This window comes from Semicossyphus pulcher, unplaced genomic scaffold, assembly GCF_022749685.1.
Source record: "Semicossyphus pulcher isolate SPU_LCO1_2020_fin unplaced genomic scaffold, fSemPul1.0.p SCAF_12, whole genome shotgun sequence".
In the NCBI taxonomy this organism is placed as follows: Eukaryota; Metazoa; Chordata; class Actinopteri; order Labriformes; family Labridae; genus Semicossyphus; species Semicossyphus pulcher.
In genome coordinates this window covers 31,731,697-31,803,785 of record NW_027211626.1, presented here as the reverse complement: position 1 = coordinate 31,803,785, position 72,089 = coordinate 31,731,697, and the positions used below count along the sequence as shown (strand labels likewise).

General features: G+C 43.6%; 1 protein-coding gene across 2 annotated transcripts; it reads left to right on the top strand.

Annotated features, from left to right (window-relative positions):
- The first annotated feature begins 46,001 nt into the window (after positions 1-46,001).
- On the top strand, positions 46,002-52,498 carry chchd1 (coiled-coil-helix-coiled-coil-helix domain containing 1). 2 transcript variants are annotated; one of them, XM_069658747.1, is made up of 4 exons: positions 46,002-46,278; positions 48,517-48,635; positions 51,912-52,064; positions 52,353-52,498. In XM_069658747.1, the coding sequence occupies exons 1-3, from the start codon at positions 46,137-46,139 to the stop codon at positions 52,020-52,022; spliced, it is 372 nt and encodes a 123-aa protein (XP_069514848.1). In that variant the 5' UTR covers positions 46,002-46,136; the 3' UTR covers positions 52,023-52,064; positions 52,353-52,498. The 2 variants fall into 2 exon arrangements, with proteins under 2 accessions (XP_069514848.1, XP_069514849.1); XM_069658748.1 differs by having other exon boundaries at positions 51,912-52,070.
- The last annotated feature ends 19,591 nt before the right edge of the window (positions 52,499-72,089 follow it).

The following is a 72,089-nucleotide window of genomic DNA, read 5'->3' as shown; positions in this document are numbered from 1 at the left end:
CTGAAGCAGTAAGTAGATCATTTGAAACTCGCACAAGTGCTGTCTCAAATAAACTGTTGTTATGAAGAAAGTCACATAATTGATTAGCGACTACTTTGTCAAGGATCTTTGAGATAAAAGGAAGGTTAGATATAGGTCTATAGTTAGCTAAGGTGCCTGAATCTAGGGTAGGCTTTTTAAGAAGTGGCTTAATTACAGCTAGTTTAAAAGACTGGGGTACATAGCCAGTCGATAAAGACATATTGATCATATCTAGTAAAGAAGTGCTAATTGAGGGAAAGACTTCCTTAAGCAGCTTGGGTGGAATCGGGTCTAAAAGACAGGTTGATGGTTTAGACCAGGGGTGTCAAAGATACGGCCCGCGGGCCAGATGCGGCCCGCCAGGAGGTCTCATCAGGCCTGCGAGACATTTTGGGGAAGGGGAAGAAAAAAAAAAAATATATATATATATATATATATATATATATATAGGCCTATTTATGTTTTTATAGAGAGATTTTTATAGATGTATATATAGAGAATTTGATGATAGTTTACCTGATCACGATATTAGGCATGAGCTGCCCTCACACTGAGGTCCGCTGGTTGAGCCGAGGAGGGGTCCTCAGATGCTTCTTTCAATTACGCACAGAGATCGCTCAATTCATGGCACAGAGAGGAAATCAAGTGGCAGAGTAAGATAATCCAGACAGGGTTACAGGTCTTGCTTTTTCAGTGGACATTACAGAACATTTGAATGTGATGAATGTTAACATGCAGGGCCGCAACAAACTCGTCACAGAGTACTCCGACAGCGCTCGTGCTTTCCAAATGAAATGTGCTCTGCGGCAGGTGCAGCTGTCCCAGCACAACCCAGCCCACTTCTCCTGTCTAAAATCTGTACCTGTGGATTACGAAAGTATGGACACGTACAGGAACACACTGTTCGGGCTCATAGCCGAGTTTAAAAGTCGATTAACTGTCTTCACTCAGCTGGAGAGGGATTACGCACGTGAGAGAGGAACTCCGAATGGAGCTGATCAAACTGCAGTGTAGCACACCGTTAGTACGAATCTACATCTGATCGTTTGACATTACTTTATAAAGGACAGCATTTGCATCAAAGGTAGTCTGTATGTTTGGGACAACATATTTATGTGAGCAGGTATTAATGTGAGGGATGAAGTCCAAACTGCGCAGTCGGCTGACGCACGGACATCTGAGGGACATAATGAAAATCGCCACCACTCAGAAACTAGTTCCTGATGTCGACAGGCTGGTGGAAGTGAAAAAGTGTCAGGTGCCGACCAGCAAGTGAAAATGTGAGTGTTTCTTTTCCTCAGTTTCAGTTTCACATATACTGCCGGCCACAAACTTGATTGGCAAAATCTCTCCCTCTCTCTCTCTCTCTCTCTCTCTCTCGTCACTACACACTGGATTCCACATGCCCTGGTCCCAGGGCAGCTGGTTTAACACCGATATCAGGTCGGACTTTCTGGACAACAGGTGGCTGTTTTATAGCCTTAACCAGCAATATTTGAAATTAATAATTAATGAATCGCAATGAGATTTAAACACTAAATGTATTGTTGTTTAGAGTAGTGTAAATAGGAAAAAGTTTACTATGCCACTTATTGTTACACTTCCCTGTTGTACTGTATTATTATGTGCTATTATTATTAACCTATTCTTTCAAATGTATCATTGGTGAATGATAAAGACATTCACATTTGAAAATGAATCTTTGTTAATATGTTGCAAGGATCGCATGTTGCTTTATTAAATGTTTTGTTGTTTATGCAACAACATGAAATGCTCACTGATTGTTAAAAGTATTGGCTCTTATTGAATGATTTCAAATAATAAAACTGTAGTAGCCGATATATCTATGTGTTAAGACATCATGATGTTGGTAAAAAATAGTCTGGCCCCTTTGAGGTCTCATCAGAACAAATTCGGCCCACTACCTAATATGAGTTTGACACCCCTGGTTTAGACGAAGATATCAGAGAATTTAGCTCAGGGAGGTCAATTGGAGAAAAACAGTCAAGGTAAACATCAGGTTATTGAGCAGTTTCCAAAGATACATCTGCACCAGTTAACGGCAGGAGGTTACAAATTTTGTCTCTAATCTTTAGGATTTTGTCATTAAAGAAGCTCATGAAATCGTCACTGCTGAGGCCTATAGGAATACTTGGCTCAATGGAGCTGTGTCAGCCTGGCTACAGTGCTGAAAAGGTACCTGGGATTGTTTTTATTTTCTTCTATGAGGGAGGAGTAGTAGACACCTCGAGCATGCCGTAGGGCCTTCCTGTATTTATTAAGACTATTTTGCCTAGAGTACTTCTCAGCAAACCTGCAGTACTATCAACAAACTGATCAAGCTGAGAGGGACTAACATTAGCATAAGAGCCTTCTGTAGTAATCAGATGTGGTAAAGAATTAAAAGCAGCTGGAATTGTTTCCTTAAATTTAGCTACAGCCCTATCAGACAAACATCTTGTGTCATGTTTAACTTAACAAAGAGTCGGTCTAGACCTGCTCTTTCTGTAAAGTGTCTCGAGATAACCCTGGTTATGATTGATTGATTGATTGATTGATTGTGAGCACATTTTTGTTAACTGGAGAGTAGTCGGTTAGTAGGACATCGAATGTTACTAAATAGTGATCTGATAAAAGAGGATTTTGTGGGAGGACAATTAAGTTTTCGGTTTCAAGGCCATAAGCTAGAACAAGGTCGAGGGTGTGGTTAAAGCGGTGAGTAGGCTGGTTTACACTTTGAGTGAAACCAATAGAGTCCAAAAGGGACATAAATGCCATGCTAAGATTATCATTATCAACATCTACATGTATATTGAAGTCCCCTACAATAATTATTTTATCTGAACTCAGGACTAAATCTGATAAAAACTCTGAGAATTCAGTTAGAAAATCAGAGTATGAGCCAGGAGGGCAGTATACTATCACAAATAAAACAGGTAAATCAATATGATAATCTGATATCAGATTGTTCACTAATAGAGCTTTAGATGACAGGGATCTGATATTTAACAGACCACATTTAATTCTCATATTTTTTGGCATAACTTCGGTTGTTGTTTTAATTTTTATTAATTTTTTTTAATTTACCCCTTTTTTATCTGAGTTTGAATTAACTGTAATAAAAGGCCTGGGTTGGGGGGCAGACACAGTCTCTATAACATTAACATTGTGGCTGGGAAACTGCTCACAGGGAAGCTCAGAGAAGTGTGTAGGACTACAGCTCTGCCTCCTGGTCTCAACTCTGGTTTGTCAGGTTTTACGACTAACAAACTTAGCCATATTACGAGACAAAAGAGCTGCACCATCCAAAGTGGGATGAATGCCGATCAGACCAGGCTTTCCCAAGAATGTCTGCCAGTTATCTATGAAGCCCACATCGTTTGCTGGGCACCACCTCGACAGCCAGCGGTTGAATGATGACATGCGGCTATACATGTCGACATGAATTACAATCTTATCAAATTTACGATTATCCTTTGTCAGCAGTTTTAAATTGGACTTGATGTCGCCCGCTCTGGCTCCAGGAATACATTTCACTATGGCCGCTGGCTTCGCTAACTTCACGTTTCTGACTATGGAGCTGCCAATAACCAGACTTGGTTTCTCAGCAGGTGTGTCGCTGAGTGGGGAAAACTTGAAACGTGAAGTGGTTGGTGGTGGACCGTGTACTTCGTCTTGCGGCTATGCTTCCCTCTGATAGTAACCCAGCCACTGCATCCCGGCTGCTCGGGAGTTGCCGGGGGAGAAGCTATGCTAGGTCGGCCCGCATCGGCTACTGGCCCTAGGGGCTTGCTGCTGACTACAGAAGCTAGCGATGCTTGGTTTTCCAAGGTGCGGAGCCACGTCAGCCAGGGGCGGCTGTGGCTCAGTGGTAGAGTCGGTCATCTTTCAATCGGAAGGTCAGTGGTTCGATCCCCAGCTCCGTCAGGCTACATGTCGAAGTGTCCTTGGGCAAGACACTGAACCCCAAATTGCTCCCGGTGGCATAGCCAACGGGTATGAATGTGTTATCTGATTGACAGTTGGGCACTTTACACAGCAGCCTCTGCCATCAGTGTGTGAATGGGTGAATGTGATATGTAGTGTAAAAGCACCTTTGAGTGGTCGCAAAGACTAGAAAAGCGCTATATAAGTACAGTCCATTTACCATTTACGTCTCTAATTCCGTGATCCTCGCCTCCATAGCTCCAAAATTACTACATTTAATACAGGTACCCTTACCCGTAAAGGAGGTTGAGAGTTAAATATCTGACACACCAAACAGGGCAGATCAGGAGAGCAGGAGGGAGAAGGAGAAGCCATACAGTGTAGTGTAAGGAAATGTGACTATAGATAATTTTAAAGATATTTGGTGGGGGGGGGGCGCAGCTGAGCAGCGACATGTGAAGACGTGTTTTTGTGAGCTCTGCTTAGTTTGAAAATGTACTTAATATTCCTCCTCTCCTTCTCGTCCTTCCCGGTGCGAACGTCTCTCTAAAGAGCCAAGTCCCTCGAATTAGTCGTGTTTTTTTAATTCAAAGCTGCTCAAAATGCCTAAATCTCAAAAGCCGAAGCCAGGGCCGGATGCCTCAGACTTACTTGATGTGGATGCGGCCGCTGGAGCGGGGTCAGGGTCAGGGCTCGACGCAATCATGGCTGCCATAAAGCAAACAGAGCAGAGTGTGCTAACCAAGATTGACTCGTCTGTGATGGCGGCTGCAGATAAACTGCACAAGAAAATAGACAACTTGGCGTGTGACTTAAGGACAGAAATCCTGAATGTGCACGCAGAGTTTACGAAGGTAATTGAAGTGAAGAAAGAAAACGCCACATTCTCAACCCGCATTGATGATCTCGAGGAGGAAGCTAATGGCCACGCTAACCGGGCTATAGCACTTGAAGCTAAAGTTAATACGCTGTCTACACAAGTCACCCGGTTGGCAGAAAAGACCGAAGATCTGGAGTCCCGGCAGCGGCGTGATAACTGCAGACTAATTGGAGTGGAAGAGGGATTTAGAAATATACGACCAGAGAGAGCCGTGGCTGAATTGTTGAAGGAAACGCTAGCCCTCGACTATACGCCGACGCTCGATCAAGCGCACAGGAGCCTGCAGCCGAGGCCACAGGATAGGGATGCTCCGAGGCCAATAATCGTCAAGTTCCACTACTTTCAGGAGAAAGTGGTTGTTCTTCGAAAGGCCATGGGTGCAGGTCCCATCACCCACAAGGACAAGTGCTTCTAAATCTTCCCAGATTACTCGGCCGCTGTCAGAAAAAAGAGAGCAGCCTTCACCGAGGTGAGAGGATTACTTCGCCGGTGTGCGGGCGTGAAATACGGTCTCCTGTATCCAGCCACACTGAAGATCACGGCCCTAGCTGGCGAGCAGGTATCGTGCGAAGACCCGATCAAGGCGAAGCACTACATCGAGACCAATCTGCGCCCACGGGAGACAGAGGAATGTTAATATTCTTCTTTGTTTTCCTTTTTCCCTGCCACGTTAGTGTAAGTGTTTAATGTCAAGTCTCAATTTGACACTATATCCCTTATAGTACTTTTTCTTTAGTTTCTAATGTTATTTGTTTAATTAATCCCCCTATCACCACTATTATCATGAATCTTATTTGATTTTACTCTTATCTTGTAGGGATATCTTCCAACTGTTAGTGTTAAGAACCTTATCAGCCTGTGACCAAATAAGTTTCTGTCAGTTCTCGTTTGGGTTCATTTGTGGTTTATGGTTTGACTCAAACATGCACTGAAGTACTCAGATATAGCCAACATCTAGGACCGGTTCATTCCGAATTGTTGCACTATGATTCTGGATAAGGTAAATAATCAACAAGGAGCAATTTCGTTCATTAGCTTGAACGTCAAAGGGCTGAATAATTTGGTTAAACGGAGCAAAATATTTAGTCATCTGAAATCATTCAAACCTATATGTAATATTGCTACAGGAGACACATTTAAATATCAATTCCCAAAAGAAAAGTTGTAAGTGGATTGGACAAATATATAATTCACATTTTAACTATAAAGCCAGGGGAACAGCAATTCTAATTAGGAAGGGGATTCCATTTGAACACTCTGAAGTAATATCAGATGCTAACGGCAGATATATTGTTGTAGTGGGCAAGCTTTTTAATACACCATTAATATTGGCTAACATTTATGGACCAAATTGGGACAATGCACAATTCTTTCTTAACTTTTTTTCAACTCTCCCGAACCTTAATTCTTACAAACAAATTCTAGGTGGAGTGGTGGACTTTAATTGCGTCCTTCATGCCCAGCTAGACAGGTCAAGTGTAAGGTCCAACAACACTCTCTCGTCAGCTGCAGTGGCTATTAATTCCCTCCTTCGCTCTTATGGCTTATCAGACCCCTGGCGGACAAAAAATCCATCTTCTCCCCCGTTCATCACAATTATTCCAGGATTGATTATTTTGTTGTCGATAATCAGCTACTCCCCTTAATTTCCAGCAGCAAATATCACAGTATAGTGCTATCTGATCACAGTCCAGTGCAGATGGCTCTAATTTTTCCAGCCAATGAAGCGCCCCACCTGGCGGCTAGACCCCCAATTACTTTCATGTAAACATTTTAGAACATTTCTCAACAATCAGATTGACTTCTTTTTGGAAATTAATGACACTCACCAGATCTCTTTAAGGAGAAATTACTGTTGCAAACTGAATTTAATACACTTATGACAGTGATTCTCAAACGGTGGGGCGCGCCCCGCCTGGGGGGCGCAGTGGAATGACAGGGGGGGCGCGCCAACATTTGGAAAATGTAGCAAGCGGAACTATGTCTTGACATCGGACAACCCGGACTCATTTTTGGGTGGCACAGTACACAAACACGTTGCCCTCGCATATGTCAATGATTTCTGTGAGAAGCACATCACATGTAGACTTCCACACTCTAATTGTACTCTTTTCTTCACTGTATTAAGTTTTAATTCACAATCTACTTTAACTGATCACATTGCTTTCCTTCAGTCCCCCAACACACCTGTACCTCTGCTCTCTGCACAGCTGCTTGCCCCGCCCCCCTCTATCTGTCTGTCTCTCTGTCTGCTTTGTTGACTACCCTCATCAGCCGTCTGTTTAATTAAGTTACAAAAGTTAAATATTTTCTCTCGCAATTCAAAACAGCACGTGAGCCGCATGTGCACGAGGGACGTTATTAATGACGTAGCGATCAAAACGATCAATCAATTGTTACCAAATGACATCTGCACCTTTTTATAAGCTTTATAAACAGCGACAATCAATGCATTTACAGTAGGGACGTACGGAGATACACAATATGATTGTTTAGATTAGATTGCGTAACAGAACTGTATATGATTGTGTGCGGACAGAGAGCGTCCGATGTTGAACCCTCTTTTACCCGTTAGAACACTGTGAGGAGTAAACTGGTCCCGCTGTTGTTTATTTGGTTGCCACGACTTCACGTGTGACTGATGTCCTGTGACTCCTGTCACTGTTTCAGGGCCGCCACAGCAAAATGTATGTAGCGGAAACACTGTTTTTTTATAAGCACTGAATAAACTTTATTGTTATTGTTCTGAAAAAGTTATTGCACATTTTATTATATTTCTATTCGAAAAAGTCTAATGAAGCAATTGAAATAGTTGGGTTTTTTTGCACAGCAAATTACTCAGAGAAAAGTGAAAAGAACGGTCACGATCTTGACTTTCTTTCAATAAAAGTTTAACTTTACTCCAAGGGGGGGCTTGACAGAAAAAGTTTGAGAATCACTGACTTGTGACATGGAAAGCCGAAAAAAAATGTTTTAAATTGAGACAGGTATATTATGAACATGGAGATAAAGCGGGGAGGCTCCTTTCACTTCAACTTAAACAGCAGTCAGCTGAACAAATGATCCCAGGAATTGATACAGGCGCTGATTCGATATCTCGCAGCCCCCGAGTCATTAATGACCAGTTTAAACAATATTATTCTACTCTATACCAATCGGAGGTAGATAGTAGCTCATCTGAGATTTACTCGTTTCTTGACTCGCTCGATATCCCAAGACTTTCTCCAGATGAGCAGTCATCTCTAGAGCAGCCATTGTCGCTTTAGGAAATAGCGGGTGCCATCAGGTCATCTCAAAATCAAATCAAAATCAAATCAAATCAAATTTTATTTGTATAGCGCCAAATCATAACCAGGGTTATCTCGAGACACTTTACAGAAAGAGCAGGTCTAGACCGACTCTTTGTTAAGTTATTTAAAGAGAGGCCCAACATGAATCACCATGAGTAGCACTTAGCAATTCGGCACATTGGCAAGGAAAAACTTCCTTTTAACAGGCAGAAACCTCGAGCAGAACCAGATTCATGTTGAACAGCCATCTGCCTCGACTGGATGGGCCGAAAATGGGATAGAAGGAGATGCAGGATAGAGACAGGCAAAGAGAGCAACAACAACATATGTTCTTGTTACCACAACAACATATGTCCTTGTTACATGAACAACAACAGACACATACTTATGGTTGCAATGCCAATAATAGTGGTAGACTAGGGTGAAGATTGGCTAAATAAATAAATAAATAAATAAATTAGCGAGAGAAGCAGAGTAATGATAAAGGCTGAGGTAATCGTAATTGTAACAGTTGAAGTCAACAGGTCTACTATTAGCATTAGCAGCAACAGTAATGATACTATGGGGAAGGCTGATGTTAGTAGTTGTTGCAGTCGAGCAGGTCCACAGCAGCGCGTGGTCTGCAGCAACGATCCTCAGGAACCTTCAAGACAAGGGAGCACAAGAACTCCCGGGAAGATATGTGGTTAGTAATGTTAATGGGACCAGAAGATACAGAGTTAATGAGCTGCATTAATATGACAGAGAGAGAGAGAGAGTCAGAGAGAGAGAGAGTCAGAGAGTCAGAGAGAGAGAGAGAGAGAGAAGCTTGGTGTGTCAGATCCCCCCGGCAGTCTAAACCTATAGCAGCATAACTATGGGCTAGTCCAAGCCTGAGCCAGCCCTAACTATAAGCTTTATCAAAGAGGAAAGTTTTAAGTCTACTCTTAAAAGAAGAGAGGGTGTCTGCCTCCCGGACCTTGACTGGTAGATTGTTCCAGAGGAGGGGGGCCTGGTAATTGAAGGCTCTACCTCCAACACTACTCTTAGAGACTTTAGGTACCACAAGCAGGCCTGCATCCTGGGAGCGCAATGTTCTAGAGGGGTAATATGGCACTATGAGCTCTTTAAGATATGATGGTGCCTGACCATTAAGAGCTTTGTAAGTAAGAAGAAGGATTTTAAATTCTATTCTAGATTTTACAGGAAGCCAGTGCAGAGAGGCTAATACAGGAGAGATGTGCTCTCTCTTCCTAGTTCTTGTCAGCACACGTGCTGCAGCATTTTGTACCAGCTGCAGAGTTTTTAGTGACTTATTAGGGCAGCCTGATAGTAACGAGTTACAATAATCCAACCTGGAAGTAACGAATGCATGGACTAGTTTTTCTGCATCGTTTTGAGACAAGATGTGTCTGATTTTTGCTATGTTGCGAAGATGAAAGAAGGCTGTCCTTGATATTTGTTTTATGTGGGAGATGAAGGACATATCCTGATCAAATAGAACTCCCAGATTCCTAACAGTAATGCTGGATGCCAGACTGATGCCATCTAGGGCAGCTATATCATTAGAGAAAGAGTCTCTAAGGTGTTTTGGGCCGAGCACAATAACTTCAGTTTTGTCTGAATTAAGTAGCAGAAAGTTTCTAGTCATCCAGATCTTTATGTCCTTAAGGCATGCTTCTAGTTTAGATAGCTGATTGGTTTCATCTGGCTTCATAGATAAGTATAATTGAGTATCATCTGCATAACAATGAAAATTGTAATTGAGTGTTTCCTCATGATATTACCCAGAGGAAGCATATATAAGGTAAAAAGAATCGGTCCGAGCACAGAACCTTGTGGAACTCCATGACTAACTTTGGTTTGCATAGAGGACACATCATGAACATTAACAAACTGAGATCGATCTGATAGATAAGATTTAAACCAACTTAGTGCAGATCCTGTAATGCCAATTAAATGTTCTAATCTCTGTAACAGGATGTGATGGTCTATCGTGTCGAAAGCGGCACTAAGATCTAACAGGACGAGTACAGAGAGAAGTCCTCTGTCTGAAGCAGTAAGTAGATCATTTGAAACTCGCACAAGTGCTGTCTCAGTGCTATGGTGGACTCTAAATCCTGACTGAAAGTCCTCAAATAAACTGTTGTTATGAAGAAAGTCACATAATTGATTAGCGACTGCTTTGTCAAGGATCTTTGAGATAAAAGGAAGGTTAGATATAGGTCTATAGTTAGCTAAGGTGCCTGAATCTAGGGTAGGCTTTTTAAGAAGTGGCTTAATTACAGCTAGTTTAAAAGACTGGGGTACATAGCCCGTCGATAAAGACATATTGATCATATCTAGTAAAGAAGTGCTAATTGAGGGAAAGACTTCCTTAAGCAGCTTGGTTGGAATCGGGTCTAAAAGACAGGTTGATGGTTTAGACGAAGATATCAGAGAATTTAGCTCAGGAAGGTCAATTGGAGAAAAACAGTCAAGGTAAACATCAGGTTTTTGAGCAGTTTCCAGAGATACATCTGCACCAATTAACGGCAGGAGGTTACAAATTTTGTCTCTAATCTTTAGGATTTTGTCATTAAAGAAGCTCATGAAATCATCACTGCTGAGGCCTATAGGAATACTTGGCTCAGTGGAGCTGTGACTCTCTGTCAGCCTGGCTACAGTGCTGAAAAGGTACCTGGGATTGTTTTTATGTTCTTCTATGAGGGAGGAGTAGTAGACACCTCGAGCATGCCGTAGGGCCTTCCTGTATTTATTAAGACTATTTTACCAGAATAAACGAGACTCTTCTGTTTTGGCGGATCGCCACATTCTTTCAAATTTACGCGACATGTGCTTCAAGTTACGAGTTTCTGAGTCATACCATGGAGCTAGCCTCTGTCGTTTAATAATCTTCTTTTTTAAGGGGGCAATCGAGTCTAGAGTACTTCTCAGCAAACCTGCAGTACTATCAACAAACTGATCAAGCTGAGAGGGACTAACATTAGCATAAGAGCTTTCTGTAGTAAACAGATGTGGTAAAGAATTAAAAGCAGCTGGAATTGTTTCCTTAAATTTAGCTACAGTCCTATCAGACAAACATCTTGTGAGTACATTTTTGTTAACTGGAGAGTAGTCGGTTAATAGGACATCGAATGTTACTAAATAGTGATCTGATAAAAGAGGATTTTGTGGGAAGACAATTAAGTTTTCGGTTTCAAGGCCATAAGCTAGAACAAGGTCGAGGGTGTGGTTAAAGCGGTGAGTAGGCTGGTTTACATTTTGAGTGAAACCAATAGAGTCCAAAAGGGACATAAATGCCATGCTAAGACTATCATTATCAACATCTACATGAATACTGAAGTCCCCTACAATAATTATTTTATCTGAACTCAGGACTAAATCTGATAAAAACTCTGAGAATTCAGTTTGAAAATCAGAGTATGCGCCAGGAGGGCGGTATACTATCACAAATAAAACAGGCTGTAAAGTTTTCCAAGCTGGGTGTGAAAAACTCAGAACAAGGCTTTCAAAAGAGCTGAAACTAAGTTTTGGTCTAGGGTTGATTAGAAGAATAGAACTGAAAATAGCTGCCACTCCACCACCTCGACCAGTGTCTCGAGGAGTATGAGTATTAAGATGACTGGGAGGAGTGGATTCATTTAAGCTGACATATTCTTCCTGACACAGCCAAGTCTCAGTTAAAGAGAGTAAATCAATATGATAATCTGATATCAGATCATTCACTAATAGAGCTTTAGATGACAGGGATCTGATATTTAACAGACCACATTTAATTCTCATATTTTTTGGCATAACTTCGGTTGTTGTTTTAATTTTTATTAAATTTTTTTGATTTACTCCTTTTTTATTTGAGTTTGAATTAACTGTAATAAAAGGCCTGGGTTGGGGGGCAGACACAGTCTCTATAACATTAACATTGTGGCTGGGAAACTGCTCACAGGGAAGCTCAGAGGAGTGTGTAGGACTACAGCTCTGCCTCCTGGTCTCAACTCTGGTTTGTCAGGTTTTACGACTAACAAACTTAGCCATATTACGAGACAAAAGAGCTGCACCATCCAAAGTGGGATGAATGCCGTCTCTTCCGATAAGACCAGGCTTTCCCCAGAATGTCTGCCAGTTATCTATGAAGCCCACATCGTTTGCTGGGCACCACCTCGACAGCCAGCGGTTGAATGATGACATGCGGCTATACATGTCATCACTCGTCAGATTGGGCAGGGGTCCAGAGAAAACTACGGAGTCCGACATTGTCTTTGCAAATGCACACACCGACTCAACATTAATTTTAGTGACTTCCGATTGACGTAACCGGGAGTCATTAACGCCGACATGAATTACAATCTGCCGACATGAATTACAATCTCAAACAGGAAGGGCGCCAGGTCCGGACGGATTCCCCATGGAGTTTTACAAGGAATTCTCTTCAAATCTCGCACCCATCCTTAAATCAGTCTATGATGAATCTTTGGCCAATGAAAAATCACCGAAAACGCTTACCCAGGCCACAATTTCAGTCTTACTCAAAAAGATAAGGATCCTGTTCAGTGTAGCTCATACAGGCCAATAAGTCTTCTGTGCTGCGACTATAAAATTTTAACTAAAACCCTTGCACAACGATTAGACCCTATAATTCCCACCATTATTAATGAAGACCAAACTGGCTTCATTCCCGGACGGCAATCATTTTTTAATGTGAGAAGATTATTTAATGTGTTTTTCCCCCCATTCAACAGTACAACCTGAAGTTATTCTAAGCCTTGATGCTGAAAGGGCGTTTGTCCAAACACAATGGAGGCACGAGTCCTAAGAAGCGTTCAAAACTCTTATGCAAAACTCTTTTAATGGATAATTGTCGACAAATGTCAGCGTTTGGTGGATGACAACGATTGGCAAGCATGGACCCACTTACCTCTCCTCCATCGTGTGACAGCTGTGTCCATCTGGGCAAGAAGGTCGCTGAGTTGGAGGGAAGAATATCTGTCCTCTATCAGATTAAAGAAGATGAGCAACTCTTCGACTCACTCGTGGCTATGGGTCCCGCCGCTCACATCTCGGCATTCAGAGAGCTGGACTCCACAGTGCCGTGGGTCGAACCTCCTCCTCCACCTGAAGCTCCGAGGTCTGTACGGCTGAGCGGGCTTTCTCCAGTCGGGACTCCCGCGTCTGCTAGCCCGGGCGTTGAGCCTCCTGCCGCTGCTGCTGCTACCGGCACCGGGGGCCTGGAGACGGCCCCACCGGTGCCTGCTGCGGCCCGGCCCGGGGATCCACGAATCGGATCTGAGGCTGGACCCAGGGCCCGGCTCTACAGCTCCACACCCAACCGGTCTGCACAGCCGCCGTCATGGACGGATGTGGTTCGTGGCGCTCGGGCACGGCAGGTCTACAGCCCAGCCTGGACCTCTCAAACCACTACGCGACCCTGTCCCCTGAGGCGCCGGTCCACCCGACGGATGCTCCCGTGGTCCCGACACCATCTGCCCTGACCTGCTCGCTGGCCCCATCAGGCGGTGCTGCAGCCTCCTCTCCACCTGTCACCTGCACAGCGGCTGTCCAGCCCTCAGCGGGACAGGACACTCAGCGGGGGAAATCCTCTGCCTACCGCCGCAAGCTGCTGAGGAAGTCTGTGAACAGGCGCTCCAGTGGCCTCCCTCGCCCGCAGCTGGACGAGGAGCAGCCCTCGGTGTCACTCCACGCCTCCTCGACTCAGCACTCGTCCGTCTGCTCCGCCACCTCTGAGCCGGTGAGTCCTCTTTTCCCCACAACCTCCTTATTTATAGGAGACTCCATCACAAGGAATGTACGTTTTTTCAACGCCACCACGCACTGCTTTCCCAGAGCTACAGTATTATCAATCATGGACAAAATCCCTGACATATTGCACTCATCCCCTCCGTCCACACAGTGCATCATCCTGCACGCTGGAACCAACGACCTGGTCAGAGGCCGCTCGGAGCTGGTTAAAGAGGATTTCAACCTTCTCTTCCCCCTCCTAAAAGACTCTGGTAAGGAAATTTTTATCAGCGGTCCTCTCCCTACACCCGGCCACAGCGCGTTGCGGTTCAGCAGGCTGCGATATATAAACTTCTGGCTCCAGGCCGCCTGCAGAACCCACGGCTTTGTTTTTATTGACAATTTTAATCTTTTTTGGAACCGACCCTCATTTTTCAGGCCCGACGGACTTCACCCCAACAAACTAGGCAGCCACATGCTGGCAACAAACATTCAGCTTACTGTCCGCTACACATCCCCACACCTGCTGTGACTACTTACGGACCACGCCCACTCAGCACCTGTTCCCCCCACACCACCACCGGTTTACCTAATACAAACTGTCATCTCATGTAGACCCACCAATCCAGGAATGTTTTTAAATCTGACACTTTTTTAATTAATATTCCGCTAAATCATTATGATGAGCGCAGGCCCAGCACGAACATTAATTTGGCCGCGCTGAACGTGCGCTCCCTTTTAAACAAAACTTTGATTATTAATGACCTGATTTTAGACAAGAAGATCGACAGTATTCTCCTAACAGAGACATGGCTTGGCACTGATGCACCAGTCGTTCTCACCGAGGCCTCTCCACTAGATTTAAATTTTTTATTTTCTACCAGGGGGGGTATAAAAGGAGGGGGGACAGCTTCCATCACAAAGAACAATCTAAACTCAAATGAAGTCCCTTTTAACAGCTACACTTCTTTTGAATATCATGCCTTTGTTTTTAGCAGCCCTCCTATTCTTTCTATCGTAGTTTACAGACCACCCCATCACTCCGCTACTTTTATCAGTGAATTTTCAGAATTATTATCTATCAAACACACCACTTATAATAGGATTTTAATAACTGGTGATTTTAATGTACACAATGATAACACTTCTGATCCATTGTCAATAGAATTTTTAAACCTCTTAAATTGCATGGACTTTAAACAGCACATCACACAGCCTACTCACAACAGAGGACACACCCTGGACCTGGTCATCACCTATGGCCTGTCCATTGGCCGAAATTTTACCTGCACCCTGTCTTTTATCCAAGCAGACTGTAGTTTTAAACACCCCATTAGTCTTACCTGAGGAAACACTAGAGAGTTTTGCCCTGGTTGATGCAAGGACACTTGGCTGAGTTTTCTCCCAGGTAAATCCAACAACCTGCCTTTTAGATCCAATTCCCACATCACTTTTAAAGACATTTTATGGGTTCTTTGAGGAACAGCTTTTAAACATTGTAAATTGCTCTCTTCAGACGGGTGTCTTTCCCGCTGCCTTTAAAATGGCAGTGGTGAGGCCCCTTCTGAAGAAGAGTAATTTAGATCCCAACATTTTTAATAATTACCGACCTGTATCCAACTTACCATTTTTAAGTAAAATTTTAGAAAAACTGGTTTTTAAGCAACTAAATGACTTTTTAAATAGAAACAATATTTTAGAGAAGCATCAATCTGGTTTTAGGATGAAGCACAGTACCGAGACAGCCCTTTTAAAGATTTTAAATGACATCAGGTGTGACGCTGACTCACAGAAACTAACAGTCTTGGTTCTACTGGATCTCAGCGCTGCCTTTGACACAGTAGACCATCACATTTTATTAAAAAGACTCAGGAACCTGGTCGGCCTCTCCGGTACTGTTTTTAAATGGTTCAGTTCTTATCTCACAGATCGATCGTTCTCTGTAAGTATGGATACATGTTCCTCAGGAATACATGAAATTAGGTGTGGGGTGCCCCAAGGGTCAATTTTAGGTCCAATTCTTTTTAATCTTTATATGCCTCCCTTGGGGACGTCATCAGGAGGCACGGCATCAATTTTCACAGCTACGCTGATGACACGCAGCTGTACATTGCTGTGTCTCCTGATGACACAGGGCCTATTGATACCCTTTTAAACTGTATTTTAGATATTAAGTCATGGATGGCAGAGAATTTCCTACAGCTCAACCAGGACAAAACAGAAGTTTTAATCATTGGTCCTGAAGGCAAGAGAGAGAAACTTTTACCAAAACTGCAGGATTTTAAACCATCACAATACGTAAAGAATCTGGGTGTCATTTTTGACTCTCAATCAAATTTATTTATCAATCAAATTTTATTTGTATAGCGCCAAATCATAACCAGGGTTATCTCGAGACACTTTACAGAAAGAGCAGGTCTAGACCGACTCTTTGTTATGTTATTTAAAGAGAGGCCCAACATGAATCCACCATGAGTAGCACTTAGCAATTCGGCACATTGGCAAGGAAAAACTTCCTTTTAACAGGCAGAAACCTCGAGCAGAACCAGACTCATGTTGACTCTGAGCTCACTTTTATCCCACACATTAAAAACGTAACAAAAACAGGTTTTTATCATCTTAAGAATATTGCCAGAGTCCGCCCGTTTCTCTCTCAGGCTAACACGGAGGTGCTGATACATGCTTTTATCTCTTGTCGTTTAGACTATTGTAATGCCCTGCTCTCTGGTCTTCCCAAAAAGACTATTTCTAACTTACAATTGCTACAAAACTCCGCCGCACGTGTGCTGACGAAGACCAGAGGGCGGAAGAACATTACACCAGTTTTAAAGTCGCTGCATTGGCTCCCCGTGTGTTTCAGGATCGATTTTAAGGTTATTTTATTAGTTTTTAAATGTCTTAATGGTCTTACGCCATCTTATCTATTTGAACTGCTTTTACCATATCAACCCTCGCGGACCCTGAGGTCCTCCGGCACCGGCCTTTTAGTCATTCCTAAAGTTAGAACAAAAACCCACGGTAAGGCACACACATGTTCCTCAGTGTCCTGCCATGTCTCTTTACCATGTTTTATCCTGAGTGCGTGCGTGTGTGTGGGTGGGTGTATGTGTGTGAGTGTGTATGTGCATACGTGTACATGTGTGTCTGTCTGTATCTGTGTGTGATAAAGTGTATGTGTGCCTCTGTGGGTGGGTCGGGAGGGGTAGGTTTCCAGTATTTGTATTATTGTGATATGTTTTTAATTCTATGTTTTTAATTTTTCTGTGAAGCACTTTGTGTTGCATTCTTTTTGCATGAAAGGTGCTATATAAATAAAGTTTGATTTGATTTGATTTGATAGAATCGAATGCACCTATCTTTTCTCAGCTTTAGAAAAATTCGGAATGGGGCCCACTTTCTGTAGGTGGATCAAAGTCCTATATTCAACACCTATGGCTGCAGTCAGGACAAATAGCTTGATCTCGGAATATTTTTCGCTCCACAGAGGTACAAGGCAGGGTTGCTGTCTGTCACCCTTCTTGTTTGACATTGCGATTGAACCACTGGCAGTTGCTATTCGATCAGATGGCAGGATTAAGAGTATATCCAGGGGTGAAACAAACCATAAAACTTTCCTTTATGCTGATGATCTGCTTTTGCAAATATCAGACCCAATTGAGAGCATGCCCTACCTTCTCCACTGGCTGCAAAAATTCAGTAGCATATCAGGGTATAAAGTTAAATTGTCAAAATCTATACTATTTCCATTGAATAATCTGGCAAAACAGATCACTTATGACAATTTGCCTTTTAAAATTGAAAATAACAAATTTACTTACCTGGGAACACAAATAGCAGGTTCAATTAAGGCTATTTTTCAGTACAACTACAGGTCTATTTTAGACCGTACCAAAATTGATTTGGACAGATGGTCGAAACTTCCACTCTCACTGGCAGGATGGATAAATGCAGTGAAGATGACTGTCATGCCCAGGTTTCTTATTTATTCCATATGATTCCCATTTTTCTCCCCAAATCCTATTTTGCTCAGCTGGATCACTTTATCTCATCGTTCATATGGAATAAAAAACCTGCACGTATTAAGAGGCCTGGAGAGAGTAAAATCTAATGGTGGTTTGGGTTTACCTCATTTTTTATTTTATTATTGGGCAGCTAATATTGCCAAACTGACATATTGGATCACCATGTTCACAGATAAGGAGGGTCCGGTCTGGGCTGATATGGAACTGAGAGCTACACTCCCAGTGTCCCCGATTTCAATCCTAACTGCCCCTCTCCCTCTAAATATCAAAGCACCTGAACTGAACTCAAATTTGGTGGTCCAAAATTCAATTAAGATCTGGGGTCAGTTCAGAAAACATTTCAATTTGACAAACGTGTGTAGCGTATGTACGTATGTAGCTTCTCTCGAATAATGTTGAATCATCTTTTTGTACCATCTCAAATCGATCGGGCATTTGCAGTTTGGCACAGAAGTGGCTTGGTCTACTTTCAAGATCTCTTCACCGATGATGGCTTTGCATCATTTAAATTTCTATGTGAAGATCATAATTTGCCAAAGTCTCATTACTTCAGATATCTTCAGGTCCGGAGTTTTGCCTCTAAATTTTTCCCAGGGTATCCATCTCCATCCTCTAAAGACCTACTGTATTTAGTCCTTAATGTAAATCCACTCAATGAAAAGGGCAATATCAAAAATATATGCATTAATTCTGGATAGCTGCCCTCATACATGGGACAAAATCAAGGCGGCATGGGAAGGAGAAGTTGGAGAAATAATACTGGAAGACACCTGGAAGAATACCATACAGCGTATACACACATCTTCTCTCTGTATCAGACATGGCTTGATTCAGTTTAAGGTTGTCCACAGGTTGCATTATTCTAATGACAGACTGTCTAAATTATACCCTAATGTTGCACCAAACTGTCCTAGATGTCAATATTCTCCTGTTTCTTTGGGACACATGTTTTGGTCATGTCCATCTTTGTATGGTTTCTGGTCTTCAGTCTTCCGATCACTCTCAGCCATACCTGGCAAAACACTGCAGCCTGTCCCTTTGATAGCCATCTTCGGTGTAGTTAGTGATGAGCTAAAGTTGTCCCGCCTCCACAAAAATGCAATTGCCTTTGCATCGTTGCATGCCCGCCGTCTTATACTGCTGAACTGGAAGGGGAAGAACCCCCCTGCATATGTTCATTGGATTAGAGAGGTAATGTTGGGATTGGCTCTGGAAAAATTAGGTATACAGTACACGGGTTGGAGGCAAGCGGCAACCTCCGGTGTTGAAAAATGAAGCCAATGCGGAACTGCAAAAAACTGCAGTTCCTCGAGTGGCCACTTGAGTCTGGCTCCAGAAAACAAGAAATAACATTACAGCAGGTGGGAAAATGCCAATTTTTACAGCTGAAATAAACATGTTTACAGCCTGGTACAAAAAATGGTTTTGTTATAAATAGCTAATTTTATTGTTCAAGATAACTGTACTGGGGGGTGAAGTTTTTTTAAAACACACCCGTTTTAATTATATTAAGCCTTAAATCATAGGGGCCGGATCACTTGATTGACAGGTGGATCCTGCTGGCTGTCTGCTAGACGTCAACACAGACACAGACACTGAGCTTAACTTCACCTGTTTGTGTTGTTGGAGACTTTTGGGGATTTTTTCATTCAAAGTTTGGACAAATAATCTCTCTCTGTGGGATTTATGGAACTTTATGGCTGTGCAAGAAGTCTGAGCTCAAACTTTTCGGTGAGTTAAGTGTTACTGTATTGAAATATTTGTAGCACTTAGTAGCAGGCATTCTGTGCTCGCAACTTTTGTAAGAAATGCCTAACTAATGATGTCAATGTTTTTGATATGGAAAAATGATAAATAAAGTTTAAAAAAAAAAAAAAAAAAGAAGATATTTGGTGGATTTGTGGTAATAAGGCATACATATTTCTACCTTATGGGTGGACCGGATGTTGTGACATGGCAAGGTTGAAACTTCCCTATGATGTTTCTGTTGTCCAGCAGGGACAGGAAACTGATGAGGTCCAATCTAATGAGATTTTTTACATGGCACAGTTTCATGATTTGGAGTCATACCATTGGAGGATAAGTTTGGGAGAGAAATGGGGTATAGGATTGTTTCCGTGGTATGGTGTAACATTCTTGGCTGATCATATTGATAATATTACCTACACCCTTCAGGGTTTTGCAACTGAGACTATAAAATGTTTTGAATATTTGTCAAATACACAGAAGAGTCACAGACAGGCTGAAACATGACATGGCTCTTGATTATATTTTGGCCAAACAAGGTGGCCTATGTGTAGCTTTAAACCTGACTGGAGATGCTTGTTACACTTTGATTCCTGATAGCTCTGACAACATAACGGGCATCAAAGATGCGTTGCGCCTCATTAGGGATGCGTTTGGCCCATTGGAAGGAGCTGGATGGTCTGCTAATGCTTCGTTGCAAGACAAATTAGGACCGATGGGAGCTATATTGGTTCAGTAATTCTATCACTGTGTGTGATGTTTTGTTTTTGTATGCTGATGTTGACTTTTGCAAAGGCTATGATACTGAGATGGGTTGGTGTTGTGATGCCAGGAGATAATGTCCAGATGCCGCTACTATGTAGGGATGACCAGAGTGAAGATGAGGAGGAAGTGGCGATAGAAGGCGAAATTGTTGAGGAATATCCATTTTGAATGTCTGACTTTATTATAATCTCAACATTTATTTTTGATGTTATCTTATAACTTTTTGTTGTTGAGTGTTTACGTATGGGGATCAGTATGGTTAAAGGGGGGAAATGGAAAAGTGAATCATAAATTGCTGCATTTGATGTTTTTGCAAGATACTGGCTGGTATTTTCTTTCTTCCCAGGACAACATGTGGGAGATCAATTTGAGGGTGACTGCTTGTCCAGGGATCCTCACAGCCTTAATGGACTCAAACATTCAAACATCGACAGTGAAAATGGACAGAGGACCCTGAACAAGGACTATAACAACACACCCTGATTTAAAATACCATTGAGAGTACATTACACTAGAAGCTGATGTTGCTGAGGAGCAACAGTCTGATATGTTAACATGTTTTTTCTCCACATTTTTACAGTATTGGATGTTGTTTTATTATATTGTAATCTGTAATATTGATGGATACTTTGTACTTTTTATTTTACTCTAGAGCATGCAAAATGAATATCGGACATTTATGTTAGTGACAATCCTAGTAATATCAAATTTAGTTTAGTTTTTGAGTTTTCTATAACTGCATGAGTAACATTTAAGGGTTTATAACAGGGGCATATGAGGAGTGTAAGGTATGGGGTTATCTTTATTTTGATTGCTTTAAGAATTATGTTTTCTGTCATGATGCAAATACATTGGGATCTCAGGTGTTTTCTTTTTTCTCTCTAGAGTGTTTAGGGACAGAGGAGTTAGGCAGGGGAAGGTCCACAGGAAGGTGCGTGGGTCGATATATGTAGTCTCTGACCTGAGATGTGAGTTGCTTATGCAAGTGGCTCAGGAATGTGTTAAGTAGGCAAAGGTAAAACAATGGTATATATCCTGTTTTTAAAGATGTATCAGCGCTTTTCAACCTGAAGGACGGGGTCCCCGCCTAATGTAAACAATATGAGAGAAACATGCATTCACCTCGATCATATATATGTGCATGTTGAACTGTCATTCGGGGAGACACTAATTTGGCTGAGGGTGTTCTTCCAGGTATTCTAGAAGCCTGATCGATGCTGATACTTTATAATAAACCTACTCTTATGCAAACAAGTCGGTGTCAACGCAGGTTCTTTCATCACCTGCACATCATCGATGTCGGAGAAACAACAAGTCCCCAAGTGCTTATCATGCCTCTGTGTTAGAGAAGAGTAAAGAGTATGTGTAAAGTCTCTTTTTATAAAGTGTGTACAAAAAGCCATGTAAATAGTTGTGTAAATCGTCTTTGTGTTAAACAAATGAGGGAGAATCACATATTTGGACACTTTCTGACCGTTCCAGGGGTGTGGCACGAGAGTGCACAACCAGATGGTCTAAAAAGTTAAGTCCATCATCACTTTCGTCCCAATCATCTGTCACATATTTGTATATTTTTGAACAATCAAGTCAAGTATAACATTATTTAAACAAGTCAGACAATAAGATAACAGTAATATAAACAGGAATTTTGGCATTACAATATCTAATAAATAAGATGTAATAAAGAATATTGGTCCTGGAGGAGACTTAAGATCTTCTACTCCAAAGGAGGCCAAGTTGTGGGCTGAACTTGCCCGTATACTTCAAATGCAGTTCTTGTTGTCTTGGTCTTCTTTCATGTTCATTAAGTCCGGACGGGAAGATCGAGTTGAGTCTCCTGATCCATCCTGTTCTGCTCTTTTCCTCTGTGAGCTCAATCAGTTTGGTGGTGTTCAAGACCTTTGAAGTCCATATTATTTTCTCCATGTTTCATGAAATGTTGTACCAGGTAGGTGTTGATCTTTTTCACGGTTCGTACATTATATCTATGGTGGGAAAGTCTGGTTGCGAGGGCGTTATGCGTCTCTCTGACATATATTGGCGGGGGTGCGAATGTAGTTTCTGTGGCTGTTTTTTTTGCTGTTCTCAGAAGAACTCCTCTGGGAATGCGTTTGTATGGTTGGGTTCATGAGTTTGGCCCTAACCAAAAGGTTCTTGAGGTTGGGGTTTCGTCTGAAGGCCGGAAGGGGCCTGAAGTTGTGAGTCATTCGCGTGTCTGCCAATGTTCTGTCAAAGTTTTGCTGTAATTGCCGGTGTGCACAGTAATTGGTGACGAGTGGGATAGGTTGTTGAAAGTCCTTTGGTTTTCATGGTTGGTTTGCATGAGTCTGTGATCTGATTGACCGGAGGAGGGCTCTGGGATAACCCCTAGAACGTAAGGCCCTGAATAGGGTTTGATTCACTAAGTCCCTGTCCTGCGTTCCAGTGCAAATCCTATCGAATCTCAGTAATTGAGATTTCAGGATGCCTCTAAAAACGTGTTTTGGGTGAAAACTCTGCCTGTGCAAGAGTGTATGTGTGTCTGTTTGTTTAAAATGGATACATGTATCCAATGTGCCTGTTTCCTTAAAAACTGCTCCCTTAAAAGTGACGGTGTCCAGAAATGCAATTTCGGTGTCCTTTAGAGTCGAATCTAACGTAATCAAGGGGTGATAATTGTTGAAAGTGTGGAGAAAAAAGTCCTCCCTGGAGTGGGTCAAGACTCCCCAAATGTCATCCAGGTATCCCAGTCCGCCATGTATATATTTGCGTAGGCTGGAGAAAACTGCTTCCCCATGGCCATACCTTTGATCTGCAGGTAAGTCTTTCCGGCAAATTGAAAATCATTCCATGATAGACTAAGGTGCAATAATCGTAGGAGATCCTCATCTGGCCAATTAACTATTGGTTATTTAAGAAACCATTTTTATATGGCCTGCATGCTGAGAATAATGTTGATGTTTGTATACAGACTATTAACGTCCAGGGTGAAAAGGAGGCATGGTTCTTGTAAATGTAGAACGCGTATTTCGTGTTTAAAATCCTGTGTATTTTTAATATAGCTGGGGTGTTTATTTGAAATTGGGGATAGGAAGGAGTCCAGGTATTGTGCTTTTCCGTTGCTCTCACTTGCACAATTAGGGAAGTTTCTTTAATCAATTCTGAATGTGCTTGTATTTCCGGTTGGGTGAGATTTGTTTTGAGATTTGTTTTGTCTGTTTTTTGTATTACAAGGAAGTTGAGGCGGTTTGTTGATCCATTTCAATGAGGGCCATGATAGATGTGGGTAACTTGTCGGGGTGAGGTTCTCAAAGGGATTTGTGTTGGAACTGTTTTACATTCGGGGTTGGTGTGGGTCTGTAGTAAGCACTTAGCTTTAATATCCTGTGATATTGTGTTAGGTCCATCATTAAAGTGTTGCGGTGGTATCTAGTGATATTGTTCGTAGGGACTAATGATAGTCCTTTTTTGAGAAGCTGGTATTGTGTGTCTGTCAGTTTTACTTGTCGGGAGAGGTTTATGACCTCATTATCTAGCTGTGGGGATTCTCCTACGTGCTTAGTCTAAAAAAGACATATGTTTTGGGCCGTGTCCGGCGTCCAGTGCACGTTTAGCTGTGCGTGGAATTCTTTCTTCTCAAGGCGTGGTAGGTGGTGTGCAGTCATTTTTATAAGATTATTAATTTGTTTTATGTTGGATGCTACTTGTTCGGTTAGTTTGTCAGATTTATTGAGAAGTGGGATAAAGACCTGTGCTTGTGGGAAGGTTCTTGCGGCTGCAGATAGTAAGCTCTTAATCTCCCTCTGAAGGACTAAGGGGTTGCTTTGAGTTCTGTTGTTAAATCCGAATGAAAGGATTACCTTTGAGACCTGGTCAGAGGTGGGGGTTCTACATCTGAGAAGATTTGTGTCATGACTGAGGGTGGCCCCCGAGTATGCATCCACCTGGACTCGTGGATCCTGTATTGGAGGGAGCCTGGACAAGTTGGAATCTCTCAATACAAAGATTGGCCTTGTAGGGGTCAGTGTCCAATGTCGGTACTTGTCCCTGTCAAAGAGGTGGAGATCAGGACCCGGTTGAGTAGAGGGGTTCCTGGGGAGAGTCCTCCAGACCTCCTACTGGTGGCTTGATCGATCTTTATCGCAATATCAACTCTAATGATCAGGTCTCTTCCGGATAATTGCATTGCACACTGGCAGGCAAAATAAAAAATAATATTGTGTGGCAGAAAAAAATATATATTTTGCCATTTGCAGTGGGGGCACCAAATTCTAAACTTGCCTAGGGCGCCAAAATGGCCCTGAGCAGAACAATACAAAATCGCATTATCAGCATAAAGATGGATATTACAGTCAGTTATAAAAGAAACTATGTTATTTATATAGATTGTGAATAAGACAGGGCCTTGGGGAACACCTTTTGTTAATGTTAAAAACTCTGACTGGATATTTCCAGCTTTGACACACTGAGATCTATCAGAAAGGTAATAGGGTCAAACCCAATTTTACAGTGTCTGAATGAGAAGAGCATGATCAACGGTATCAGCAGCGATGGTACTATGCTTAGGTCTGAAACCAGACTGATGAGGACTTAAGATAATTTGAGAGAAATGCTTTGAGTTTACCAGAGATTCCAGGACTTTCGCCAGGCAGGGAAGTTTGTATATTGACCGATAATTATTAGGATCGCTGTTGTTTCCTCCCTTGTATAGAGGAGTCACCTGAACAGTCTTCCAGATATTGGGAAGTATACCAGTAGAGATGGAAAGATTAAAAATATGCGTTCATTGCTCCGTGATAAATGAGGAAGACAGCTTTAAAAAGAATGCATCCAATTTGTCTGCTCCGGTTGATTTCCTGGGATCGATGGTTTCTAATGTGTGAAATACATCACAGGGAGAAATAGGCTGTAGTGTGAACTGAGAAGCATGGTTTATAGGGTGTGTACAGGTCATTAGAAGCAGTATCTTTACAAACATGGTGAAATAAGTGACCAGCAGCAGAAAAATGCTTATTAAAGGCTTGGCAGATATCGGTCTGTTAATACACAGTTATTATTTTCAATATGTGCAGGTAAGGAATTTGTTTTTTTATTTTTATAGAGTTTATGGCCCTCCAGAATTTTGCTAGATTCGATTGTGAGTGCTGAATTAATTCTAAATAATAACTTGATCTTGCTTTCCGTACATAGACTGTGCATTTGTTTCCTGCCTGAAGATGAGCCAATGGGAAAAGATGAGCTCTGTTCCTTGTGGAGAACCAAGGATTTGACCTGTCTTTTATGCTGAGCTTTTTGAAAGGTGCGTGTTTATCCACAATTGCAAGGAAGTTCATTGAGAAATATTCTAATGCCATGTCAACATCAGGAAAGATGAATGTCACAAGGATAGAGACCGGTTATGAATGCTTGTTCATTACAGATGTTTATATTTCGTTTAAAGGCAATTGATTTATTTTTTTCCAAATGGGTATCTCTGACACAAGCAACAGGGTAGTGGTCATTTACTTTATATCAAAAACACCCGATGCAACAATTTTCTCATTTCTATTCCTCAAAATAAGATCTATTAAGTCTTTTGTTCTTAGAACGTTCTGAGAATGTTACATGTAATGTTCTGGTAATGTTTTGAGTGGGAAATTGTTATTTGGTTCCCAGAATGTTCCTTTTAATTGTATAAGAACGTTCTCTGAAAACATTTTTAGAAAGTTGCAGTTAAAACGTTAGGTTTTAGTGTAAGTTTAACGTTCCAAGAACATTATTTAAAGTGATAAACATCCTTAAAACGTTCTTTGAATATTAGATTAAAACGTTTTCTTTCTAATGTAATTGGAACTAGGTAATGTTAGCCAGTGTTATGGGAACATTCCCTGCTAGCTGGGTGGTAGGCACAGTGATCAGTTGTGATTTTCAAATTACTGCATAATTCCTGAAGGTGTTCAGAGGCATTAGATAACCAGTCAAGGTTGAAGTCACCTAGGATGATTATTTCTGAGTGTGAATATTAAGAAAGAAGGTCCTGCAGTTTCGCTATGGAACAAAGGTCAGCTGAAGGAGGTCTATAAATTCCTACTACCACAAGTGAATTGTTTAGTCCACATTCAATTTTAAGGGCAATAAATTCAAAGCATTTAGGTACTGTAACAGCATTTAGGATAGATACACTGTTTTTACATATATAGCAACACCCCCTCCACTAACGGTCCTGTCTATTCTATATACACTGAACAAAAATATAAACGCAACACTTTTACTTTTGCTCCCATTTTTCATGAGCTCAATTCAAAGATCTAAGACTTTTTCTATGTACACAAAAGGCCTATTTCTCTCAAATATTGTTCCCAAATTTCTGTGTTAGTGAGCACTTCTCCTTTGCCGAGATAATCCATCCACCTCACAGGTGTGGCATATCAAGATGCTGATTGGACAGCATGATTATTGCACAGGTGTGCCTTAGGCTGGCCACAATAAACCCCATTTTTGAAGAGGTCTTTGACACAATTCACTCCAGCTCTGGACCATTCTCCAAATGCTGCACCCCCAAGGGCTGGGATAAACAAGTGGTTCCCACAAATCGGAGCAGATGGGGGGGCACATCTGTCTTTGAAGTGTGTTCTGAACTGATCTAGCACCGATCTAGATGCATATCGTTCCATATGTACCCATACTGAGGTCTCATCATCATCCAAAGGGCAGTGTGTTATAGTGAAGCAGAGTGTTGTAGTGATGCAGTGTGTTGTTGTGATGCAGTGTGTTGTTGTGATGCAGTGTTGTAGTGATGCAGTGTGTTATTGTGATGCCGTGTGTTGTTGTGATGCAGAGTGTTGTTGTGATGCAGTGTGTTGCTGTAGTAATGCAGTGTGTTGTAGTGATGCAGAGTGTTGTAGTGATGCAGTGTGTTGCTGTAGTAATGCAGTGTGTTGTAGTGATGCAGAGTGTTGTTGTGATGCAGTGTGTTGTAGTGATGCCGTGTGTTGTTGTGATATAGTGTGTTGTAGTGATGCAGCAGAGTGTTGTAGTGATGCAGTGTGTTGTTGTGATGCAGTGTTGTAGTGATGCAGTGTGTTGTTGTAGTGATGCAGTGTGTTATAGTGATGCAGTGTGTTGTTGTGATGCAGAGTGTTGTAGTGATGCAGTGTGTTGCTGTAGTAATGCAGTGTGTTGTAGTGATGCCGTGTGTTGTTGTGATGCAGAGTGTTGTAGTGATGCAGTGTGTTGCTGTAGTAATGCAGTGTGTTGTAGTGATGCAGAGTGTTGTAGTGATGCAGTGTGTTGCTGTAGTAATGCAGTGTGTTGTAGTGATGCAGAGTGTTGTTGTGACGCAGTGTGTTGTAGTGATGCCGTGTGTTGTTGTGATATAGTGTGTTGTAGTGATGCAGTGTGTTGTAGTGATGCAGCAGAGTGTTGTAGTGATGCAGTGTGTTGTTGTGATGCAGAGTGTTGTAGTGATGCAGTGTGTTGTAGTGTGGCATCAGGATAGGCCTGATCCAGGCCTGACCTGTTCATCTGACCCCAGCAGGAAGAGAGCTGGGCCGCTAGCTCTGCTCCGGGGCAAATTGAACACAAATGGTATCAAGGGGGGGTTTACAACCCTCTCCCCCATTTGTTTATACATTCCACAGAGTCAGGAGGTAAACCTTGGGACTACCTCCAATAAACTGCAATGATTATCGTTGTTAAATGTTTGCATTTAGAATAGTATGTTGAGGATAAGTAACCAAATACTTTGATCCATGGACTGTGGACAACTGGGACGAGTCACACCTCAGACCCCTGGGGATTTAAAGAGTTTATGGATCACGTATCTGCTTTCCCCCCTCTCCCTCACACAGAGAGGAGAAAGGAGGGGTGAAACAGAGCTAACTCAGAACAGAGAAATTGTTGATTCATCACTGTGGCTCTTTTATTTGGTTTAATAGTCTGTAAACACATCGTTTTCATGTTCATTGCCCTATTTAGTTATCTCATGTATGTTTAGTAGTATTAGTTAATAAATTCTTCATTTATAAACATCTGCATTATGTGTTTTGTGTGTGTGAAGTACTAAGCCTCTGTACACCTTCAGATTATGAGATTGAATTAAAATAATTAGGGAACTAATTATATGTTTTCCGTTTTCTCAAAATAGGGTGGTGCCCCGTTAAATACCTATGATAGGTTAAGTCTTTTAATTAAAGTTAAAGTTAACTTCTCGTCAATATAGAGTGCAGGCATTCTATGACTAGTCTAATTAATAATTAAATAATGAATCGACCGATTTACGCTACAGTGTGTAGTGATGCAGTGTGTTGTTGTCGTGATGCAATGTGTTACTGTATAGATGCAGAGTGTTGTAGTCATGCAGAATGTTGTTGTGATATAGTGTGTTGTAGTGATGCAGTGTGTTGTAGTGATGCAGCAGAGTGTTGTAGTGATGCAGTGTGTTGTTGTGATGCAGAGTGTTGTAATGATGCAGCAGAGTGTTGTAGTGATGCAGTGTTGTCCTGTCCTATGTAGAAAAAGGACATTTTGAACTGTGGATGTTAAGTTTTGTTTTTATACTGCCCTCTCCTGGTCATTTTTAAGCACGAGCTTTGAGGAGAGGATTTCACTCTGTTTCAGTTCAGTGCGGTAGAGGACAGGCTGCTTCTGCTTCTCCTGCTGCATTTTGAGTTCTCCATTGTTGCCTTGGCTTGGACACTATTTGTCCGTAAGTAGTATGGTTTTGATTTCTTTGATGTAAATAAGATTAGTCATAGTCACTTAGCAGCAGGCAGAGCTGTAAGCTAGCAGTGTGATTCAGCATTTTTAGTTCTGAACATTTGTGGCGTTACATTGTGCCTTATTGTTTGTAATTTTTACACCCATTAATTAAGTACGCAATTTTTGTTTTGTTGCAGTTTTACAAAGTCTGAATTATGAATTAAAATATCAAGAAAAGTTACGCTTTGTGCTTTTTGGAGGACTCACAGCTGTTCGCTAACTGTCTCGCTTTGAATACCAGCAACTCAAACCCAAGGACAGTTTAAGTGTGTTGTAGTGATGCAGTGTTGTTCTAGTGATCTAGTGTGTTGCAGTGGTGAAATTATTGTTGTAGTGATGCAGTGTGTTGTGTAAGTCACTAACCTGAAAACAAAGTGGTTCTTATCCTCTTCTGTCTGTGTTTCTGTCTTAAGTGCTCCATTTTCTGTTCTTGCTCTCAAATCAAATTAGAGAGAGGACAGAACAGGATGAGGAACAAACAGCACAGGGAACACAGCATAAAATCTTTTAATCACATTTCATGTGTTTGAGTCTGTGGTTTTTAATTTGTTTATAATTTCACCAGTTTCATCAGTTCTTTTTGAGCTTAGGTACAAAATGTATCGAGACTGACTGTTATGTTGTACTACTGATTGTAATGTACATTACGTATTACATTATACTGACTGGTTATAATACAGTGTACTGACTGGTTATATTACAGTGTACCGACTGGTTATAATACAGTGTAGTGGCTGGTTATAATGCAGCGTACTGACTGGTTATAGTACAGTTTACTGGCTCGTTATAATACAGTGTACAGAGTGTTTATAATACAGTGTAGTGCTGGTTATGTTACTGTGTTCTTTACAATTATAATGCAGTGTAGTGGCTGGTTATAAAACAGTGTTCTTAATAATTATAATGCAGTGTACTGACTGGTAATATTACAGTGCACTGGCGGGTTATAATCAGGGGTGCACGTAACTTGTACGCAGGTACGCATGCGCAACAAAAATCACTGAGGCGTAACGTTACTTGTGTCACGACGCGCCTTTGCGTACCTGACAGTCAGGTTACAAATGACACACATCTCATCTGCACGTGTCAAGCACAACGGAGGAGCCAACTGTGAGAGATGTCAAAATAAACAACAGACTTTAAGCAGCTTCTTTGGTGTTTCACCACCAACAAAGAAAAAGCAACCCGAGCCGGAGCCGAACAAAAGGGTTTTTTCTGAAAAGTGGCTCCAAGATGTGCCGTGGCTTGAAGCTAATGGTGAGCGCACTGAAATGTGGTGCAAGATTTGCCGCTCACATCCACATATAGCAGACAGAACAGGTGCGTTTTATAAAGGCTCAAAGAATTTCACATGTGAATGTGGCGCAAGCCATTGCTAATAAACAAGCTAGCCGAGAAGAAATATCCAGTAGCCCGCTTGCCAGATGGCGAGACAGGCTGAATGAAGATTAATGGCAAGCTCTGTGTAATATTTTTTTCCTCGCCTTTCATAAAGCTAAACACACACGACCCATGTCTTCCTATTCTGAGGATATTCCTTTACTGAAGCGGCTAGGAGTGAATGTCGGAGATGCCTATCATTCACGTGAAGGCGACACACGGATAATGCAGAGCATCGCGCACACCATCAGCGGGGAGTTAAGAGCCAAGTTGCAGTCTGCTGAATTTTGGGGGCTGCTTTTTGATGGATCTGAGGACATCACAAAAAAAGAGCAGGAAGTGTCTGTGTCCAGCGACGGAGAGTTTACCTCGGACTTTCTTGGACTGATTGAACTGGGTGCTGATCAAACCGCGCAGGCCATAACTGATAGACTTGTGAGGCTTTTCCAGGACGCAGGCTTGGATGACTGGACCGCTAAGTTGGTCGCTGTGTGCACAGGCGGTGCTACTGTTAACGTTGGTGCGCACAACGGCATTGTGCCGAAACTACGGCAACTCGCTGTGGTTGGAGACTCCCTTGTGCACATTTTGTGCACCGCACACACACTGGAGAACTGCGCAAAGTCAGCTGATCGCAACGTTCCGTACTGAGACATTTAATCACTCTGTGATCAAGCTGCTGCAGTTTTATTTACAGAAAGGTGGAGCAAAAAAAACTGCTTCACTGAATAAATTGTGTGAAGAAAATGGGATTTCCTATGTGAAACTGGGTAAGTTTCATAATATCAGATGGTCTGCATGGAGGCATGAAACACTGTTAAAAATATCAAGACTATTGCCAGCCATTAAAATGCAGCTGGCTACAAGTGATAACAGTGAATTGCAGCATATCTGCACAGAGCGTTTCCAGTGTTTTCTGGCCAACATGCTTGACATTGGCAACATTTTGAAGACCACATCCTTGAGGTTTCAGAAGGAAAAGCTGACCATTGGAGAATGTTAAGATGAACTCATGGTGGCCATTGGACAGTTCACACTTCTGCTCGATGGTGAAGGTCAATACAGGACACAAACTGTTTCTAATGCTGATGCTGACAGAGACAAGACAAACTTATTCAGGGGGTTAATTGAAGAGTTTGAAATCAGATATGAGTCCCTCAAGTGTTGTCATAATTTCTTAGTATTTGATCCCTCAACATGGCCTCAGGAAATGCAAGACCTCCACAGTTTTAGCAACACAACAGTTTGCAGCATTCTTCAGAAATATGAGGTCAGCTTGCAACTTGACAGTGACAACACTGTGAGAGAATGGATGCACTTAAAGCAGACAGGAAAAAGCTTGGGAGCCTGTTCTGTGTATGACTTGGTTCGAATAGTAAATACAAGTAACCCAGATGTGTACTCCAACATCAACAAGGTGGTTAAACTGCCTTTAAGCAGTGCAGCTTGTGAGAGGGGATTCTCACATCTCAACATAATTCACGAGCAAGGACCACACCATCAATCAGATACATTTAAACATTTTATTATTACGATGAAATGTGAAACGATTTGAATATGAGGATTGTGACGGTGAATAAAGGCTGCGGTGTGGGGAAGGCTTCATTGAGGATCAGCTGCAGCTCCCGGGCTGGCGGACCCCTAAGGAAAGAGAAAAAAGATATAACAGAAGGGAAAGGGGGGGGGGGGGCACGAGAAACGAGAACGGACGGGTGAGAAGGGCGGTGCAGCTTATATAGGCACATGACAGGAAATGAGTGATTGAGGTGTGGTCCTGCTCCTGAACCTCAGCTAAACTATATCTCCAATTCACGAGCAAGGACCACACCATCAATCAGATACATTTAAACATTTTATTATTACGATGAAATGTGAAACGATTTGAATATGAGGATGTGACGATGAATAAAGGCTGCGGTGTGGGGAAGGCTTCATTGAGGATCAGCAGCAGCTCCCGGGCTGGTGGACCCCCAAAAGCTTGAGGATGGAGACAGGATTGAGCTTTGCGAAGATCTTGAATGTTGGAGCGGATTAAAGCTGGTAAGCTTGAGAAGACCAACGACCCATGGTCTTAATCATGTGATCTGGGACCTCAATCACATGGCTGGAGGCAGTTGAGGCTGCTCCGACTTGGAAGGAGTGGCCAGAGAATAGGTTAGGGGAGATACCAGACAAAGTTAGAATCTGTTTAAAGTGTGCCAGGAACCAAGATCGGGTGGCTACTTGACCGGACTCTGTAATGAACAGGGGGTCGGAAGGAGAAGCGTTCTGAGATTTTCTTACAAGGATGTGTCGCACTAAGGGTTCGTAAGGACTGAGGGGAGAGTCTTCTTTGAAGTACGTGACTGGAATCGGTTTGCCAGTTTGGTTGGTTTTACTTCGTCTAAGTGTGTAGACTAAACAGTTTTCTGAGACACAGTGGAGATCAGACACGGTGGGACGGAGAAGTGGATTGAAATTTAATACGTCAAAGTGAACTCTGAGCAGCGAAGAAAAACAAAGAAAGCTCCAACTCGGAAGGAGTGGCCAGAGTATACGTTAGGGGAGATACCTGATGAAGTTACAACCTGTTTGAAGTGTGCTGGAAAACACGAGCGAGAGAGTCAGCGATGGCGTTGTGAAACCTTGAATATGATCAGCGCGGAGAATAAATTGGTGGCAACTTGATAGACATGTGAGGCGGTGCATGAAAGGAATGAGTGCGGGGAGTCGCATCAACGTTATTGAGGATGATGACAACGGCAAGATTGACAGATCAAACAAATTTTACAAACGGATAACGGATCTGAACAAATGGATTTTCTTGTCCACTCATGTCCCCACGGGAGGGCAGCGATAATGACCAGATGACCGAGCAAAAGCTCGGGTGTCCATTTGGCGGAGAACCACTTTTGTCCATAATAACCCCCCAAAACCGGCAAAAAGGGCAGCGCATGAGAAAAGATGAATGCTGTGCGGGTTAGAAAGACGGTCATCATAGAAATGTGATGACATTCTGGTTTGCTAGGACTTGCTTCGAGAAGCGACGGTGCTGCAAGCGCGATTGATAGCAGGTGAGCAATGAGCGTCTGACCCTGATGATGATGCGATACAATATGATACAATATGATATGATATGAGAGGATACGATACGACACAATACGACATGAAACAATGATACAATACGATGCGATACGATACAATACGATACGATACGAAACAATACGATGCGATACAATACGATACGATTTGAAACAATACGAAATGGTACGATACGACACAATATGACATGATACGGTACGCTTTGAATGATTCTATGCGACAGGATACAATACGACACAATATGACAAGATATGATACGATAAGACACGACACGATATGATTTGACACAATACAATATGATATGGTACGACACAATGCAATATGATACGACATGATACGATACTAATTGATTCAGTACACTTTGAAACAACGATATGACACGACGTGACACGACACGATACGACGGAGGCTGCAGGGCCGGCACGCTGGTGAGACTACGCAAGCAGCCTCACAAACCACCGCTTCCCAGCGTTTTTCTCACCAATGCCAGGTCCCTCGCCAACAAGCTGGATGAGTTGAGGCTACAGATTGCAGCGAACAAGATCGTCGCGGACAGCTGCATCCTGGTAATCACAGAGACCTGGCTTCACCCACTTATTCCGGACACGGCTATCGAGCTAGCAGGCCGCACAGCACACCGGTACGACAGAACTACAGTCTCCGGTAAGAGCAGAGGAGGGGGGCTGTGTGTTTACGTTAACATCAGCTGGTGCACGAACACAAAGACTGTAGCCAGCCACTGCTCCCCGGACCTGGAGTATGTGACTGTTAAATGCAGGCCCGTGTATCTCCCCCGGGAGTTTACTGTTGTCATGGTAACTGCTGTGTACATTCCACCGGATGCTAATGCTAGCTTGGCTCTTGGACATTTATACAACACTATTAGCAGTCAACAGAGCATGTATCCTGAGGCGGTTCACGTCATTGCAGGGGACTTTAACCACGCGGATTTAAAGGCAGTGGTCCCCAAATTTCATCAGCACATTAAATGTGCAACCAGGGGAGCAAACACACTGGACAAAGTCTATTCCAACATCAAGAAGGGCTACAGGGCTAAACCACTACCACACCTGGGCCAGTCTGACCACTTGTCTCTGCTTTTAATCCCTGCATACACCCCCCTCAGGAAAAGTGCTCTTACCAGAACAAAAACTGTTAAAACATGGCCTGAGGGTGCTTCCCATCAGCTACAGGACTGCTTCCAAACAACAAACTGGGATATCTTTCAACATCAGGACCTGGAGGACTACACAGCAGCCGTCCTGGGCTACATAAAGTTCTGCATGGACACTGTTACCGTGGACAAGTGCATCCGGGTCTATCCTAACCAGAAGCCCTGGATGACAAAAGAGGTCAAGAGCCTGCTGACGGAGCGAAACACTGCTTTCAGGTCTGGTGATGGGGCACAGTACAGTGCTGCCAGAGCCAACCTAAAGAGAGGCATCAGAGAGGCCAAGGCAGTTTACGGCAGAAAAATAGAGGACCAGCTCAGCAGCAACAACACAAGGCAGGTGTGGCAGGGGGTCCAGCACATCACTAGCTACAGGTCTGGCAACCTCTCAGCTGCTGACGTTGATGCCTTGCTGGCAGAGGAGCTGAACCTCTTCTTTGCCCGCTTTGAGGAGGTGTCACCTGAGGCGGCTGCATCCCATCCACCAGCCCACAGCAGCCACATCCTCACAGTGGAAGAGCACGAGGTGAGGCGTACGCTAAGGGCAGTATACCCAAGAAAAGCTGCTGGACCTGACGGCGTTCCTGGACAAGTGTTGAAGGACTGTGCGGACCAGCTGGCGGGGGTCTTCACCAGGATCTTCAACCAGTCCCTATCCCAGTCCACTGTCCCTCCCTGCCTGAAATCCTCCACTATAGTCCCACTGCCAAAGAAGACCACCATCACTGGCTTGAATGACTACCGCCCAGTGGCACTCACACCAATAGCCATGAAGTGATTTGAAAAACTGGTGCGGAGTCACATCATATCAAACCTGCCACCCACCTTGGACAAACACCAGTTTGCCTACAGAGAAAACAGGTCCACAGAGGATGCAGTTGCCACAACTCTTCACACTGCTCTGACCCACCTAGAGCAGCAAGGGAGCTATGCAAGGCTGCTCTTTGTGGACTTCAGCTCTGCATTTAACACCATACTCCCCCTCAGACTGGTGTCCAAGTTGGCAGATCTGGGACTTTCATCATCCATCTGCTGCTGGATCCTGGACTTCCTGACGGGCTGCTCCCAGAGAGTGAGAGTCGGCCCCCACACCTCCTCAGCCCTCAGCCTCAGCACTGGCTCCCCACAGGGCTGTGTGTTGAGCCCACTACTCTACACCCTCTACACACATGACTGCACCCCCGCCCACTCCAGCAACACCATCATCAAGTTTGCTGACGACACAACAGTGGTGGGTCTCATCTCCGGGGGGGATGAGGCAGCATACAGGGACGAGGTGAAGCGGCTGGCTGGGTGGTGCGGGGACAATAACCTGCTCCTGAACACCACCAAGACAAAGGAGCTGATCATTGACTACAGGAGGAATAAAACAGATATTCAGCCATTGAACATCAGCGGGGAGGAGGTGGAGAGGGTCGCAGTCTTCAGGTTTCTGGGCGTCCAGATTGAGGAGGACCTGACCTGGAGCACAAACACCGCAGCGATGATAAAGAAGGCCCAGCAGAGACTCTACTTCTTGAGACTCCTCAAGAAGAGCCACATCACACAGAAACTGCTGGTGTCCTTCTACCGCTGCTACATAGAGACGGTAAGGACATACTGCATGTGTGTGTGGTTCTCCAGCTGCACAGCATCTGACAGGAAAGCGCTCCAGAGAGTCGTCAACACGGCCCAGAACATCATCGGCTGCCCTCTTCCCTCCCTGGATGAGCTGTACATCTCTTGCAACCTCCACAAAGCCCACAACATCCTCAGAGACCCCTCACACCCGGGTCACCACCTGTTTGAACTGCTGCCTTCGGGCAGAAGATACAGGACAATTAAAACAAGGACAAACAGGTTAAAAAAACGTTTTTATCCAAAAGCAATAACGGCACTTGATGATTGATGATGATTCTATGCGACAGGATACAATACGACACGATATGACAAGATATGATACGATAAGATACTACAACACGACATGGTACGATTTGAAACAATACGATATGCTACGATACAACACGAAACAATACAATACGTTATAACCAATAAGACACGATACCATATGATTTGACACGATACAATATAATATGGTACGACACAATGCAATATGATACGACATGATACGATACTATATGATTCAGTACGCTTTGAAACAACGATATGACACGACGGGACACAACACGATACAACAATACGATATGATACAGTATGATTTGAAACGATATGATATGATAGGATAGGATACAATATGATACGGTACGATAGGAAACAATACGATGCGATACAGTATGATTTGAAACAATACGAAATGGTACGATACAACACAATATGACATGATACAGTACGCTTTGAACGATTCTGTACGACATGATACATTACGACACGATATGACAAGATATGATACGATACGATAAGATACTACACAACACTACATGGTACGATTTGAAACAATACGATATGCTACGATACGATACGACACGAAACAATACAATACATTATAACACTATACGGTACAATACGAAACAATATGATGCACTAAAATACAATATGACACGCTACGATTTAATTTGACACAATACAATATAATATGGTATGACACAATACGATATGATACGACATGATACGATACTATATGATTCAGTACGCTTTGAAACAATGATATGACACAACGGGACACGATTCAGTACGCTTTGAAACACCTGCCTACGGGCTGGGTAGACAGAGCAGATGACGTCGCTGCACAGGGAGAAGGCGTAAGCGAACTCCACCGCTGTCAGCTCCTTGGATTGAGACGGGGCCTTGGCAAGCATGATCATGATGCCGTCGTGGCTGTTGAGTAGGCGTGGTTGAAAAGGTTGGTCGAGGGAGGGAAGAAGCAACTCCGCGAGGTCGATATATTTACCAGTCAGGATCTGATGTCGAAGGTGAGCTGCGACGGGACAAGGTTTAGAAGGAGGCTGATTAGCTGGAGGGACAGCTGAAGCCAAGGAGAACTGAAGACCGCCTGCCGGCAGGATTGTTGCGGCCAGAGGAAGAGCGAATGACATGACGAATGAAGGCTGGTGGGCGAAGCCAGGTGTGGGTGCCAATCCAGTTGGCAGTGCTGATAGTGGAGGTTGCAGGGAGGGGAGACCTTGGCTGCACGATGCTAATGGATGGTGGCAGAAGCGAGTGGGAGGAAGAGGCGGCAGGGAGAGGACCTGGCAACCCGGTGCCAGTATAGAGCAGTGGAGGCATGTGAGACAAAACGGCGGCTGGGAGAGGACCTGGCAACCCGGTGCCAGTAGAGGGTGGCAGATGTAGGTGGGACGAAAAAGCAGTAGAGAGAACCTGGCAACCTGGTGCCTGTGGAGATTGGTGGATGCCTGTGGGAGGGAGGGGCGGAAGGGAGAGGACCTGGCAACCCGGTGCCAGTAGAGGGCAGTAGAAGCAGGTGAGATGAAGAAGCAGTGGGAAAAGAACCTGGCAACCCAGTGCCAGTATAGAGCGGCAGGCGAAGTTGGGATGAAGAGGCAGTGGGGAGAGAACCGGGCAACCCGGTGCCAGTACAGAGCGGCAGACGAAGTTGAGATGAAGAGGCAATGGGAAGAGAAGCTGGCAACTCGGTGCCAGAGGTTAGGTTAGGTTGAGAGAGTGAAAGGTTGTGAGAGTGAAGCAAACCTGGCAACCTGGGAGGAGCCGCGGGGAGTGTAGTGACGTCACGCCTGTGCGTGCTCCGTCGACGTGTGGCTACGGAAGTAGCAGCTTGTATTGGAATTGTTTGTTGCTGGAAGGAGTATGTAAACAGTTCTAAGAGTTTTACTTTGTTGTCAGAGCGGTGGTAGTTGATTCCCCTTTCCTTTAAAGCTCTTTGGGGGCCCACGACCATCCAGTCAGAGATGGAGAAGGAGAAGAACCTCCGGGAGACCGAACCGGAGCGTGTGAGCGGGTCCGGCCACGGGCGGGCCGCGCCTGAGTGGGTGGAGGTGGCGGAGGGAGAAACGATGTCCCCGCTCGCTCGACTGGAGCGGGTAGGTCGTCTGCGGGATGAGCTCCTTGTTGGCGTCCGGACTGCCGGGCCAACGGATGTGGAAAGTGGAGTCTCCGGAGCGATCACCGCATCGTGTCGCAATCCGATATGCGAGGAGTCCGAGGCCGGGCTGAAGAGCTTTTCGTCGGACGGGGGGAGGGACAGGAGGTCAACGTGGGAATGATCCATGGTAAGTCAAAATTCGTTTGCGTTGAGCGAGTTCGATGTTCTGTGGCGTGCACGGGTGAGAAGGGCGGTGCAGCTTATATAGGCACATGACAGGAAATGAGTGATTGAGGTGTGGTCCTGCTCCTGAACCTCAGCTAAACTATATCTCCAATAAAACCCAAGTACAGATCTTGTCTGTCACATGTTCATCTCTCAGCCCTGATGCACAGTCACTTGTCAAAAAAGACCACAGAGACATTTGACCCAAAGCCAGCTGTTGACCTATGGATGGAGACAGCTAATCGGAGGCTCAGCCGGGGACAGGGAGATGCAGCTGCAGCATCTTTATCATCTACCATGCAGGAAACTGAAGCAGAGGACAGTGGGGGCGACACTGAGGAGGACAGTGAGGAAGACTGTACTTATTAAGACCACAGGGTGAGTACCAAACACTATCTCCTGGTACTCACCTGAGTAACTTACTAAAAAAGTTATGTGCATCCCTGGTTATAATACAGTGTACTGACTGGCTATATTACAGTGTACTGACTGGCTATATATAATACAGTGTTCCTAATATACGTAATATAGTGTACTGACTAGTTATATGCATAACAGTATGCATTATATGCATGAACAGTGTTATTAATAATTATAATACAGTGTACTTACTGGTTAAAATCCGGTGTTCTTAATAATTATAATACAGTGTACTGACTGGTTATAATACAGTGTTCGTAATAATTATAATACAGTGTATTGGCGGGTTATAATACAGTGTACCAACTGGTTATTTTACAATGTTCTTCATCATTATGATACATTGTACTGACTGGTAATATTACAGTGCACTGGCAGCTTATAATACAGTGTACTGACTGGTTACAATACGGTATACTGACTGGTTATAATACAGTGTGCTGACTGGCTATAATACAGTGTTCTTAATAAATTTAATTAATATAATGTACTGACTGGTTATATAACAGTGTTATTAATAAGTATAATAAAGTGTATTTACTGGTTAAAATACAGTGTTCTTAATAATTATAATATTGTGTACTGACTGGTTATATTACAGTGTACTGCCTTTTTATATTAGTTTTCTGAATTATTATAATACAATCTACTTACTGCTTATAATACAGTGTTCCTAATAATTATAATACATTGTGCTGACTGGTATATTACAGTGCACTGGCAGGTTATAATACAGTGTACAGACTGGTTAGAATACAGTATACTGACTGGTTATATTACAGTGTACTGACTGGTCACAATACAGTGTACTGACTGCTTATATTATAGTGTACTTAGTGCTTATAATACAGTATAGTTACTTGTTATAATAGTGTAATGACTTGTTATAATACAGTGTACCTACCTGGTTATAATACAGTGTACTGACTGGTTATAATTGTGTATTGACTGGTTTTGCACGTCTGATTTTGCACCTCTCTGACTATTTAACACACTTCTCCATTCAACCGCTGTAATTCTTGACTTGCAGACTTACGCACAGACACAAACACAGACAACATCCGTCCTTCCCATCTCTCATTACACCAGCTGTTGACCTTGTGCCCTCATTAATTATTCAGTTTGAAAAATCAGACAACACAAAAGCACACACACACACACACACAGCAGGGAACTCTCTCTTTATGTAGCTAGCTCGCTCATACAGTCTGCACATACGGTCATGGCAGATTCAGGACTGCACAGAGCTCACATGTGTTAATAACTGAGGATATTCTCGTCCCAACATCAGTGTGGCACTTTGGGATGAAGCAGCAGAAAGCAGATGTCACTTCATGTTTTTTTCTGCTATGAAGAAGAGCTGCCGTGTTGAGAAAAGTAGGAGCTGATGCAAAGACACTCATTAAAGGCAGACAGACTTTCTCTGAGCTCAGCTGACCTCTGAAGGAGAAGTCAGAGCTAACAAAGACCTCCCACACACTGCACTGGCTCACATGCAGATCTGACGAACCCCAACCCAGCAACCCGTAACCCTGAATACAACCAAACGGCAAGGGTTAAACGTCACAGCCCCAAACCTGAACACATCCCAGACAGGAGGGGTCAAGGGTCATTCTACAGCTGGTGATGCAGAAACACAAACCAGACCAATCTGACACTGTAAGGCAGTCCTCAATCTCCAACTCTGAGCCACAGAGGTCCTGGAGACACCGTAGGAACAGGTGAGCAGGTGGTAACAGGTAGGAAAAGGTGGGCAGGTGGTAACAGGTAAGATAAGGTGGGATCTGGGGGGGAATTGAGATCCTGTTGTCAGCCAAATCACACCTGAACAGGATCAGATCACAGAAATACCAGAGCTGAAGTTTGATTTTAAACTATATTTGAGTCCTGACTGTCACCAAAAAATGCCTCTGGTTGTTTTACAGTGTTTCAATGTTTAGTGTTGCTGTTTTTAGTGTTTCAGTTTTTACAGTGTTACAGTATTTACTGTTTCCATTTTTACAGTGTTTCAGTTTTTATTGTTCTAGTTTTTAGTGATTCAGTTTTTACAGTGTTTCTGTTTTTACAGTGTGTCAGTTTTCAGTGTTTCGTTTTTTTGTGTTTCAGTTTTTAGTGTTTCAGTTTTTAGTGTTTAAGTTTTTTGTGTTTCCATTTTTACTGTATTTCAGTTTTTACTGTATTTCAGTTTTTTGTTTTTCCATTTTTACTGTGTTTCAGTTTTTTGTGTTTCAGTTTTCAGTGTTTCTGTTTTTTACAGTGTTTTCTTTGTCGGCAGTTTATTGGAGTAACAACACACTGTCTGCTGAAGGAATGTTTAAACTTCACTGTGATTTGCCAACCACAGGAGGTTAGCTTCCTGTCAACACTTGTTTAGATCACTGCGTCACTACTGCCGTAAAAAGCAGTTTTGAATAGATATACACTATTTAAAAAAATATATATATCAACTCGACCAGGTGAGGCTTTGGTAAGTATTTCACGGCAGCTGCTGCTAACGTTAGCGGCGGTGGGGTTGTCATTGCTGGAGCCGTATTGTTTCTTTCAGGGAGGTGGGGAAGAGAGGTACGTAGAGAGGTGTGCGTTACTGGAGTAAATTATCTGAGAGGCTCACAAAGCATGGAATATCATAGGCTAGGTAATAATTCCCAGCCATCCCACTACACTACAGACCTCTCTGTGTTTTAACCAATGACTGTATATATAGATGGACAACGCGTCTCCATCTGCTCCCATTGTACGTAATTGATGCCAAAATAGCCCCTGTGATCGGCGCTGTCATTTTGCGATGGCGACATCATATGGAGCCAGAGTCTGCGCAGTAGAGATCGGCGAGTGAAGCGGCGGTAGCCACTTCTGCTAACCCAAACACACACTTAACTTACCAAAAAAACAGCAAGGATCCCGCACGCCGGCATGTTTAACAGCAGAATAGCTTCTCTGTGTTGGTCTGAGGTTAACGTTCACAGGTATGGAAACTTCAATGACTGTAGTGATTGTTTTAGTTACGTTTCCACTCGCGGATGGTCCACCGCTCTGCTCACCCGGAACTGATTGGCTGCAGGAGCCAAATTTGTCAACAGAGCTGTCAATCATAATTTTGACAGCATCAAATAACTAATTAAAAATAAACTTGTCCGAAAAATGAACACAGTATGATAATAACTAGCTATAATGACAGAAACCATGTTTGAGAAAAATTTATCGGGCGTGTATTTTGATTTTATAATTTGACCCATGTCCCACCTGTTAACATTGAGGAGGCAGGTTTTATGACCTATACTGCAGCCAGTCAGCAGGGGGCGCCAGAAATGTTTTGGCTTCACTTTTAGGGAGCTGTCATGTCGTCCATCTTTTTATACAGTCTAGGGTTTTAACACATCGATAAGGTCTATATTAACAACGGGATCGGTCTATGAACGAGCCTACAAGGCTCATCTCTGCAGAAACAGGTCAGCTGAGGATCTGTGTCAGCTTTACTATCAGCTGTGCGTGTGTGTATGTGTGTCAGAGGCCTTAAAAGGAGAATTTCAAAATAAAAGCTTTGTCACACATCATCTTTGCTGTGTCAAGCAGCATGGGGCAGGAGAATGAGGCGTGCTGTGTTGGTCTGAGACAGAGGAGAAAAACTGATCCTGGCACAGATTCAGGTTCATATTTGTCTCTGCAGAGACAACTGGTGAGTTCAGAAACATTTCCTGTAGGTGAAGAACGTGCAGAGACACAGAAAACATAACACAGCTTCAGGCTCACCGAGAAGGAATGTTCCAGAAAACTCTGCAAACACAAATTGTTTCCAACAGGAGAGAGAGAGAGAGTGTGTGTGTGTGTGTGTGTGTGTGTGTGTGTGTGCGCGAGTCATATTTATTTAATTAAAGTGGCTGAAATATTAAAACATAGACCTTTAAAACACTGAAGTGTGAAGGTGTTGCTGAAGAACCCGATGAGTCATGTTGAAGTCCTGCTGTTGTCTCATTGGTGAAGACTGATCAGAGCTGGACTCAGACAGCCGTCATATTACTGATATTGTTGCTGTGCAGCTGCTGGATGTTTAGTTTCTCTGTAGGAACAGCTGAAGATCAGCAGGATGTTTTACCTGATCTGAATGTTCACTGTGGGAGAGACGAAATGATGTTCAAATAGACGTTCAGTTTCTCTCATTTGTTCATTTAAGTTTTATAGAAACAGTTTGAACCTGCTCACCTTTCAGCTCGGCTCTCATCAACTGAACAACAGCATGTATTTTAAAACAAATGTTTTTATTCTCTTTATTTGTAGTCACTTTCTGATGTATGTATTAAACTACAGCATGTCTTTAGTTTTACAGGCTGCAGTGTAGACTTTAAAATAATAAAATCTACAAAAATCCTGAGTCATGTTTGACCATAACGTCTCTTCTTTCACCTTTTCATGACTTCACCTACAGATGTGTAAACATGTTTGTCGGGTCATGTGGAGGGAAACTTTCTATGTATTTATCTTAAACAGTTTATGTGGGATAAGTTGAATGAACAGTATGTTTTCTACCTGTGCCTCAGGTGTTTCGGAGTTCACAGGAGTGAAAAGGAACACAGGTGAGTGTGTGTTTGTTTCCTCCGAGGGTTAAACCTGATCTCATCCGAAGTGATTCACACTTTAATACCTGCTGACGCTGCAGCGCACACAGGCTGCTGTTATGACTCGCCTGAACTCTCCCTGAATGTCACGAAGCCAAAGGCCAGAAAATCACATAACACACCTTTCTCACCTTTATCCATCCCTGAGAGCTCCTCATTTAACACATCAGAACAGTTATTATGGTTTCATTTTTCATTGATCATCTTTATTGATCTGTATCAGACAGCTGTACAGACTGACTGTCAGTCAGACAGTCTGTACGGTGTCATTTATAATGAATACAACGTTACTGATCTCAGAGAACAAACTGAATCTCTGCAACAACGAGACAAAAAGAAAATTAGTGTGTGCGGTTTCACCTTTTTATTTTTCAGTTTTCAAAAACATAGATCAAGACAAACCATAAACAAACAGTCACAAAAATAAAAAAATAAGTCAATGAGCAGGCTCTATACCTATTCACAAATATAAGTATATATATAGATATTTACACATCTGTATAAAAACATTGAAAACTACACTTTAATAAAAAAAATAAAAAGAGGGGTAGAGATGTCTACCTAAGGCTTACATTAAAGCAGCTTCAGGAGACGAGTTCAGTTAATGAAGAAATTTCATTCATTCAAATATTCACTATTCCATTGCTGACAAGGGCAAGCTTTCAGTTTAGGCTATGTAGGGCTGCCAGATTTTTAAAAAGTGGTCATGTTTCTTTCTAAGAGTATAAGTGATCTCCATAGGTACACATCTGTTCATTTCTGAAAGCCCCCATCCTATGGCAGATGCCAGTCAGACTTCCATGTTACTGCAACACATCTTTTCGCAACACAAGGAGCTCTATCTATAAATTTAATTTTCATTCTGGGATTTTCCTCCAAGTTTAGTAGGGTTCCCTAGAAGACTCAACTCAGGGTTCTGTGGGAACTGGATGTCCAAAATTTTAGAGAGGGTGCTGTATAAATCACACCAGATGACTTCACTTTGACACAGTGCCATGTGAAAACGTGCCCTCCTCTCTAGCACATCTGAAACATAAGTCTTATATTTAATACAGTGATACAGTGTAATGTAATATGTAATACAGTTGGTGTAAAAAGTTATATTGGATAAGTCGGAATCTAAAGTTGAGGGTATCAGAGAGAGTCTTTACAAAGATCTGACCATATATTGTTGTCAATTGTTATAGTTAGATCTGACTCCCATTTGTCTTCCGGCTTAAATAAGTTGGGCTTTGAACACTGCTCAATTAATAAGAAGTACATCTTTGATATAAATCTGATTGATTGTTGGCTGTCCCAGAGCATTCTTCTTCTTCTGTAAGTTTTGGCATGGTAGTCTCAGTTCCCAAGGTTTTCCTGAGGTACGCTCTTAGCTGCAAATAACAATAAAAATGCTTGTTTGATAGGTCATATTTTCTTTTTATTTGTTCAAATGATATGAGGACCCCACCTTCATAACAGTGTTAAAGATATTTCATCCCTTTTTCATACCAGGATTGGACAATTGTATTTCCTGATAGCATTGGTAACAGACTATTTTGCCATAAGGGCATTTTTAGGTAACAAGTTATGACCTGGGCCGAACATTTTTTGAGTCTCTTGCCAGCATTTAATCAGGTGAACCGTAAGGGGGTTGTTTGTCTTCACTGCTATACTTTTGTGGTTCCATTTGTAAATGGTTTCATCTTCTTTATGTGTTATACTTTAATGTTTGTGTTTCACTGTGAGGGTCAGAAACACGTCGTCTCTTTTGGTTTCACACTAATGACAAGGAAAAATCATGGAAATCAGTTATCTTTTTTGGGGGTGGATTTATACATTATGCCGTCATATAAAACGATGTTTACTGTAAATAGAAACATGAGAGACTAATGTGTCACATTAATACTTTACAACAGGAGGAGAGGCTGCAGCTCGGACAGAAATGTGTATTATTTTAGCTGTTATAAGAAGCAGTAGTTTACTGATTGACCCTGAACGCGTCACTGGCTGCATGTATGTTTTACGACAGTGACGTGGTTTACGGTAAACATGGCGCGGCTCTGATCAGCACAGTGAGTGTGGAGCTGTAACTGTTTCTACAGGAGCAGCGAGCAGCGAGGAGGAGGCTTCAAGGACAATTTATTTCTGCGTATCCGTATATATTCGAGTTTTTTCGGAGTTTCATGGCGGCGCAGACGGGAGGGGTCCTGATCCAGGAGAAGGTCAGCAGGCTGCTCAGCAGACAGAACGGGAAACCGGTCCTGAAACCGAACCGGACTCTGGTCCTAAGAGACGCTGTGGCGAACCGGAAACTGAAGAAAGGGGGTACGAAGACTTCACTGCTGTGAAGGAAATGCCATACTATACTAGCAGTATGTACTGATTTGGCCCAAATGTAGTATGTAGTATTCAAACGAAAGCATCAGACCAGTCTACAGTGTTGCCAGATCAGACTGACAGTTTCCAACCCAAATCAATAAAAAGCAGCCCAAATCGTAACCTTGAAACCCGTGTCAACCATAAAACCATTGCATACGTAATGGCAAACAGATTATAAGCATGCAAAGCTTCATACCTGTGTGTTGGATGAATATGCCATTGCAACCCAAAAAGAGTGCAGTTAGACAACCAAATACACAACTTGGTGTCATGACGAAACCACAATAAAGTGACCAAACACTTTCATGAAATGGGACACCAAAACAACAAAATCCAGCCTTTTTAAAAACTATAGTATTATGAAGGAACGAAACTGCTAAAATCAGCATAAATGCAAAATATAAATAAATAAATATGCCATTAAATGCACCAAAAATATTAAAAATAAGGCATTATTTACGCGTTGATTAATTGATGAAATGTGACTTAATTAATATTTGTGATTTTAGAAATATAAAAAGAATATTTTTGTCACATTGTCAATGATAATGACATCAAAGTAAATACGGTAGGTCCTCCTTTATTCACAGGGTTGAATACAACCCATGTCAGTCAAATGGGTAAACAATGAGTGAGTGAAAACCAAGAACTCTTTGTTTTTGGACCATAATATGACTGCATATTTGGTGTTCAAAATCCCACCAAATGTTGACAGAACCAGCCCAACACTATTTTTCCCAGCCCAAGGTAATCAAAAGAAGCCCAACTGGGCAACACTGCCAGTCTACCTCGCCTACTGTATCCCACAATGCAAAGCGCTGGAACGCCACAGCAGCATTTGAAATGACGTACAGCAGCAGCATTCCAGCAGAAGGGGCCGCGATACCTGAAGAAGTGGAGGTTATTGTTTGCTTCCGCCTGGCGTAGCATACTGCATACTACAGGCTACTGCCGAACGCAGTATGCATCATATAGTATATAGTATATAGTAAGTAGTATATAGTACGGCATTTCGAACACAGCCGCTGTGTGTACTATAAATGCCTAGCTCCCCGTTACAGCGGCACCTGCCCCCCAGAGCTCCCAGAGCAAAGCATGCATTATTATTTTGTGGCCACAACTTAATTTTTTCGTGTGCATGGATGTCAGCGCATCCGCTCGTCACCTGAATGTGTCCTCCCTGCTCTGTTATAAACTAAGAACTGGTCATAGGCCACATCTGTGGGAAGTTCGGTGTGACGTTTGTTGTCAAAGTGTAAAACGTTCTAAAATCTGTATGAGCTGCTGTTAATATGAATTCACTGAGAATGGATTATGGCCACTAATAGCACCATTAATTGCACCTCAGTTGCTCCACTATCAGCTCTGTCTCAAGGTCTGATTCCGAAAGCATATTGTGTTAATGATAATTAAACACAAACAAGTCCATAAAGTGTTTCTACTAAGTGCAGTTTTGTGTCTGATTGCACCTCCACTGTGTGCTGCGCAGAGCTGTTTCTGTCACATGGCCTACAGATGATGAGCTGGATGGTGAGGGGGCACGTCCCACCAGTTTATTGTGAAGTTGAGGCTTGATAGATGTGATATACGTTTAACCGTTTATAACAAAACTTCCTCCCTGGAGTAAGTCAGCAAGAGCCGCTCGTCCGGATAACAAACACTCTCATCCGCGTCGTGCGTAAATAGAGTTGGTCGTCTCTCAATCGGAAGGTTGGTGGTTCGATCCCTGACTGCTACAGTCACATGTTCAAGTGCCCTTGGGCAAGACACTGAACCCCAAATTGCTCCCAGTGGCACAGCCATCAGGTATGAATGGGCATAGATCTGATTGGAGATTGGCACGTAGGCCTTTGCCATCAGTGTGTGAATGTGACATGTAGTGTAAAAGCAGCTTTGTCGGAAGATTAGAAAAGCGCTATATAGGTACAGTGCGTTTACCATGTGCCGGGGTTAAGCCTGATATAACCCCTGGTTATAACGATCACAGTTGCCCAATGTCAAAGAAATATTTGCTGTATTAATTAAAAAAAATAGTTGTAGAATTGTTGTGGATGTTTGTTGTGTCAGTTCGTGGCTGTTCGAGTTATTATCTCATGGCCACGCATTATTCTTTTTTCCTCGGATGTCACCAGAGGGGCTCCGTACTTTACTTCTCTCTGTTGACCTGACCTTTGTCCTCCTCAGAGGCCACCTGTGTCACTGAGATGTCTGTCCTGATGGCGTGCTGGAAGCTCAACAACTTTGTGGATGGTTTGTGCTCTGAGGAGATGAAATCCTTCTACGCCTGCGTGGACAATGCTCGGGTACGTACCCACATACACACACTCACACACTTTAACAGATATGAGCTGGAAGAGATAGATGATGTTAGGTGTTACATTAAAAAAGACAGACATTTTTGTGACAGGAGAACGAGAAGTTACAAGAAGTAACACATCCACAGGAAGTAACACCTTCACAGGAGGTAACAAGTCCACAGGAAGTAACACGTCCACAGGAAGGAACACGTCCACAGGAAGGAACACGTTCACAGGAAGTAACACGTTCACAGGAAGTAATACGTCCACAGGAAGTAACACCGTCAGAGGAAGTAACACCGTCACAGGAAGTAACACCTTCACAGGAAGTAAAACGTCTCAAAAAATCAATCAATCAGATTTTATTTGTATAGCGCCAAATCATAACCAGAGTTATCTCGAGACACTTTACAGAAAGAGCAGGTCTAGACCAACTCTTTGTTATGTTACTTAAAGTGAGGCCCAACATGAATCACCATGAGTAGCACTTAGCAATATTCGGCACATTGGCAAGGAAAAACTTCCTTTTAACAGGCAGAAACCTCGAGCAGAACCAGACTCATGTTGAACAGCCATCTGCCTCGACTGGATGGGCCGAAAATGGGATAGAAGGAGATGCAGGAAAGAGACAGGCAAAGAGAGCAACAACAACATATGTTCTTGTTACAACAACAACATATGTCCTTGTTACATGAACAACAACAGACACATACTTATGGTTACAATGCCAATAATAGTGGTAGACTAGGGTGAAGATTAGCAAAATAAATAAATAAATAAATTAGCGAGAGAAGCAGAGTAATGATAAAGGCTGAGGTAATCGTAATTGTAACAGCTGAAGTCAACAGGTCTACTATTTAGCATTAGCAGCAACAATAATGATACTATTGGGAAGGCTGATGTTAGTAGTTGTTGCAGTCGCGCAGGTCCACAGCAGCAGGTGTTCTGCAGCAACGATCCCCAGGAACCTTCAAGACAAGGGAGCACAAGAACTCCCGGGAAGATATGTGGTTAGTAATGTTAATGGGACCAGAAGATACAGAGTTCTAGAGGGGTAATATGGCACTATGAGCTCTTTAAGATATGATGGTGCCTGACCATGAAGAGCTTTGTAAGTAAGAAGAAGGATTTTAAATTCTATTCTAGATTTAGGAAGCCAGTGCAGGGAGGCTAATACAGGAGAGATGTGATCTCAGCAGCATTTTGTACCAGCTGCAGAGTTTTTAGTGACTTATTAGGGCAGCCTGATAGTAACGAGTTACAATAATCCAACCTGGAAGTAACGAATGCATGGACTAGTTTTTCTGCATCGTTTTGAGACAAGATGATTTTTGCTATGTTGCGAAGATGAAAGAAGGCTGTCATGGATATTTGTTTTATGTGGGAGATGAAGGACATATCCTGATCAAATAGAACTCCCAGATTCCTAACAGTAGTGCTGGATGCCAGGCTGATGCCATCTAGGGCAGCTATATCATTAGAGAAAGAATCTCTAAGGTGTTTTGGGCCGAGCACAATAACTTCAGTTTTGTCTGAATTAAGTAGCAGAAAGATTCTAGTCATCCAGATCTTTATGTCCTTAAGGCATGCTTCTAGTTTAGATAGCTGATTGGTTTCGTCTGGCTTCATTGATAAGTATAATTGAGTATCATCTGCATAACAATGAAAATTAATGGAGTGTTTCCTCATGATATTACCAAGAGGAAGCATATATAAGGTAAAAAGAATCGGTTCGAGCACAGAACCTTGTGGAACTCCATGACTAACTTTGGTGTGCATAGAGGACACATCATGAACATTAACAAACTGAGATCGATCTGATAAATAAGATTTAAACCAACTTAATGCAGATCCTGTAATGCCAATTAAATGTTCTAGTCTCTGTAACAGGATGTGATGGTCTGTCGTGTCGAAAGCGGCACTAAGATCTAACAGGACGAGTACAGAGAGAAGTCCTCTGTCTGAAGCAGTAAGTAGATCATTTGAAACGCCTAAATGTCTAAAGAAAGTTACACCTTCACAGGCGAAAACACTGTCACAGGAGGTAACACCTTCACAGCAAGTAACACCTTCCCAGGAAGTAAAACGTCTATAGAAAGTTACACCTTCACAGGCGGTAACACCATCACAGGAGGTAACACTGTCACAGGAGGTAACAGTGTCACAGGAAGTAACACCTTCACAGGAAGTAACACGTCTAAAGGAGATAACACCTTCACAGGAAGTAATACATCTAAAGGAGGTAACACCTTTCAATCGGAAGGTACGAGGTACGATCCCCAGCTCCCTCAGGCTACATGTCGAAGTGTCCTTGGGCAAGACACTGAACCCCAAATTGCTCGTTGGCTATGCCACCGGGTATGAATGTGATATCTGATTGACAGTTGGGCACTTTACGTAGCAGCCTCTGCCATCAGTGTATGAATGTGTGTGTGAATGGGTGAATGTGATATGTAGTGTAAAAGCTGCTTTGAGTGGTCGCAAAGACTAGAAAAGCGCTATATAAGTACAGTCCATTTACCATGATATTTATAAATATTTTATCTGCACACGAGACAAAATCAGTAACTGTCAAATAAAAACGTGAATCTGTTGTGGTTTCATAGACACAAAGAATCATAGATTGGTACAATAATATTAATATAAGTCATATCCTGATCAATAACTTTTCATCAGCATTGTTGCTAGGTACGCGTCTATCCAAGCACCTTATGTTTTCACACAGAACAACAAACCTGTTAAAATCAGAGAGACAGACAGAGAGCGAGCAGACAGACAAAAAGAGAGCGAGCAGAGAGACAGGCAGAGAGCGAGTAGATGAACAGATTTCCTGAGAGCAGACAGACAGAGAGCAAGTAGAGAGACAGACAGAGAGTGAGCAGAGAGTTAGACAGAGAGTGAGCAGAGAGTGAGCAGAGAGACAGACAGAGAGCAGACAGCGAGCAGAGATCAGACAGACAGAGAGCGAGCGAGCAGAGAGCTGCAGACAGACAGAGAGCAAGCAGAGAGACTGAGTCATCAATAACAGAGAAACACTCTTTAAAACATTCAAACATTTAACACTCAGTTTCCCACAATGCACCTCAGCCTGAAACAGACTGATAATATTACAGTTTAAATGCATTTGTTTTCATGAATCTTTTTTAATTAAACATCACTTTTTAAACCTGCTCCTCTCACTGAGGAGAGTCAGCACAAATCTTACAGCTCGTCTTCCTCCTGATGAAGTGAAAATTAAACATCACTGGTAACCATAGTAACAGCTCCTCTTCCTCTTCACAGGCGATGATGAAGAAAAAATCAGATCAGAGCATCCTGCAGGGAGGACGTCTGCACCCCAAACAGGCCACAAGTCTGCTGAAGAGATTCCCCAACCAGAGCTCAGAGATCTGACCTCCCCCACCCTGAGGAAGAGGAGGAGGATACACAGACATGGTGAAGGTTAACAGACATGAGCAGGTCAAACAGGCTGAGGAGAGTGAAGAGTTATGGACTTTACATGAGCAAGTTAATCATTGTTCAGCCTGCAGACCAAACCTCATTCAATATTTTCATATTTCATATTGCTCTGTGAGGCTGCAGCTTCTGTCCCACCTGTGTTCTGTTTGATATATCTGAGTCTCTGTGATGTTAATGAATGTGTTGTATTGATCTGATTAAACAGAGTGCTCTCTCAGTCAGATAATGTTATTACTGAATGTGATGGGATCCTTCTTTTCTCAGGTTTCGGGCTGCAGGTCGACAGTTTCCCGTCATCAGTTGAACGCCTCGTCATTCCTGTTCAGTCAAGCAGAAATACATCACATGATCAGATCAACAGTTCAGGTTGCTTCATATAAAAACTCTTGAATAAAGTTATACACTTTTTATCTGATGAGTCATTCCTCAGTCTGAACTCTACAACATTAACAAACTCAGCAGTATAAACATTGAATGTAACATAAATGTTTAATCTGAAACTAAACCAAAGGAGTCTGATAAAGGTCAAAAAGATGTTCACAGATTTCACAGCTGCAGCTGTGGTTCACTCACACATCACAGTCCTCACACATTTAAGTTTGTGAATGTGTAAATAAGTTTGCAAAGTGCCGATCAATCAGCGGGGGATGATGGTGGAAGCGGTGTCTTCCCTGTGTTCAAACTGAACTCTGTTGGTATTGTATTGGTGGCGCTCCGGACATGTCTTCCCCTGCGGACCAGATAACTCCAAACACCCTGTGCTAGTTCTGTGCTCGGACCCCGACAACCAGGAGAGTCATGTAAAAGAAGCACCAGCTATGGTTACTTTAGCAAATCTATCCGTCGATCAGGAGCCAACCCTCAACAAAACTTAACCTTTCTTTGCTCATATCACAAAGTTGTTTTTGCACAGCAGTCAGCGGTACATGAACAACAGAGACACTCGCTCCAGCAGCGTCTAAATTTATAAAGCCTGATCATCACTTCACTGTCTCGTCTCCCTCTCTCTTCTGTCAACAGTAAACCTGAACCAGGAACGCGCATACCGGAATCAATTGCACCCTGATTGGACAGTTTAGCTTCCTCTGATTTGACATTCAGTGGACAACGTGGAGGCCAGCTGATTGATTGGTTAGCTGAGGCGTAAAGAAAGGGTGCACAAAAGAGATTTGTGGGTCCGTAACTCGGACTGCAAAATCTTTGAATTGAAAAAACTATTGTGGCACAAATTCTCAGAACACAAACACAAACAGTTTCTACAGCTACAAAACATTTACACACGTAACAGAATTACATTAACATTATTGTGTTTTTACAGGACATTTAACCGGTGAGTTCCTCCATCTCTGAAGCAGTGAGTCTTTATAACTCTGCTTATGCGACTGACTGATGATGTTTGAGTTGAGACCAAAGTCATCTGTATTTATACATATTTATTTTTCAGATCCAGAATAATCAATCATTCAAATTTTATTTGTATAGCGCCAAATCATAACCAGAGTTATCTCGAGACACTTTACAAAAAGAGCAGGTCTAGACCGACTCTTTGTTATGTTATTTAAAGAGAGGCCCAACATGAATCAATATGAGTAGCACTTGCACAATATTCGGCACATTGGCAAGGAAAAACTTCCTTTTAACAGGCAGAAACCTCGAGCAGAACCAGACTCATGTTGAACAGCCATCTGCCTCGACTGGATGGGCCGAAAATGGGATAGAAGGAGATGCAGGATAGAGACAGGCAAAGAGAGAAGCAACAACATATGTTCTTATAATAATCAAAGACAGAGCATCCGACTGTAATGTAGCCCTAGGGATCAGTGAGTAGGACAGCTGTAGGTGATCACTGATCAAACTCCACACACCCAGTGTTACATGTGTGTTTGTTTGGTCTTTAAACGTTATCCTTCTTGTAAATTGTGGGGCTTTAAACTAATTGCATAAACTTTGTAGACATTGCTCTTGTTGTCTGGGTCCTGGTTGTTCCTGGTTAGCATTATCTCGAGGTATTCAAGAGTGCAAACTGTGGGAGACTGCTGTGCGTAGGAGGCCAAGGATCCACCGACATATTTACTGGAATAATTTAGTTTTTATACTTTGAACCATTATTTGTATGTTGCATTTTATCTCTGGTTATTTTGTATTTCATTTTTAATATTGTATAGTGTTTTAAGTTAAATAAGTTATATTATATTGAATATCTAAACCTGTCTAAATCCAGCAAATAATTAGGCTTGAGAACTGACAGTCATTCAATCTCTGTTTGATAAAAAAAAAACCTTGCTTCTTTATTTATGGTTTTAATAGTATTCACTAATAAATAGTGACTGTTAGTACATTAGTATAACACACGCTAAGCTAAGCTATCTAGCTTATACTCCTGTTAGTCAGTTTAAAGTTTCCTTTGATTTTTAATCGTTTTAATGAGTTCCCTCCTTGTTAAATGATCTCCTGTTTCCTCTCAGTGTATTTCTGACATGTTGATAATGACTGTGAGAGTCTTTTGAATGTTTTGTCTGAGGAACAGGAAGGACTGTGTCGCGTTAACAGCCATCTTTGTCACAATGTTTTATTTGTGCAGCCTCTCTGTATATCTGCCGTCATCTCACACAAACATGTCCCCTCCCTGCTTATCACTTCCTGCCAAACACACAGCCCAGAGCATGCTTAGAGCCACTGTTGTTCACTCATTCATACTGCTATTACACATTCACTGTTTTACAGACACACATATTGAAATTCAAATTTTATTTGTAGAGCGCCAAAGTTATCTCGAGACACTTTACAAAAAGAGCAGGTCTACAACAAACTCTTTGTTGTGTTATTTACACCAACATGAATCACCATGAGCCGCACTTCGCAACATTCGGCACGTTGGCAGAAAAACTTCCTTTAAGGCTGCTTTCACACTTACAGTCTGTTTGTTTGATTGAATCAAAGACCAAATTGTTACAAAGTTGCATTTTACCTTGAGTTCGGTTTGTGTTCAAATGGCAGCTTTTACCAGCAGACCAAAAGTTTTGATGCACGATGAAACTGCTCTCTGATTGGTCAGAATTTCCACGTTGGAAAACTCCCTGTAGTAAACAAAGCAAGAGAGCAGACTGATCAATCACATGTTTTGTTGTCAGAGGTTTTTTCCTTTGAACTGACATTCTTCCACAGTTCCATCAGTTCCATCTCTAGTTTTTCACTGAACAGTTTGAATACATCTGTGTTATTGTGCGTTTCTACAAACATTTGTGAAATTGTTTGGTCAGCCCATATTTCTATTTCCTTGTCGCTCCCCGTCGTCTGTCCTCTACTCATCTTGCTGCCTGGCTGCGTGGCATCTCTGCCAGCGTCAGCACCTGTTACCAACCCACAATGTGTGTTTTGGTTTGCTTCCTGTATTTGGTCCTACTTAAAGTCCAATTATGTTCTCACCCGAATTGAACTGGACTGTGGTTCTTTTGGAAACAAATGGACTCAAGCGGACCATGGTCCGGTTGTTTGGTCCGCACCGGAGTTCAATTGCATATTCACACCTGTCCAAATTAATCTGAAAGTCCAGACCAAAGCTGTCAGGTGTGAAAGCACTCTAACAGGCAGAAACCTTGAGCAGAACCAGACTCATGTTGAACATCTGAGTGTTTCCTCATGATATTACCGAGAGGAAGCATATAAAGTGGGAAGAATCGGTCCAAGCACAGAACCTTGTTGAACTCCATGACTAATTTTGGTGTGCATAGAGGACACATCATGAACAAACTGAGATCGATCTGATAAATAAGATTTAAACCAACTTAATGCAGATCCTGTAATGAACATTAACTGTTCTAGTCTCTGTAACAGGATGTGATGGTCTATCGTGTCGAATGCAGCACTAAGATCTAACAGCCCCCGAGAGAGACTCAGCTCTGATGATACCATCAGCGTGGACATAATAATCAGAGTTTGTGAGAAAACACTGAGACACTAACTCACCTCCTTCATCCCCTTCACCTCAATTACCCTCATCACCATCACCTCCTTCATCCCCTTCACCTCAAGTACCCTCATCACCATCACCTCCTTCACCTCAATCACCTTCATCACCATCATCTCCTTCACCTCCTTCATCCCCTTCACCTCAATCACCCTCATCACCATCACCTCCTTCACCTCCTTCATCCCCTTTACCTCACTCACCTACTTCATACCCTTCACCTCAATCACCCTCATCACCATCACCTCCTTCACCTCAATTACCCTCATCACCATCACCTCCTTCACCTCTTCCATCCTCTTCACCTCAGTCACCTTCATCTCCTACATCTTCATCACTTCCTTCATCTCCTTCATCACCATCACTTCCTTCACCTCCTTCATCCCCTTCACCTCAATCTACTCCTTCACCCCCTTCATCCCCTTCACCTCAATCTACTCCTTCACCCCCTTCACCCCCTTCACCTCAATCACCCTCATCACCATCACCTCCTTTATCCGCTTCACCTCAATCACCCTCATCACCATCACCTCCTTCACCTCCTTCATCCCCTTCACCTACGACACTGGACATCAACTCGATAAGCCAGGGTTTCTAGGAGTGCTCTCACATAAAGGGGCGGCGTCTGACCAATCACACACAGGGACAAGTCTGCCATCAGCTCATCTGTATTTTTTACAAACTCAGAGAAACTCAGAGAAATTAATCCAGACTGACATCTACTCAGCTGCAGCTGCTGAATGCAGGAAGGACAACTGAAGTCTGTAACATCACTGCTCCATCATCAGAGCACCATATATCGACTATAATGATACTTGTAAATTATATTTCATTAATACGTTGCACAGATGTATTTCTGTGGCGTCTATGTTCTCTCAGCCCGGCTGTATCAAACTATGCAAGAAATAAAAATAAAAGCACAATTTAAAGCAGTAAGAATGCTTACTTTCATTTCTTATATATACGACAGGTACAAGAGGCTTCAGTGCTGTGATCAGACTTTGTTATAGTTGTATATCACAGTATAAAGTCCTGGTTCTGGTGTGTTCAGTTTCAGCAGCTTTTTTTTCTTTCTCCTCTGCTGCTCTTCAAAAGGCCTTAAAGGACGGCAGAACTTTTCTTTACTCCAACGTTCCGTATCATATCATCATATCATATATTTATATGATCTAAAGTCTGTTATATATGTATATAAATAAAGTCTAATATATAATTATATAAATGAAGTCTTTTATATATTAATATGATCTAAAGCCTGTTATATATGTATATGATCTAAAGCCTGTTATATATTTATATGATCTAAAGTCTGGTATATATTTATATAAATAAAGTCTGTTATATATTTATATGATCTAAAGCCTGTTATATATTTATATAATCTAGAGTCTGTTATATATTTATTTGACTTTTATATATCTATATATGTACATCTGTTATAATATAAACTGTGAGTGTGTTTTAGGCTTCATGACAGTCACTGATAAAAAAGACAATCACAGCTCTGATTGAAAAAGCGTCCGATTGTGTGTGTGTGAGAGAGAGAGAGAGAGGGGGGGGGGGGGGGGGTCGGTATGTCTCTCTCCTGCAGCGTCATTTTTAGCTCGGAGGGTTTGAAGTCTGCAGCGTCCTGAGCGAAACAAGCGGAGCGTGAGACCGTTTACCGTCACTTTTTATCGCTCAGGGAAGACGAAGTCTCTGCAGAAGGACAGAGAGAAGGAGGTGTGAACGGCGGAGGAGGAGATGGTTCGGTCATGGCCCGGTGGATCGGGTCCGAGTTATGTCTGGTGTTCGTGGTTCTGTTCGTTTCTGCAGAGGTAAGCAGCATGACTCCTTCACACTAAATAAAGATGTTTACGGTGTGTGAACTCTGTCACGCTCTCATGTCTCACCAAGTCTCGATTTAGCTCCGCAGAGAACCGGAGAGCTCAGACTTGATTCTGTCCTTGGCTTCTATTAATGTAAAGAGTAATTATTAATTAAGAAGTATAACAATAACCGGGGAGATCAGCCTCTATTCTGTCCGTGACTTCTATGAAAAGTAAGTATCAATAATAAATTATTATTATTATAAAGAGCGAGAGAGCTCAGACTGTATATTCTGACTTATTTAATTATAGAGTTTTAATTAATAGATAAGTGAAATAATAACCAGAGAAGTGAGACTCTCACTAAGTGTTTCATCAGCCGGTGATGACATCACGTTATTGATCTACAATGTCTCATCTTCATTTAGCAGGCGCTTTTGTCCAAAGCTATGTAAATCTGAGGGACCTATTGTCCACCCGGCGCAAAGCCCCAAAGTGTGCAGCGCAAATGTCATTGCTATCTTCCACCTGGTGCAGTCGTCATTTTCACACCCAGCGCCCACGTTGTGTAAATAGCAAGTGATATTGCGCCACCATGAGGTGTGTTCAGGCAAACAGGTGACGTGTTGCTATCATGAGGATGCAGAAGGCGACTGCGCCTTAGACCAATAAAAACCTGGTCTAAAGTCTAAATTTTGTGGCGCAGTCTGTCTCTGCTATTTAGAGGGCGCATTATGGACATACATCGGAGAGTTCACAATAGGAGTCTGTTGTCACTCACATGGGGACACACAGCAGCGCTTTGACTCATAAGGAAAAGCAGTGTGTTTGCAGATACAGTGAAAAAACGTTTAAGGGACAGACTGCAGGTTTCCCTCATCTCCTTAAATCATGATACTGCTTTTGGTTTGTTACTGATCTGCTGAGAAGTGCAGGAAGACGAGTACAAGCTCACCGCTGCCTCCACACACACCTGCTCCACCTCAGGGAGATTCCTGCTCCAGCCACGCACAAGCCAAAAACTACAGAGAGCGACACCAAGCTCTTCATACTGCGCACTCATTCAGATTCACGCTCTCTTTAATACAGCAGAAACCAACACACACTCACACAGACGCAACTAGGAGGTAAATGAATTACCATACTCAAACACAACTCCCTGTGGCACCGACAATCGTGCCCACAGATATTAAAACACTGTCTTGTGTCAATCACCCAGTTAGCAGGAGACAACACAGCCATGTGATCCAGCAGCAACAAGAAGTAAATAAACATTTAAAGAAGACCTTTCTTTGATGGTCAGCACACAGAACTTTAATAAACATCAGATCCTGTCCATCTGGAGACTTAAAGGTCCCATATTATACTCCTTTTCAGGAAGTTCACATAGGTCTCAGAGGTCCCAGAACAGTAAATTTGAAGTCTGTTGCCTAAAAACCCAGTTTGTTCCTGGACTTCAGCCAGCTTGTAACTCCCTCTACTGAGCTCTACTGAGAATAAGCTGTTTCTGTGTCTGTAGCTTGAAATGATAATGAGCTGTGCCTGTCCACGCCCCGTTCATGCCCCTCTCTGGAAGAGGTTTGTTGCTTGCGCTCCGGTACCATGCGCTAATTCAGTTGCTATTGGCCGGCTCTGCCTTAAGTCAAAGAGGGACAGGCACCTTCCTTCAACACCGACTCTGGTTGGCTATTGTAGGCTGAGAATCAGTAATGGAAGCTCCTACTGGTTCAAATGAGATCTCTATAGAAAGCTAAGAAGCTCGTTCGCTCCACTTTGATACCCGAACAGGGCGGCAGTTCAAAGGGAATATGAAGTTATTACAGTAAATACATGGGGAAATACGGCATTTCTGACGGCTGATTAGTGACAACGAACGGCGATCCATGGATACTTATTGATGGAATAATGCTTTTGGACTAAATACTTTACTGGATTATATCATCTGGACCTTTAGCAATGTACCAGGAGGGAATTTATAATAATAATAATATGCATCAGTGGAATACAGTGAGCCTTCATCGGTGAGTTACGTCAATTTTGTAAATGTGTGTTTATGTTCTGTTGCCGTTGATTGCACCCGCTGTGGTGATTGGATCCTTTAATGGTTAATATCAATCGAATCATGAGCTTGATTGTAGCTTTCAAAAGAAGTGATATATGAGTGGCAACATAAAGTTATCATCGTAGCTGCAGGGCAATTGTGTAGTAATCGCGATGACGGCCCGCCGGCGGGCCATAGAGTGGTAACGGGTTTTAACGTAGTATAAGGAAACTATGTTACCAACAGTAACACACGATAGCTGTTTTGCTAAAACCACATTCAACAGGCTATCACGCTCGGTAGGCCTATACAGTAAAGCAACATAAACCTTTAAATCATTTATGCTGTGCCTTGTGCGTAAATGTACACAGTGTGCCTCTTTTCATTTTCGTTTCTGCTGTGGGATCGCTTCAGTGGCTTTAACATCAATCCGTGCTGAGACATATACCGAACAGTGACCTGTGATTTTTTTTTTCTGTGTGTTCAAGGACACAGGGGAAAGAAAGTTAAATATGCCGTCCGGTTTATATCAGAAGAATGACTGAAATCCATATAAAATAGTAACATGCCTGCCTGCAGGCTCACCGGACTCTTAAAGGGAATGACAGCTGACACTCTGATTGGTTTGATTCATGTTATGCCGAAAACATGCCTATGAATAATCCAGGGACTTAAACCAACCTCTTTGCGCCTTGCGCCTTGGTTTGCGCCCAGATTGTGCACCTTGTAATGAGCAAAAGTGCGGCAGACACACCACTGAGCACCATGCGCTTTAGACTGTGCTCCTTCCACCATCTAAATAGGGCCCTGAGAGTGAATACAACACAATCAACGATCAAGACAGGAGGGAACAAAATCAGTAAGAGCCTACAAACAGCTTCAAGTGCGACCGGACACTGGTGCTGACAGGCAGTGCACAGGGTGCATCATCATCAACAAGGTCAATATCATCATCATCATCATCAGTAGCATCAATACCATTAAGGTCAGAGGTGTTAAAGAAATAAAGAGCTGGGTCTTTAGCTTCTTCTTTAAGGTGAAAGGGACTCTGCGGACCGAATGGAGTTTGGTAGCTCATTCCACCACCGGGTGGCGACAGAGGGGAAGAGTCTAGTTAGAGACTTAGGGCCCTGTTGTGATGGTAGGACCAGGTGCCTTTCATTGGCAGAGCGTAGTGGGCGGGACGGAGTGTAGACCTGGATGAGGGCAATATTTGGTGTTACTACCCTTTGCTTTCAAACCAGCATCAATTCTTCACACCCATCTACTGTCCGGAGAAGTCTGGCCACAAGTGGTATTCATGGAAGAGTTGCAGCCAAAAAGCCTCCGACATGGAAACAAGGCCAAGCCACTCAACTATGCACGAAAACATAGGAACTGGGCTGCAGAGAAATGGCAGCAGGTGCTCTGGACTGATGAGTCAAAATGTGAAATATTTGGCTGTAGCAGAAGGCAGTTTGTTCGCCGAGGGGCTGGAGAGCGCTACAATAATAAGTGTCTGGAGGTAACAGTGAAGCATGGTGGAGGTTCCTTGCAAGTTTGGGGCTGCATTTCTGCAAATGGAGTTGGAGATTTGGTCAGGATTAATGGTGTCCTCAATGCTGAGAAATACAGGCAGATACTTATCCATCATGCAATACCATCAGGCCCCATGATGATGATGATGATTGGCCCCAAATGTATTCTGCAGCAGGACAACGACCCCAAACATACAGCCAATGTCATTAAGAACTATCTTTAGCGTGAAGAAGAACAAGAAGTCCTGGAAGTGATGGTATGGCTCCCACAGAGCCCCGATCTCAACATCATGGAGTCTGTCTGGGATTACATGAAGAGACAGAAGGATCTGAGGAAGCCTACATCCACAGAAGATCTGTGGTTAGTTCTCCAAGATGTTTGGAACAACATACCAGCCGAGTTCCTTCAAAAACTGTGTGCAAGTGTACCGAGAAGAATTGATGCTGTTTTGAAGGAAAAGGGTGGTCACACCAAATAGTTTGATTAATGATAGTTTGATCAGAACCATCTCTGAGCAGCCTCTAAACTGGAGAGTCTCTTCACTCAGATTTGTGAAACAACAGTATGTGAAACAAAGGTCACAAACTATTTACGAATGTACACTGTTTACATAGCATCCAGGTCAAGGCCCTGCAAGACGCAAAGGCCAAACCTGAGAGGCAGAGGGGCTGCTAAGGTCACACTGCAAGACACAAGTCTGACCCTGGGAACACAAATAAGGGTCCTGTAAGACACAGGGCCAAACTTAGGAATGGAGTGGCCACTCCAGCCAGCCCTTAAGCCGCTAAGCTGACTGAGTAGACAACCAACCGTTGAAAAGCACATGGCCCACAAGGCCTTACTATTTATTGGCGGGTCACACCCCGCACCCACTCTTCATTCAGATGGTAGAACCTTGCAACTGTGGACTGATAAGACCACGTGGCCATTGCACAAATCATGGTGAGAGAAGTCCCGTTTGACAGTGTGCATGAACCCCTGGCAGGACAGGCATGCACGACCGGCATGCACGAAAAGCAGTGGGACAGCCTAGGCTTAGATAATGGCCTGCCCACACAATTAGACTGGAAGCAGATAAGGAGCGGATCAGTCTCTCTGAGGACCTGTGTAAGCCTGATTCCGTCAAAGCTCTGACAGGGCATAACATGGACTAGAGCTGCTCGACCTCCAGCCCTTTTTCAGGAGAAAAACATAGGAGAGAGTGAACATAGCTCCAATGGCTGGGACAGGTGGAACTCTGATAGAACTTAGGGCAGGAATGCTGGGGCGAAGGATCGCACCCGCCTGGTCGGGCAGGAACCTGCAGCAGTCACTGTGAACAGACTGTGAGCTCACCTATCCTTCTGGTGGAGGTTTTGGCAAACAAGATAGCTGTGTCCCCCAGACTACTGGTGTGTGCCTTCAGGGACCTGTACCTCCGACCTGAGGGCAGCAGGGTGAACAGGCTGTTTTGAGGGTGTGTTGTGTCCTTGATGACTGTTGTGGCAACTGAAAATCAGTCTTCATCTAGGATTGGTGAGAGAGGATAACAAAATATCACCCAGCACAATATTTCAGTAACGTGGTCGACCTTTATTGCTCGCAAGCAAGAGCCATCCTATAATGACTGTAGAGTAACAGTTTCTTCCCCTTCTTATAGCTTTTGAGACAGTGGACTTGAGGCTTTGACGAAACGACAGAATACACATTATTACACTCAGGATGTCATTTAAGTTCATTAAATAATCAATATTTTAACTTACTATATCACACATTGTTCTTCTTTCATCATCCTGAGAATGTCCCATGCCTACCTATCATCCCTAATTTTCTTTTACACTCATCTCTTGATACAGCAAACAATGTAACGTAAACACATACACTCATTGGAAGGGGCTTTACACTCCCATCCAGACTAACCTTCCTTACATTGAGTGGTCTTATTTATCATTAACTTACAACATGAACAAATTAATACAATGGGGAACACATGAGATACTTTTCTTCAATAGTTGGGAATCAATTTTCGACAAAGGCATGATTACACCAGGCTGCTTCACCACCTGGTGCAGCTGCGGTACCAGGTGGTGAAGCAGCCTGTCAGGAGGCTCTCTATGTAGAAGTCCCTGAGGATTTGGGGCCTCAGGCCAAATTTCTTTAGGCACCTGAGACCGTACAGTCTTTGTTGGGCTTCCCTGACAACCACAGTGGTGTGGTTAACACATGTTAGGTCTTTGTGGATGTTTACCCCCAGGTATTTGAAACTGTCCACTATCTCCACTGCTGTGCCAGATGAGGGATTTAACAAGCCTCCCGAAACACTTGCTGGCTATGGGGGTGAGGGCGATGGGGTGCCAGTCGTTGAGGCTGGCCACCTTCTGTAGTTTAGGAATGGGGATGATGGTGGTTGACTTGAAGCAGGAGGGAAAGTCCCGAGGGAGAAAGACAAGTTAAAGATTGTGAATACCCCTGCCAGCTGGTGGGTGTAGACTTTCAGGATGCGGCAGGGAATGCCATCTGGGCCGGCTACCTTGCGTGGGTTAATGTGCCTGAATGACCGGCAAACATCAGCCTTGGTAAAGGAGAGGGGCCCATCCTGATCTGCAGCAGTGGTTGTGGAGGGGAGAGGAGCCTCAAATTGTCAGAAAGGGATGGGAGAGGTTCAGTATAGGTGGGCGGTGGTAAGGGGGGGGCTCTTGTCAACAGGGTGGGGGTTAGGGTTAGGGTAAGAAGGGTCAAACCTGGCATAGAAGGAGTTGAGGTCGTCAGGGTTGGTGAAGTGTTGGTGATCTGTTGTGTTTTTCCTTAAAAGTCTGTGATGGTTTGGAGTCCCCGCCACAGGTGCCTGGAGTTGTTGGAAGTAAGCTTGGACACCAGCTGTTGTTGTGTATTCCCTTTTTGTCTGTTTTATTGTTGTCCTCAATGTGTAGCGTGAGTGTTTGTACTCCTCTGGTGATCTGGAGGTGAGGGCTGCTGTCCGTCACTGTTAATCTGTGGGTTTTGGTTTGACATAATTTTTATTGTTTTTGTGGGGACAACGCCCTCTGTGCATTTTTTGGAGTGTAGCAGTTGTCCAGAATGTTTTCTCCGTGTGTGCTGAAGTTAATGTGCTGGCACAGTTTGGGTTGTGTTTTCCTGAGATTGGCCCTGTTAAAGTCCCCTGCAACAATAAGTAGTGCGGCCTCCTGCATTTTAATCACTCTGTGTAACTCACCAAGCGTTCTGTCCATGTCAGCCTGGGGGGGAATATAAACACCGGTGACAGTCACCAATGTGAACTCCCGGGGTAACCAGAAGGGCCAGCACCGCAGCATGAAGTACTCCAAGTTCGGGGAGCAAAAGGTTCCGACAGTGGAAATGTTCCTCTGGTCACACCAAACCTGATTAACCATAAGACAAACCCCTCTGCCCCTTGTTTTCCCGGAGAGTCCCACCTTCCCTCACCCAAGGCAGATAGATGCCAGCCCGACAGGGGGTCGAGGTGTTCGACCCGGTGTTAGCCAGCTTTTAAGTCCTGCGCTCAACATGGGACCCCAGTGGATGCAGAAGCTTGCGCATTGCAAGCAATACATCAGAATAGGGATACACAGTGGCCATAACTATGAGACCAGACATGATGGCTGGCCGTTTCACTTTCCCTGCCGGACTTTTCCACTGAGAGAGTTAGCTGGCCCCAGCAATCAGTCAGGAAATCTGGTGTCTGAACTGTGGAGTAGCCGGAGGCAGAGAGATGACAGCCCAATGGGAAGTCGAGATGTCCCACCTTTCAGCTGGCTTTCAGTGCCTGCGCTCATCAAGAAATACATCGGAATAGGGAAACACTGCTGGCATTACAAGGAGACCAAACACGACAGCTGGACACAGGAGCTCCATAACAGGGGAGACCAACAGAGAAGACAAGAACAGGGGAACAGAAATCATAGGAGGCTGCCCTGAGACAACCGTCCCACTGGGGCGGCTGTGGCTCAGTGGTAGAGTCGGTCGTCTTTCAATCGGAAGGTCAGAGGTTCGATCCCCAGCTCCCTCAAGCTACATGTCAAAGTGTCCTTGGGCAAGACACTGAACCCCAAATTGCGGTGGCAATGTGATATCTGATTGACAGTTGGGCACTTTACGTAGCAGCCTCTGCCATCAGTGCATGAATGTGTGTGTGTGTGTGTGTGTGTGAATGGGTGAATGTGATATGTAGTGTAAAAGCAGCTTTGAGTGGTCGCAAAGACTAGAAAAGCGCTATATAAGTACAGTCCATTTACCATTTACAACAGGTAAGCAGACTAACCACTGTAACCCCACACACTTGTTCTAAAATCTTTGTTTGTTTGAGGTATTGTAGATATTATTATTCCACGTCTGCACAGGTGCTTTTTTAACCGTGAGGCGTGGCCGGGCAAGCCGGTGTTTCTTAAAGAGGTATCCACGTACCCTGATGGCAGGGGCATCATTCATATGGAATATGTAATGGAGTAGTGAGATAGTCTCAATATGATAGAGAACAGATGTGTCTATGTTCATTCTGTTCAGTGTCTGTTTGCTTCAAATTATCAGCAGATCAAAATCTGCCCTCAATTTTATCTTATCTCAGATAACAGACAGTTTATTACCTGCTGCAGGTGTTTCAAATAGTTTTTACCTGATTTGACAGCTACTGAAGGAGGAGCAAACGTCTGTCAAATGCAAATAATGTCAAATAAATTATGATATCAAAGAAATCTGAACCATTGAAAAAGGATTTCGATCTTCTTTTTAACGCTCTTAAATCCAGCTGAAAAAACATTTTTATCTCCGGTCCCTTACCAACGATCAATCGTGCTGTGGGTGTTTTTAGCAGACTGCTTAGCTTTCACAGCTGGCTTAAATAACAATGCACTCGCCTGGACTGTGGTTTTATTGACAATTTTAATCTTTTCTGGGAATGGTCCGCTCTCTTTAGAACTGATGGTCTCCATCCTAACCACCGTGGCTCACAAATGCGGTCTATTTTACTCAGCCACATGCCATCCTCATGCCTTGCTTGACAACTTCATTACCACAAACAGTGCGGTTACTTCTGACAATGATTGATGTCCCCAGGGCCAAGAGTCTATAATTCTGGTTCCAGATCAAGAGTAGAGCATCCCACTGTGCTTGGTCCATTAAATCACAGTTCACAGTTCACATAGTCTGAATTAGAGTGTTGAGTGACTGAGGGGCTGGATGAGAGTCCATGTATAGTGGGGGGGCTTGTTGACGAGGATGGCAGCAGAGGGGAACAAACTGTTCCTGTGTCGGGAGGTTTTGGTCCTGATGGAGCGCAGCCAGAGGGGAGGGTCTCAAAGAGACAGTGTCCGGGGTGAGAGGGGTCAGCCTCGATTTTACCTGCATGCCTCAGGGTCCTGGAGGTGTACAGGTTTTTAAGATAGAGTTAGGATACCCTTTTCTGCCCATAATTTAAAAAGCAACGTTTTTTTTACCGATAAGGAGTCTTGGGTTCAGTCAGGAAGATGGGTTAGAAGTTAAATTTGAAAATAGAGGACAATCTCTTCCAAACCCATCGTACATTAAGAAATATCAGATGATCACCAACAGTCTTGTACCTAAATAAGTTCTTCCCTTTTTAGGCCATTGAAACTTACCCACCTGAAACAGTGTTCTAGGTCAGTAAGTTGTCAAAGGGAGAGCTTCAGACTTTGCCCATTTGACCTTATATCCTTAGAGTTTTGAAAATATTCCAGTTTTAAATCACAAAAAGACCAAAGATAGTGAAGCCCATAAACTGCTCCAGAGGTGTTAACCCCCAGAATCATCTGGAAATCGTCTGTAATTTACTATTAGACAAAAATACGTCCAGAATATTCTGCAGAATAATCTCAAAGGTACTGCACGCTCAAAATATATGCTGAAAGCAGAACATGGCAATCATCGCATATATCAGTGATTTGTGTGAGAAGCAGATAACATGTAGATTTACTCAGTCTGGATTAAACTCTTTCTAGATGCTGATTTCTTCCTTCCACAGTTTAATAGTACTCTCTTCTTCACCTTCATTCACCTTTTAATTCACAAACTACTTTAATCTGATCACTTTGCTTTGCTTCATTTCCCCCAACACACCTGCACCTCTGCTCTCTGCACAGCTGCTGGCCCCGCCCCCTCTTTCTGTCTGTCTCTCTGTCTGCTGTGTTGACTGTCTTCATCAGCAGTCTGTTTCAAGTCACAAAAGTTAAATATTTTCTGTCGCAATTCAGTTCTCACAGCACGTGAGCCGCGTGTGCACGAGGGACGTTATTAATGACGTAGTGATCAAAACGATCGATCGTTACTGAATGACATCACCTTTTATAGGCTTTATAAACAGCAACAATCAATGCATTTACAATAGGGACATACGGACATACACAGTAGGAATGTTTACATAGCGTTACAGAACTGCACATGATTGTATACGGACAGAGAGCGTCCTGATGTCCTGAGAGTCCTGTCACTGTGTGAGGGAAATTCTCCTCCTGAAGATAATTTGTGAAGAACAAGCAAACTGTCAGGCCTGGGCTAGAATGAGGACTCAGATGCAGAGAGTAGACCGTCAAAGCACACTTTATTGGAATTCTTGACCTCTTTGACAGAGTGACAAATAAACCGGCTATGAAAATATCTATGAATCTAAGTAATCTATCAGAGAAAAAATAACACAGGAAGAAAATCTTCCAGACAAAAACCCACTCCGTGAAGGAGGGACAAAATCACAAAAAGTAAAGGAAAAGAACAAACAGAAAATCTCTCCGCAAGGAGGAAAACAAAAGACTATGAACAAAACTCAAAATCACTCCCAAAGGAGGAAAACCAAACTCCATGAAAAAACGGACCAAAATAAAATGCACTCCTCAAAATCGGAGGCTCTACAAAACACTATCAAAATTTTAATAAGAACAAAAGATCGCTCCAAAGGAGGATAGCAAATCGGCTATAAAACAGAACTAAACTAGGCACTAAACTTTGAAATGTACAAACAAAAAATCACTCGCAAGGAGGCAAAGAAAACTGGCTTACGTGGCGTGAGAAAAACACGGCTGAGACACGACATGGACTGTGGCAACTGGCTGTGGTGCATGATAAGAACGAGACACTTTGGCACAAGACAAAGGGAGACGCAGACTATAAAACACATGAGGGTAATGGGGAACAGGTGGACACAATCAGGAATCAGGGGAGACAATCAGACCGGTGACACATGAGGAAGGGCAAGTGACCGCGGTGTGACAGTACCCCCCCCTCTAGGGCCGACTTCTGACGGCCCAGACTGGTCAGGGTGGTCCCTATGAAAGTCCTTTATGAGGGTAGGGACGACGATGTAACGAGAAGGGATCCATTGTCTCTCTTCAGGACCATATCCTACCCAGTCCACCAGGTATTGTTTACCTCTGCCCCGGTTGCGAACCGCCAGCAACTGCTTGACCCTGTACATGGGCCGCCCTCTATCACTTCTGGAGGCGGCGGAGGGGCGGCTGCTGGGACCATCAGGCTCTCCTTGGCGGGCTTGATCTGGCTTACGTGGAAGGTAGGGTGAACATGGAGGGATCGAGGCAGGCGAAGGCGATCCACTGCGGGACCGATGATCTTAGGTGATGGGGAACGGACCCACGAACCGTGGTGCCAGCTTCTTGGAGGGGACTCTGAGGTGGAGATCCTTGGCGGAGAGCCACACTCTCGGCTGGTAGGCGGGGGTGTCTCTTGCGGTCCGCAGTTTTCTTGACTCGGTCCCCTTGGCGAATTTACACCTGCGAGGCGGCTGCCCAGATGCGATGACAGCGGCGAACCATGGCATGGGCAGAGAGTACAGACACCTCTGGCTCGTCGTCTGCAAAAACAGGGGGCTGGTAACCAAACACACACTTAAAGGGTGAAATACCTGTGGCTGAGGTGGGCAGTAGGTTGTGGGCATAATCGACCCAGACCAGGTGTTTGCTCCATGTAGAGGGATTCTGGGAGACCAGACACCGGAGGCCGGTTTCCAGTTGCTGGTTGAGGCGTTCGGTCTGGCCGTTGGCCTCCCGGTGATATCCCGAGGTCAGGCTGGCCTTATCTCCGATGAGCCGGCAGAACTCCCTCCAGAATCGGGAGACGAACTGGGGCCCCCGGTCGGAGACAATGTCCTCGGGAAAACCATGAACTTTGAAAACATTGGTCATCATGATCTCCGCCGTTTCCTTGGCGGAGGGCAGTTTCGGCAGAGGAATGAATCTAGCCATCTTGGAAAATCTGTCCACCACTGTGAGGACAGTGGTGTTACCTTGAGAAACCGGGAGCCCGTCACGGAGATGTCAGACCAGGGTCTGGAGGGGATGGGAAGTGGCTGCAAAAGACCCATCCGTGACCCGGAGGACATCTTGTTTCGGGCGCAGACCGAACATGCCTCTACGTACTCCCAGACCTCCGGCTCTATGGATGGCCACCAGAACCTCCGGGAGATAGCGAACATCGTCCTCCGAACTCCGGGATGGCAGGAAAGCAGCGAGGTGTGGTCCCAGTGGATCACCTGTGGGCGCTAATCAACAGGGACAAACAAACGATTCTCTGGGCACCCACTAGGTGACGGAGCCTCACCATTAGCCTGCTTAACCTCATTTTCTATCTGCCAAGTCACCGCTCCAACCACACAGGTTAGTGGGAGGATAGTGTCTGGGTCCTTGGCAACAGGCTCGGGGTCGAAGAGTCGAGACAGGGTGTCTGGTTTGCCGTTCCGGGACCCCGGCCTGTACGAAAGAGAGAAAGTAAATCGGTTAAAAAAGAGCGCCCACCTGGCCTGGCGAGAATTAAGTCTTTTGGCCTTTTTGATGTATTCGAGGTTCTTATGATCAGTCCAGACAATGAATGGATGGTTAGCCCCCTCAAGCCAGTGTCTCCACTCCTCCAGAGCGAGCTTGACCGCCAGCAGCTCCCGGTTGCCGACATCATAGTTCTGCTCTGCCTTGGACAGCCGCCGTGACAAGAAGGCACAGGGATGCATCTTACCATCCTGCTCCGACCGTTGAGAGAACTGCCCCGATCCCTTCATTGAAGGCGTCTACCTCGACCAGGAACTGTCGCTGAGGATCTGGCATGGTGAGGATGGGAGCCGAGGTAAAGCGATGCTTGAGGGTCCGGAAGGCTGTCTCAGCCTCTGGAGACCAGTGGAACTGCACCTGTGGGGAGGTAAGAGCATGGAGAGGAGCAGCTATTGCGCTAAAGCCTCTGATGAACCACCTGTAAAAGTTAGCAAACCCGAGGAATTGCTGAACCTTTTTGCGGCTATCAGGTGTGGGCCACTCAGCCACAGTGCTAATTTTAGCCGGGTCCATCTGCACTCTTCCAGGGGCTACGATGAAGCCCAGGAAGGAGACAGTGTCGGCATGGAACGCACTTTTTTCCGCTTTGACATAGAGTCTGTTATCCAACAGTCTTTTCAAAACTCGAGTCACATGGTCTTGGTGTGTGTCAAGGTCAGGGGAGTAAATGAGAATGTCGTCGAGGTACACATAAACAAAATGGTACTTCATTTATCATGGCTTGGAAATCGGCAGGCTCATTTGTGAGGCCAAAAGGCATGACCAGGTACTCATAATGTCCGCTTGGGGTATTAAAACCTGTCTTCCACTCATCGCCCTCTCTTATTCTGACCAAATGGTAAGCATTGCGAAGGTCTAGCTTAGTGAAAACTTTGGCCTGCTGGAGCTGGTCAAACACAGATGACATGAGAGGAAGTGGGTAATGGTTCTTTATTGTGATGTCATTCAGAGGGCTGTAGTCTATGCAAGGTGGGGCGGATCAACCCCGCTTTCAGTGAGGTCCTAATATACTCACGCATGGCCTCCCTCTCCGGCCACGAGACCGGGTACAGGCGGCCCTTGGGTATGGTGGAGCCTGGGATCAGTTCTATTGCACAGTCATAGGGCCGATGTGGCAGGAGTGATAAGGCTTTGGTCTTGTTAAAAACCTCCCCGAGGTGGTGGTAGCAGGAGGGCACGGAGCTCAGATCCGGGTAGTCGGAGTCTGTGGCAGAAATAGCAGAGACCAGGTTAATGCCTGTTACATCCTCCCCCCGAGTCGAGAAGTTAAAGCAGTCACCAACACAGTCCCCCCCCCCACCCCAAGATTTCTCCCGTTCTCCAATTTACATGAGGGTTGTGGAGAAACAACCATGGCTGTCCCGAAATCAGAGCATGAGAGGGCGACTTGAATAAATAAAAGCTAATGTGTTCTTTATGTTCGTTAATGCACAACTTGAGGGGTGCTGTGATGTGTGTGATGGCGAACAGTTCCTGTCCATTGAGAGCCTTGGCCCTGATAGGCTTAACTAAATTTCGGTTTTGAGGCCCAGTTCTTCTGCTAGCCCCCATTCCATCAAACTCTCATCAGCCCCCGAGTCTATGAGCGCCTTAAGATCTGTGGTGGTGTGGTGCATTACCTTGACTGCCGTGAGGGTACGTGAAGTGGAGCCTGAGGCAGTGAAATTGACTCACCACCATGGATCTCTTGGCTGAGCAGGTGGCGACGAGATGAACTGGCTCTCCGCAGTAAAAGCATCGGCCTTCCTGCAGTCGTCTCCGTCACTCCTCGGGCGTCCTCCGGGCCCTTCCCAGCTGCATGGGCTCCCCCTCTCCTTCCGTAGGGGAATGACAACGTTGCTCTGGCGGTGATCGGCGGGGAACCGGCCAGCCCAGTGCTTGGGTGCGCGG

Coding starts and splice junctions, on each gene's coding strand:
- chchd1 (XM_069658747.1), top strand. CDS start 46,137: ATGGCGGCGCAGACGGGAGGGGTCCTGATCCAGGAGAAGGTCAGCAGG. Junction 46,279..48,516: donor CCGGAAACTGAAGAAAGGGG/GTACGAAGACTT, acceptor TGTCCTCCTCAG/AGGCCACCTGTGTCACTGAG. Junction 48,636..51,911: donor CCTGCGTGGACAATGCTCGG/GTACGTACCCAC, acceptor TCCTCTTCACAG/GCGATGATGAAGAAAAAATC.